The sequence below is a fragment of the Salvia hispanica genome, chromosome 4, assembly GCF_023119035.1.
Source record: "Salvia hispanica cultivar TCC Black 2014 chromosome 4, UniMelb_Shisp_WGS_1.0, whole genome shotgun sequence".
NCBI classification, from domain to species: domain Eukaryota; kingdom Viridiplantae; phylum Streptophyta; class Magnoliopsida; order Lamiales; family Lamiaceae; genus Salvia; species Salvia hispanica.
The window spans coordinates 12,712,058-12,774,117 of record NC_062968.1 but is presented as its reverse complement, the minus strand read 5'-3'; the positions used below and the strand labels follow the sequence as shown (position 1 = coordinate 12,774,117).

The 62,060-nt window shown below is 39.4% G+C and overlaps 4 protein-coding genes and 1 long non-coding RNA gene across 5 annotated transcripts; 1 reads left to right on the top strand and 4 right to left on the bottom strand.

Moving 5' to 3' along the window:
* Nucleotides 1-2,200: 2,200 nt before the first annotated feature.
* On the bottom strand, nt 2,201-3,855 carry LOC125217943. The gene is made up of 3 exons (XR_007175843.1): nt 3,392-3,855; nt 2,613-3,293; nt 2,201-2,391 (listed from the first exon to the last, which is right to left on the bottom strand). It is a non-coding gene; the product is annotated as an uncharacterized LOC125217943 (long non-coding RNA).
* Nucleotides 3,856-21,249: 17,394 nt separating this feature from the next.
* On the bottom strand, nt 21,250-24,320 carry LOC125220168 (receptor-like protein EIX2). Its single transcript, XM_048122313.1, has 2 exons — nt 23,678-24,320; nt 21,250-23,397 (listed from the first exon to the last, which is right to left on the bottom strand). The coding sequence occupies exon 2, from the start codon at nt 23,384-23,386 to the stop codon at nt 21,323-21,325; it is 2,064 nt and encodes a 687-aa protein (XP_047978270.1). The 5' UTR covers nt 23,387-23,397; nt 23,678-24,320; the 3' UTR covers nt 21,250-21,322.
* LOC125220387 (receptor-like protein EIX2) lies at nt 23,697-24,227 on the bottom strand. The gene has a single exon (XM_048122556.1). It carries the CDS (start codon nt 24,225-24,227, stop codon nt 23,697-23,699), a length of 531 nt encoding a protein of 176 aa, XP_047978513.1.
* Nucleotides 24,321-36,869: 12,549 nt separating the features above from the next.
* LOC125220386 lies at nt 36,870-38,282 on the top strand. Its single transcript, XM_048122555.1, has one exon. It carries the CDS (start codon nt 36,870-36,872, stop codon nt 38,280-38,282), a length of 1,413 nt encoding a protein of 470 aa, XP_047978512.1.
* Nucleotides 38,283-47,871: 9,589 nt separating this feature from the next.
* Nucleotides 47,872-49,382, bottom strand: LOC125224016 (protein ROH1-like). Its single transcript, XM_048127355.1, has one exon. The coding sequence runs from the start codon at nt 49,138-49,140 to the stop codon at nt 48,004-48,006; it is 1,137 nt and encodes a 378-aa protein (XP_047983312.1). The 5' UTR covers nt 49,141-49,382; the 3' UTR covers nt 47,872-48,003.
* Nucleotides 49,383-62,060: the final 12,678 nt, after the last annotated feature.

Genomic DNA, 62,060 nt, shown 5'->3' with positions numbered 1-62,060 from the left:
ATAGTCAATGGAGCTAGCCAGATAGCGCAATATACGCTTCACGGCTTTCCAATGTGAATCCAAAGGGTTAGCCATGTATTGACTTACCTTATTAACCGAGAAACTGATTTCCGGATGAGTTAATGTAGCATACTGGAGAGCACCTACAGTACTCCTGTATAATTTTCCATCAACCATGGGATTACCATCATCCTTGGAGAGTTTAAGATTAGCTAGCATAGGAGTTGGAGTTCCCTTTGCATCCTGCATTTTAACACGGTCAAGGACATCTTTGATATAGGCTCCTTGACTAAGGTGAAGACCCTCAGTCGTGCGAGTAACCTCGACACCAACAAAGTGAGTGACTTGGCCCAAGTCTTTGAGAGAGAACTTAGAACTTAAGCTTGCAATAACCTGATCAACAACAGAGGATGACGAACCAGTAATCAACATATCGTCGACATAAAGTAGGAGATAAACAGTCTCTGATTTGCGGATTCGAAAGAAGAGCGATGTATCAGCCTTTGACTGAGAGAAACCGAGAGATAAAAGTGCTGACTGTACAGTGAGAAACCAAGAGCGAGAGGCTTGTTTCAAGCCATATAGAGCCTTGTTTAGCTTACAAACGAGATGAGGACCCCCTTGTTCGAAACCAAGAGGCTGCTTCATGTATATTTCTTCGTTGAGATCGCCGTGAAGAAAAGCATTATTGACATCCAAATGCTTAATGCTCCAAGAAGCAGATACAGCAAGCGCAAGGATAATCCTGATTGTTGTGGGCTTCACAACTGGACTGAATGTTTCAGTAAAGTCGAAACCGGGTTCCTGTGAGAATCCTTGAGCTACTAAGCGAGCTTTGTGGCGAGCAATGCTACCATCAGCATGTTAAATTCTTCGACCATGGCTTGTTTCCAAACTGGAACTAGAAGTGCAGCAGCAGCTGATCTGGGAAGAAATGAACCAGGGAGGAGAACAAGGAAAATTTTTGGCTTAAAAATACCATCCTTAGCTCTTGTGACCATTGAGTGAGAGTTGATGTTTTGAGGAGGGGAAATTGTTGTAGCAGCAGAAGATTGAGATGTAGCAGATGTGGGAGTGGGAGATTGAGAAGAATCAGAGATGGGAGAGTCATGGGAAGAATTAGAGACGGGAGAAGCTACGGGTAATGACTCAGTAATAGGAGAGAGGACAGGAACATTGATAGGATCAGAGACAGGAGTATCATGAGTATAGTCACTGTGCAAGGGTGGGAGGGAAGAAGTTGAGGGACTGATGTGAGGCGAATTATTAGGAGTAGTAACTGGGGGAGAGAGAATGGGAAAATGGGGTGGATAGCCATTTGAATTAGGAATAAGAGAGGTAGGAGGTTCTGCCAGAAGATGAGGAAAAGTAGATTCATCAAATATGACATCTCTTGAGGCTAGAACTTTCCCATTTGCAAGAAGAACTTTGTAGCCTTTATGTGAGCTGCTGTAACCCAAGAATGTGGCTGGAGAAGATCTGAATTCGAGCTTGTTGTGATTATATGGTCTTATGAAGGGATAACAAAGACAACCAAACACTTTCATGATATGATAATTTGGCTTAGATTTGAAAAGAAGTTCATAAGGAGATGAGCATTGTAGAGTTTTGGTGGGAATTCTGTTTATTATGAAAATGGCTAAAGTGAATGCATCATCCCAATATGAAGTAGGAAGACCAGATTGGGCAAGGAGGGCAAGCCCATTTCCACAACATGCCTATGTTTCCTTTCAACAAGCCCATTTTGTTGGGGAGTATAAGGACACGATAGCCGATGTTGGATACCAACCTCTTGAAAGTATTTAGTAAGGCTTCTATACTCCCCACCCCAGTCACTTTGGACAGTTTTAATTTTGTGATCAAGCTGATTTTCAACCATGGTTTTAAACTGCTTGAAGACACCTTCTACTTCACTTTTAGTTTTCAGAAGATAAATCCATGAGAATCTGGTGAATTGATCAATGAAGGTGATGTAGTATGAAAAACCATTTCTTGATTTAACTGGGGATGGTCCCCAAAGATCAGTATCTATTAGCTGAAGTGGAGCTGTGTATATAGTGGAAGATGAGGGATAGGGAAGCCGATGACTCTTGGCAATGCAACAAGGATGACACAATATGCTAGTCTTTATTGAATGATAAGGAATATTACAGCTTTTGAGGGCCTTTTCTACCATATCAAAGGCACTATGGCCAAGACGTTTGTGCCAAATGTCTAAAGAGGAAATAACAGAAGCTGAATAAACAGCTGGAGATCCAGCGGAATGAGATGGAGAACAGTCAGCAGGAACACTGATGATGCGCTTATTTGGTAGTGAAGGAGGCTTGTGCAGAGATAGAAGTGATAAAGGCCTTCCTTAAGAGTGCCTCTGAGAAGAACTTGATGGGAGACCTGATCTTTCACAAGACAAAAGTTAGAGTGGAATTCAAAGTAAACATTATTGTCAGAGGCAAACTGGGAGACACTTAAGAGATTTTTTGAAATCTGAGGAACATGTAGGAGATTACTCAGGAGAAGAGATTTAGAATTAGGAAGAGATGAGGAGAGAAATTTAGAGCTGCCAATGTGAGCAATATCAATCCCAAATCCATTACCAAGATGGAGAGATGTACCTCCTTGATACTCAGTAGCTATGTTCAAATTGGACAGATCATTGGAGACATGGTTGGTAGCTCCGGAATCTGGGTACCAAGAGGAGACAGATGAGTTGTCATAGCTAAACTCAGAGGGAGGAACAGGGGCAGGCTGCCGAGGAGGCTGAAAGCCTTGAGGAGGCCTTGACTGAATGAGATTAGCCGAAGGTGGCAGCAGCATAGTAGGAGCTGGAGCAGTTCCGAACTGAGGTCTGCCAAGAATTGAACCAGAAGAACCAGAAGGAGTAAAGCCTTGGTCAAAGCGGTACCAGCAACGGTCGGCAGAGTGGCCGGGCTTTTGGCAGACCTGGCAAGTCAGTCTGTTGTTGGAGAAGCGACCACGACCACGACCACCTCGACCACCGCGATAACTGGTCGGAGGCCGACCATCATTACGAGGCGAAGCAGATGAACCAGAGCTACCATCTCTGCGAGGAGAGGGAGAGTAAGCAACGTAGGCAGAGGGCTGAGAGCCGTCGACATTCAGAGAAGGAGAACGAGCAGCCTCCAAGCGAGATTCAAAGCTTAAGAGAATAGCTGTAACATCAGGAACAGATCAGTCACCGGATTTGGATGTGACAGTGACCACGACGGGATCATATTCAGGACCGAGGCCACCAAGGATATGAAGGATATGATCATCCTGAGAAACACGTTGGCCTGCAGCACAAAGAAAATCACAATATGATTTTACTCTGTTGAGATACTCACTCATGGAAAGATTATTCTTCCGGAAGGTCTGGAGAAGGAGCTTGTACTGCATCACTTTGGCCTTGGATTGGCTGGCATAATTGGCCTCAATAGCCTGCCAAATGTCCCTGCTGGACGTGAGTCCGACAACAAGAATCATTGCGCTCTCGGAAAGTGAGCTTTGAATCCAGGCAGAGAGCAACTGGTCCTGACGATGCCATGTCGAGAAGGCCGGATTAGGGAGAGAGGAAGATGCATCGACTGGATAAGGAGCGACATTGTCGCCTGTGAGAAATCCTTCAAGGCCGTAGCCGGAGACGGTGGCCAAAATTTGCTGGCGCCAGGTAAGGAAGTTATTATCGGAAAGTTTGATGGGGATGGGGTGAGAATGGGTAAAGGTGAGAGGAGCGGAGGTGGGGAATCAGAAAAAGGAGAAGAGGCCATTGGATAAGAAGAAGATACTAAAAAAAATAGAGGATCAGAGCTGTGCTCTGATACCATGATAGGAAACACAAAAGAAATATGGGAGAAAGTTCACTGTTATATTACTCAAAAAGATGGTCTCCAAGGACTACATAATTAGCTATATATACATAGCATAGGAAGGATCTAGATATTATCAATCACTAAAAGACAAAGATGCTAACTAACTAAGGGATATATATACAGAATATTATTAACAAGATTGCAGCAAAATATTGTTGGTTTTCAGAGATGAGTTGGCATCGTCAATTCTATCCATTTTGATGTGATGATCTGGAACAGATACTGCAAGCTTCTGCAAGCTTTCCACGTTGCCATCCATCGAATCATCATTGGAAGTGGCACATGTGTGAGATGGATTATGTGAGCTAACACTTACTTAAAACATGAAAATTTAATCACATACTTAAAACATTTGGATACTGACACAACTAACAAAAAAAGAGAGAATAAATTAGTTCCAAAAAAGATTAATTACAACCCCTTTGCTCCAATCAACTTAGTGAGACCAAATGTGACACCCATAGCTAGCCACCCTCCGATCAAAACCCTCGCGGCCGACCGGGCCATGGGCGCCCTCCCCAAGGCCGCCCCAAGTCAGCCAAAGACCGCCAGGGCTACCGTCACCGATGCCACGACCGCGGCCACCCTCACCTTATAGTCCCTTATAAAGCATGCGGCCAGCAGCGGCACCATTGCTCCCACGGAGAACGCGAGAGCCGAGGCCACGGCCGCCTGCGTTGGGTTGGGCAAACCCTCCTCCCCTTTGTCGAATCCCGCCCGCTTCATGTGGGACAGCTCGATGTCGCGCTGCGAGTGGACGGAGCAGGCGCCGGCGACCAGGCCCGCGAAGCCGGTGAGGATCATCGCCTTGATGTCCTGCTTCACGGCGCCGACGCCAATCATCAGCGATGCTGTGGAGACGAGGCTGTCGTTGGCGCCGAGGACGGCGGCGCGGAGCCATTGGGAGCGCTTGGAGTAGTCGAATTCTTGGACTTGTTCGATCCCGGTGTTGGAAGCCATGGAAGAAGAAATTATAGGAAGGAGGAGGATTGTGTTTTAATGGAGAAAGCAAAGTAAGAGTGGTGTGGCCACACGCCTACAGGAAATGGGTTATTTATACAACGGAAGAATTCTCCAACTATAACTAATCCAATGTATAAATCACAATAAAACTAATTTATTTAGGATTAAATTAGTCATAGCAGAACAAAATACATTTTGTGTTCCAAGGTTATATGCGCTTCCATATATAGGGCGCTTTTTTAATCTTTCCAAAAAGTGAGCCACGCATGTCCCTTGTGCGTCTTTCCAATTAATGAAACACATAAGCTCCATGCGTTTTTCAATTGAATAGAATTTGGAGTTCTGACCAGTCGAAGAAGAAGGAGATGAAATTAATTAATTTGAAACACGTGCTCACTTTCTGGGAAGATAAAAAAAAATAGCCCATGTATGGAAGTGCATTGTTACCTTGTCTCGTTGTAGGAGTGAAGGTAGGATGATTAATCATGAGACGTAATTTATTCTTGACATTAAGGAGGCAGACAAAGATACTCCCTCCGTCCCCGATTAAGAGTCACATTTTTCCATTTTAGTCCGTCCCCCATTAAGAGTTACACTTCCTACTTACTATATTTATTACACACAAAAAGTCAAAGAGGTCTCACATTCCACTACCTAACTCCATTTATTTTATACATTCAAACACTTCCTTAAAACCTGTACCCGGTCAAAATGTGACTCTTAATCGGGGACGAAGAGAGTACATTGTTATTTGTTATGGGTCAAGGTTTTGAGAAAAACAACCAAACAAAAGATCAGATTAATCATGAACTTTAATCACAATTAATAATGGCAAACCACCTATACCTCAAATTGAAGTGCCAAATCAAAAATTAAAAAAGGATTTATTTCAAGAATTATGTTAATGTGTAATTGTTTTTTATTTTGGCTGTTGTAATGCAAGACGTTTACTGAATTAAGAGTATCCCCATCCGTGCTCTTGGCTAAGAGCACGAAAGTGGGCCCGGACCCACTTTTACTGCTTGTCCTTAGCTAAGAGCACAACACCCACATCCGTGCTCTTAGCTAAGGACAAGCTCAAGGGTCCCACCATTCTATTATTCAATTTAAATAAAAACATTTCCACAATATTAAAATGCATTAAAAATACCCGAAATACTATTACAAATTACAAAATAATTAAAAATTACATAATTAAAATCCTAAAAATTAAAAATTACATAATTAAAATCCTAAAAATTAAAAATTACACTACTCGTTGCCGAATTTCGCCCAAATGTGATTGATTAGATCTTTTTGTAGCTCAATGTGGGCTCTTGTATCGCGCATTGTGTGTCTTCTTTCCATCCTCTCGTTCACCGTCGTATGCACGCCTCGGCATGGCGGGGACCTCGCAGTTGAGCTTCCGGCTTCATCCTCGTCGTAAAAGTTAGCCGCCATCGGTCCTTCTAATCATGTTGTGCAAGATAATACACGTGTACATGATGTCGGCGATATTCTTAACGTACCAAAGCCGAGAAGGGGACTTCACAATGTTGAATCGGCCTTGAAGGACACCAAAAGCTCTTTCGACGTCTTTCCGAGCAGACTCTTGACGCTGCGCAAAAAGAATCCTTCTTTGCTCTTGTGGATTGCTGAACGAGTTCACAAAAGTCGACCACCTTGGGTAGATACCATCGGCGAGATAGTAACCCATGTGGTATGCATTTCCGTTGACGGTGAAGTCGATCGCTGGTGCTACACCATTCAAAATATCATCGAAGAGTGGTGAAGAATATAACACGTTCAAGTCGTTGTTGGATCCGACAACACCGAAATATGCATGCCTAATCCATAGGCAGTAGTCGGCGACCGCTTCAAGGATAAGCATTGGGCTGCCACCTTTGTGGCCGCTTAAATGTTGCCCCCTCCAAGTAGTCGGACAATTCTTCCACTTCCAATGCATGCAGTCAATGCTGCCTAGCATACCGGGAAAACCGTGGACTGTTTCGTGAAGACGAAACAACCGTTGACAATAGTCGGTGGTGGGTGCTCGAAGGAATTCTTCGCCGAAAGCAGAACGAACGCCGTCGCAAAAATTCTTGAGGCATAGGATTCCAGTTGACTCACCGACATGCAAATACTCGTCGAAGAGGTCAGCCGTTTGCCCAGTAGCAAGTTGTCGGATGGCACAAATACACTTTTGCAACGTCGTGAGACTTTGCCGACCGGTTGCGTCTGCACCTTCTTGAAAATATTCAACGCGGGTGGACAATGTGTTGACAATACGCATAAACAATCGTTTTGATATGCGAAAACGACGCCGAAAGTAATCTTCTGGATACCGCGGCTGGTCGAAAAAATAGTCGGCAAAGAGCCTTTCATGGGCTCCCTCTCGATCACGAGGGAGGAGGGGCGTTGGCGGCGACATAGGCTTCATAGGCGGCACGATATTGTTCATAATATTCTTGTTCTTCGCGCTCCGCTTCCGCAATGAGATTGGGTGAGAGAGGAAGATGTAGATGATTTTTTAGTATGAAAAAGTATGAATTAGAGATAATTTGATGTGAAAAGTGGATGATGAATGTGTGTATTTATAGATGATTTTGGGATAAAAATAAAAAATAAAAAATTCACAAAAATCTAAAAAAAAACGTCTATAAACGGCTCTATCTTTTTGGGAATCCAATTTTTTTTTTTTTTTGGTATTATTTTAAATTATTTATTAATTTTTAAAAAATAAAAAATAAAAATCGAATTTGCCAACGGCTATGCCGTTGGCCAATATGGCTGCTCAGCGGCACGGACGTGCTCTTAGCTAAGAGCAGCGCCGTGTCGCTGGCACGGACGGACAGCTCACAGCGGCGGACGGACGAGCTCGTGCTCAGCGGCACGGACGGACGGACAGCAAAACTCCACCGTTGCGGATGCTCTAAGTGAGATTATTAACAATGCGATGTGTATTAGTGGAATTTAATCGTGCTTTAATCTACGACGGAAATTTTCCTTTGGATTTCCCTTTTTACGACAGAAACGAGTCCTAATATTTTAATCAATTTATAGTACCTCTTAATCATTTAATTTATAGTTACTGAATTTTAAGATATAGATTTTCCCCGGACAGGGATGGATCCAGAAATTTTATATGCCTGGGCAAACATATAGATAAAGGCATTTAAACATATAGATAAAGGCATTTAAACAGTAAATTGTTAAGTCTGATATTTTGTGGTAATGTTACCTGACTAGTGTTATGAATTTCACATAAGAGTTTACGATTTCCATATCATTTCTTTAATATAAATTTCACTTGCCACACCAATTTATTTAAGGAAGAAAAAAAAAAGAACTGTATTTAGTTCAGTACAGTAACATTACATTAATCATGAACGAAGTTTAGATTCATCTATAACCTTCTCCCAGCGATTAATTTGTATTTTACAAGTGTCGTCAATTTTCTTCACCAAAGGGGTTTTGTAATTGTTTCAATATAGTACATTACTTGAGAACAAAGTTTACATTAATCTGTTACACACTGTCATGTGTCATCATATTTCCACCCCTATGCAGAAATGTAAAAACCAAAACGAAAGTAGCCACACTTCTGCAATAATGTAATAGAGTAGTGCTTAACATAGTTCCGGAAACACATAGGTGCAAAAAGTATAACCAGTTCTAATCTAGTTTAAAAAAAAAAAAAAAAACAGCAAAACAATCTATGTCTCCCACAAATCAATTCTGACAGGCACATCACTCATTCCAAACCATAAATTTGAACATACTTTTCGAAAGTGAACTTTGACAGCTTCTCTTTCCTGTGCTTAGTGGCTGCAATTTGATTCACCTTTCCTCTAATATTTTGCTCAAATGTGAGTAAGGTCGTGTTGAACTTAATCCTTGACATTTCCACGCTTTTAGCGCTCCTTGCCATGAACCCACATTCCCATTCTTTGTCTTTTTCTATGAAAAAGGTTTTCATATGGCCCATCAAGTACACACCACTGTCAACCTTGCTGAAATGGCCTCTCCATGGCATAGAGAGTAGATGGGTTGAACATTTACGAATTAGCCCCGCTAGCTTGGGTCTTCTGAACTTCACGAGTGCATCAGCTAGGTACTTCCTCTGCAGAATTGAAGTTACATTAAAATGCATTTCTCAACCTGATAATGTAGCTAATTGAGGATTAAATGTAAACACCAACAAATGCAACAGTTATGCATATAATGTTGCTCCACCATGATATAATGTACACATACAACAAATATACGGACGTGGTTTTATAATTGGGCATTCTGGTGATGAAAAAATCAACATGAGTATGCAGCGTATTATTTACTCATTTTTATAATTGGGTGATGGAAAAAACCTACATGGCTATGTTACATTTTATTATCTTTTGATTTTTATTATTGTTATAGTAATATGTTAAAAAGTGTGAATTGTTATCCTTTGTACTCCAGTATATATGTAAATGCATTAGGAATGGAACTTTTTCATGAAAGACTTTTATCTTCAACACATTTTTATACTACGTTGAAATATAAGTTTGTTAACTAAATTTTTAATCATACAATTTTTCTGTTTATGTAATTTAAAATGCATATAAGTATTTTTTTAACAGATGTGGATAAATCCGTTGAAAGTCGTATTCTTATAAGTGATGTTGTTCACGGTGAACAAAATTCATAATATTGTGAATGAGTCAATGAGAGTAATTTCGTTTCGTCAACTTTAAATTGAGACGACGGTAAATTTTTTTCACTCTTTGTTTTGAATATCATTAACTTTGTAAATGTATATTCAAATGTCATTTTTTAATGAAAGACTTGCCTTAATCGTTTTTTATGCATTGGCATATAAGTTTAATTAAATATTTAATCATTTTTTTATGTAATTGGGTATGCAAGTGTGCAAATACTATAATTTCTTTTTACCATACAAGTGTCACAAATTTTTGTGATATAAAAATTACTACATGTATATTTGGATAACTATGACCATCACTGGATTGGCTCGAAATGTTATTTTATTTTTTCTTTTTTCTTTTGTATTTTATTTTTATTTTATAATTGTTAATACCATTTGATCTAAGGTTGCCATTCAAATTCCAATGACGACAATTTCCTTTTGGCCATGTCGTATGCAATAACGATTAACAAAAGTCAAGGTCAATGTGTCTCTCATGTTGGATTATTTTTGAAAAAGTTAGTCTTCAGTTCACATAAATTGTATATTGATGTATTAAGAGTCACAAGTCGCACATTTTCTTTTATTTGTATATCTTATATCTTATTCTTACTAATCCATACTCTTTGATCCATAGTCGCACTGCACATCTCCTCTTTGTCATTTGTTTTATTTTATTTTACTCAACTCACAGCAGAAATTAAAATTGTATAAAAACGTTGGCCGAATATGAAATGTTTCATTTAAAGTGGATTGAGAGAAGTACATTTCTCTTTTGTTATTTTTTATAATAATTTTAATTATTTATAGTGTTATGAATACTTATTGTAATTAACACGTATCCTTAATTATGAACATCATTAATATTCTCTTTATCCTCTTTTTTTAATCCTCTTTTTTAAATCTACTTACCTTAGAATTTATCTTCATTATTTGAAAATTTTATGTCCCGTTCATAGCACGGGTGATAACACTAGTGTGCTAAAAAAGAAAGTGTGACATCTATTATGGGACGGAGGGAGTAGTATTTAGTTATCTTTTGATTCACCATATCTTTCTCATATATTGTTTTCTTGTTCCATAAGCTAGTTTTCAGTATTATAAATAGTGATAGGTTGTTATCTTTTTATTCATTCAATCAATCAATATATTATGGCCAAGTCCAAGTGTGATTCTTTTAATCCCTAATTCCCTACGCTACCTGCTGCTCGAGGGAATCTCTCCACGCACAGCCGGAACGTATATCTGATCTGTAGCCGTTGCCCGACGGGTTGGAACTCGCACACAGCCGCCCAAATCCTTATCCCCGTCATGGTCTATGCACTTACATGCGCTGCAGGATAGGAGATTACTAGGAAGGTGGCAGACAGAGAGAAAGATGATATAATTAAGAGGATCACATTGATCCGTTTGTGTGCTTTCGATCCTGGCATAGGTGTCAGTTTTAGCAAACGAAACTGTGAATTTCTTGCTATGCATATGGAAGCAATGGATCTACGGGTTGAGGATGAGGAACTGCCACATGAAGGATTTATGAAGTGCTTACTAGCCACAAAGACATTTAACATCAGGCTAAACATGAAATTTGATGGGGATGATGACGGGACACGTTTGTCTATTTGGCGTGCATTCGATCCAGGAGGATATAGCTCGCCAACGCTTCTGATCGTGATGCTATTCATGGTGTCGTGGGTTCCCACCTTGAGGACAAGGTAGATTTCAACCGTGGAGGAGTTGATACGATCCCTATATCTTACTCCCTCCGTCCCACATAAGATGTCACACTTTCCTTTTTAGTTTGTCACACAAAGGATGTCACATTTACATTTTTGGAAAAAGTTTATTCTCACATGAATATAAAAATAATATTTTATTTCTCCATTTAACACACAAAATAAAACCTCCTAAAATCCCGTGCCGTCCCACAAGTGTGACATCTTTTGTGGGACGGAGGGAGTAGTATTTAGTTATCTTTTGACTCACCATATCTTTCTCATATATTGTTTTCTTGTTCCAGAAGCTAGTTTTCAGTATTATAAATAGGGATAGGTTGTTATCTTTTTATTCATTTCAATCAATCAATATATTATTTTGGCCAAGTCCATGTGTGATTATTTGAATCCGTAATTCCCTACGCTACCTGCTGCCCAACGGAATCTCTCCGCGCACAGCCGGAATATATATCTGATCTATAGCCGTTGCCCGACGGGTTGGAACCCGTGCACAACCGCCCAGATCCTTATCCCCGCCAACCCTCACGGGCACCAGATTCTCTTTATTTGGTTATTTTCCGTTTTATCGGTTCGTTAGGAATTTAGGTCCTTAACATATAACACTGAATATACCACATTGAGATGCGTACTTCTTGCTATGCAAATCAAGTACAAAGATTTCAAAAATTATACTCCCTCCATTTCATAGTAATAGAGTAATTTTGCCATTTTGGTACGTTCCATAGTAATAGAGTCATTTTCCTTTTTAGTAAAAGTCAACACATTTTTCTACACCTACTTTACTCTCTCTTACTTTATTCTCTCTACATCTCTCTACCTTTTTTCATTTTCCACTTTACTCTCTCTTTACTTAACTCACATAACACAATTTTTCTTAATCTCTGTGCCGAAAAGAATTGCCTCCATTACTATGGAATGGAGGGAGTACGAGTTACATTGAACATACGGTGTTGGTCGTATAGGATACTTTGACTTGTCAATATGTGTTAACTCTCATCAACCATCTCTCTCTAATAGCTCCAAATGTTCACGTTGAGCTATATCTAGCGTCGTTAACACAAAAATATGCAACAATTATTACTACTCCATCCGTCCCACTTAAGATGACACGTTTTCCTTTTTAGTTTGTCCCAACTAAGATGACACATATCTTTTTTGTAAACTTTCTCTCACCAATTAATATGTTCAACCACTTTTTATCACTCCTATTAATATTCATCTTTCTCTCTCTCTATTTTAGTACTTACACTCACTTTCATCTCTCCAATTAAACACATTAATCAATAACTCCTGCAATCTCGTGCCGGCCAAAGAATGTGTCATTTTAGCCAGGACGGAGGGAGTAGTAATTTGGACTCCCAGTGTCAAAATCTTGGGTCAAGCATGCAAGCTATGCATATTTGACAATTCAATATCTCATTTAAATAATAGTACTCCCACCATCCCATTAAAGATGTCTCACTTTCCTTTTTGGTTTGTCTCATCCAAGATGACTTATTTATCTCTACTTTATTCTCTCTCTAGATTTCCACTTAACACACAAAATAAAACTGCATGAAACTCCGTGCCGCCCAAGAAAGGGGTTGTCATCTTCCTTGTGACGGAGGAAGTACTATTTAACTTGGATAAATTCAAAACTAAAGTTTTGAAGACAAGGCTATGATCACTATGTGCATGATCATGTCTTGTACTCCCTCCGTCCGTCATTCGAAGTCTCATTTCTTGGCAGCACGGGTTTTAAGAAATGTTAAGAAAAGTGAATGAAAAAAAGTTAGTGGAATAGAAGTACTACTTGTATATATTAGTTTTAAATGAAATGTGAGTAGAATGAGTTAGTGGAAGGTGAGACTCTATTACTATTTATAGTAAAAGTGAACCGGGACATCTATTTACGGACGGACTAAAATGAAAAAACGGGACTCCTATTTACGGAGGGAGCAACTCATAATGGTCCAGAGACACTGTAATAAACAACAAATACATTAGATTAAGAATTTTGCTTTGAATAACTGAACTTACAAACTATATAGATAAAAATTGTTACACATGTTTTTTAAAAATAAATGCGAAATATGCATCCCTCCATGACTTGTTCAACCACAACGTAGCACAAACAACTGAAAACCCCACCACATAACCACAAGATACAAACACATATAACCAATCTACTTTCAATCCATCTCCATCTTTTCCCGCCTTAGCCACTTCCATGACTTCTCCATCATCACCACTGCAACCACTTGTCAACGGAGGACCACAAAGATCATTGCCAACGAAGCTAGACACGTCAAAGCTCTGAATTTGGGTGCCCTTTGGTATCCCTCCTGTAAGGTTATTGTACGACAAGTTCAAATGGTTCAAAGCATACGCCAAATATAAGCTACTCGGAAGTTGACCTGATAAGAAGTTCCTTGATAGATCGAGCGACTCCAACTCCTTCATATCTCCAACATTTCGAGGAATCAAACCGGTCAAGCTGTTTTTCGACAAGTTTAATGACCTTAATTCAGCTAAACTTGTCACTCCATTTGGGATTTCTCCACACAAATTGTTGCGAGAGAGGTCGATATTCGTGACCAATGAGAGAATTGTATCGTACTGCAAAATACTCCCTTTTGTCGCAACTAATGCACTATCTATGAAAGATGCCCCATTGTAGCTAGAAGAAGAGTAGTCATATTGATCCAAGCTTCTCTTGGTAGCCATTCCGGTCAAATTTTGAACACAATTAGGTATTGCACCGGAAAACTTGTTCAGTGAGAGATCCAAGATTTGGAGAGAGATTAGATGGCATATCTCTGAAGGAATCTCACCGTTGAAATTGTTTGATCTCAAGATTAGAATCCTCAGCTTGACTAAGGTTGTTCCAATCCACGGCTGCAAGCTACCATCAAGATGATTCTCCGAAAGCTCAATCTTCAGCAGCTGTTTGCAGTTACGCAACGAAGAAGGTATATGGCCGGAAAAACTGTTGCGATAGAGATTCAAAGACTGAAGATTTGCAAGAAAACCTATTGAATTCGGGATGACTCCGGATAATTTGTTATCGCCTAGATTCAAGTACTTGAGCGACGCCCATTCCTTCCAGCAATCTGGCAACTCTCCATTCAGTTGGTTTCCCGCCAAATGAAGGATCTCGACTTTTTTCGTTTGCAAGCTATTGCACACGAACCGGGTCATGAAACCCGAGAACGAGTTGTTAGACAAGTCCATCTCAACCAAAGCATCTCCAACTCCGGGCAGCGAGCCACTGAACTTGTTCGAGCTCACGTATAAATACCGAGCTCGACTTAGATTCAGAATCTCACCGCGGAGATTGTTTCTAGTCAGATTCAAGAACGGAATCTCCCAAAACCAGCCGGGGACAGTACCCGAGATTCCGGTATCCGATAAATCAAGCTCCGACACATTCCTCTGAGATTCAATCCACCTTGGAATTCCCGCGCCCGCGAATCTCCACGACGCCACTTTGAGAACCGTGAGGTGGAAGGGCGGGACCCAACCCAGCGACACTTTCAAAAGCAAGCAGTTTGAAGAGGCTGACAGAATCCTCAAGTTTTTCAGATTCGAAAAGTGCTTCTCAGTCAGGGTCCCTTGCAGAAAACAGTCATCGATGTAAAGCTCTTCCAAGCTCGAGATCTGACCGAAGCTCTCGGGCAGGCTGCCCGAGAAATTGTTGCCGTAGAGGCTGAATTCCTGCAGAGACGACAGCTTCCCCAGGCTGCCCGGGATCGGACCGGAAAACGAGTTCCCGCCAAAATGGAGGAACTGGATTTTCTTAAAATCTCCGAAGCTGTCTGGGATGCGGCCGTAGAGCTGATTGCTTCGCAAGCAGAGGAGCTTGATAGAATTCAAGAAGCAATCCGACATGTTTCCGAACGAATCGGATATGTCTCCTTCCAGCTGATTGTACGTCAAGAACAGAAATTCTAGCCCGCACATGTTGGAAATCTCTCTGGGAATTTTCCCGGTGAGCTGGTTTCCGAAAAAACTGAGGGTTTTGAGAGATGTTAGGTTCGCAACATTGCTAGAGATGGGGCCAAGCATGGAGCTATAGCTGAAATATGCAAACTCCAAATCTTTTAAGGAGTAGAGCCAATCCGGGATTGTGGAGTTTAGACGGTTCTCCGAGAGATCCATATATCGGAGTTTGGTGGCTTTGTTAACTGTTGGAATCGGGTCGTTGATGTTGGTGAAGCTCAGGTCAAGATGCTCAAGTTTGGTGAGCTGGAAAATCCATGGCGGGATGGACTGAGAGTGGAAATTGTTGTGTGAGAGATCGAGCAAAGTGAGAAACGATATATTCACAGTAGTGTTGTTCAAAGTGAGAGAAGGTATATTCACAAGGCTGCAATTTTGGAAATGCAGCTCTTGCAAAGAAGGGAGAGTGTTGATCATCTCCCACCAGTTGGAGCTGGCTCTGCTGAGGTTGACGAAGCTCATGTCGAGGCGTTGCAGCTTCCTGAGCCCGGACAACCATTCTAGGTTGTCTGAGGCCAGCTTGTTCCCGTCCCCAGACATGCTCAGCGTCTCCAAATTGGAAAGGTTTCCGATGGTAGGCGGTACGCTCCCATGAAATCCGGAGTTGGATAAGTTGAGATGGTGGAGGTTTTCGAGCGATCCGAGGAAGGAAGGGATTGTTTTTCTAAAGTTGTTTTGGCTGAGATCGAGGAATCTCAGGTGTTTGAGATTGAGCAGAGATGGATTGATTTGGCCTTGAAGTGAAGGGTTGTTTTGGAGATGGAGTTGTTCGACATGGCCGGTTGAGTTGCTGCAGATTACACCTTTCCATTTGCAGCAATCAACATTGGTATCCCATGAGGAAAGAAGATTGTTTGGATCTTTGAAAGATCGTTTCAACTTTAGAAGTGATTGTTTTTCGATTTCTTGGCAGAAAATGTCATTGTTTGGGATAGAGGAGCTTAGTTTTAATGAGAATATGGAGAAAATGAAGAAGAAAATATAGGGTGTGTGAATTGTATTGAAGTTGCGCATCATTTGCAGAGACTTGGGAGTTTGTAGAGATTTGAGTTTTGGATCAACTGTAGGTAGATACTATAAATAGAGTTGGGGAACCTTCATTGAAAGTTACCATCTAGAAAATATAGAACTCTCTTTTTCTCACCACAAATGGATCTAATTTCTTTTTGGACTGGCAAAGTTGGTCCATATTTATAAGAAATTGAAAATAATGAGAGAATTTTGAAAAAATAAATTTGGAAAATTTTGAAGAAATAGATGATTTTGTCAACTGTAGCTAGATATAGAGTGGGGAACCTTCTTTGAAGTTACCATCTAGCAAATATAGCACTCTCTTTTTCTCGCCTCAAATGAATCGAATTCCATTCTAGACCGGCAAAGTTGGTCCATATTTATAATAAATTGAAAATAAATGGAGAATTGTGAAAAAATAAATTTGGAAAATTTTGAAGTAAACGATGATTTTGAGTGAAAATGAAAAAGAGAAAGGGGAGGATTTTTATAATAGGGATGAGGTAAAAAAAAATTCAAAAAATAAAAAATGATTATAATTCTTTTGGAAAATAGTAAAACCATATATATATATATATTTTTAAATAGTACTCCATCCGACTACCATTTATAGAATCATTTTGACTCGACACGGATTTTAAAAAATTTCTTGAATTTGTGAAAGTGTATAACTCGAATGTTGGACCCAGGTTTAATACTCCATCTGTAGAATATTCTATAAATGGTATTAGGCCCCACATTCTACTAACTTTTTCCCACTCACATTTTATTATAAAACTAATATAAAAAAGTAGGACCCACTTTCCACTATTTTTTTTCACCAACTTTCCTTAACATTTCTTAAAACCCGTGCCGAACTCAACCGGGACTCCTAAAGTGGGACACCCAAAAATGGTAAACCGGGACTCCTAAAGTGGGATGGAGGGAGTTCTAGTTTTATAATGTATTGTGAGTGTAAAAAGTTAGTACTTCCTCTGTTCCACAATAATAGTCATATTTTGTCATTTCGGTCTATCTCACAATAAGAGTCACATTTTCACTTTACCATAAGGCCATGTTTGAATGGCGGGAAAGTAAAGTTGGCAGGGAAAATGAGTCCACAGAATATGATTCCTAGTAACTTTACTTTCCTGTGTTTGGACAATATCAAAATTTTAAATTTATATGAATTTAAACACCAAACTAAAAATATACTTATTATTTTTTATTTATAAAGAAGAATAATATTGTAAAAATTTTAATAAATTTTTAACTATAAATAACAATAATTATATTATTATATTTAATATTACGATGGATAGTTTAAAAATGGATTATCCATCATAATATATAGTAATATAATTATAATTATGGTTACATGGAGTATTATACTCATTTATTATAATAACAAATATAATAATTATTATACTATAATTATAATATTTACGGATAATTGAATAAATTTTATAAATTAAAATTGCACTATGACTTTATTGATTAATTATTAATTTATAAAATATAATAATTATTATTTATTATATAATTATATTTAAATTATTAATTATTAATAAGTTATTAATTACTATTATGAATTATTATAAAATATAGTTATAATTATGACCATTTTAATTATACTTATTTATTATATTGAAATTAAGTATGATTTATAATTTTAAATTATCATTAAAACATTGTAATTAATAATAATAATAATAATAATAATAATAATAGTAATAATAATAATAAAACTATACTAGATTGCTTAAATATGTAAGAATCCTACAACTGAGAAAAAGAATACCTAAGAAAAGTTAGGATTCGGAATCCTGGATAGTTGTACTAACTTTCCTTGTTCTCGGATTCTGATTACTTTCCCAATTTGATTAAAAACCGAAACAAACACAAGAATTTAAAATTTAAGGAATCAGATTACTTTTCCAGACAGAATCCTGACAACCAAACATGACCTAAATGGTAAGTAGGTCTCACATTCGACTAAGTCACTTCACTCACATTCTATTATAAAATCAATATAATAAGTAGACCTTATATTCCACTAACTTTTCCAACCCACTATTCTCTACTCACTCCGTCCGCTATTAGGAGTACTGGTTAAAGTGGAAAAATAGTAAAGTATGAGAGAGAATAATATTGAGAAGATCTTCTCAACATTATTTTCTAACCTACTTTACTATTTCTCCAACGTTAACTTGTAATATTATTTATCATCATTTTTATAAAACGAGTGCGGAAAAGTGACCGTGACTCCTAATGGCGGACGAAGAGAGTACATTTCTAAAACCCGTGTCCACACCAGATGTGACTCATAATTGTGGGATGGAAGGAGTAATAGAATGTGAGGTCCACATATAAAAATAGAAAAAGGGATCTTTAAATCATGGACAACCCAAAATTGTATTTAATTATTATCGATAAAAAGATTATTTAAATTTTATCATTCACTTATTTTAAATATTGTTCTTATTTACTTTAATATACATAAAGTTTAATAGTATGTTTTTATTATTAGTGTATATTATTACTAATTATAATTTATTATTTATTAAATTTTATATATTTTATTATATGTATTTGCAATGGTGAAAGTGGTTCAACCGGTCGGACCGGTTGAACCATGAACCAGTAGCCTCGTTGGTTCACTCACCGGTCCAATTTTTAAAACATTGGTTGCACCATTAAAAAACACACGAAGAGACCCACATGAGCAACACGCGTGAATGGCGTTAGACGTACACAATGCGTGTCCATCTAGGCCTGTGCCACGCCTTCAATAGGATGAGCCGGCAGTGCACGGACGACGAACCGTGCATCAAATATACCTCCCTCGATGCTCTAAGATCTTAAAAATAAAATATACTTCATCCGTTTTTTAAAAATAGCAATTATTTCCATTTTGGCTCATTTCTTAAAAATAGAAATTTTGGAATCTTTTCATTTTAGGACATGGATCCAACAATCTACTAAGTCTACTTTCACTATTTTATCTCTTCCCCTCTCTTACTCTTCTTATTTTTCTTTTCCACTCTTTTACTTAACCAATTTTTTTCACTTTATTTATCAATTGTGCATAAAATTTAATATTTTTATTTTTTTAATACTGAGACAGTATTCATCTAAGAGTTGAATTCTTAATTAGCAATATAGCCGAATAATAAATGAGATAATGATGCTTAGCACACAAGTTTTGATCTGTAAAAAATTGAAGTAAAGCTCACACCACATCTTTTCTTTCGAAAGGTATCTAGACATGATCAGTATCATTTTTAAAAAACTAGTACTTCCTCAGTTTCACGAATAAATGAGGCATTTCATTTTCTGCACTCATTTTAAAGAAATAATATTAAATAATTAAAATAGAAAGAGAGTAAAATAAGAGAGAAAATAATATAGAGAAGAGTATTATTTATAATATTCTCTCTCTTACTTTACTTTTTCTCCTTTTTAACTATTTATAATTATTTTTTAAAATAAGTGCGAAAAATGAAATGCCTCTATTACTGTAAAACGGACGGAGTAGGAAAGAATCAGGATTCTTTTCTATTTTTATAGAACAAATATCAATTTATAGTTGAAAAAGAATATAGGAGTACTATTCTAGAAACACCCACTGTTCATAGTCGGATGTAGTCGAAAAAATACTCACCAGTATATCAATTGACTCCCCTTGTTGACAAAGTCCGAGTCTACGTTTTACTATCGCATCGCATCGCATCGCTATAAATTTATTTAACGCATTGTATGATTTAAAAACACTAATACGATTTGTTTGTATTCAAATATTCGCGAGATGACGTTTTTTTTATTTTTTTCGATTTAGTAAATTATAAATTTATGCGTATGGTACACTAATAAAGTTATAAGGGATCAATATAATTAATCCTTTTATACGAGAGTATAATTTATTAAAAATGTCAATTTAATATCATTAGTATGTCAACACAAATTTATCTTGACATTTATAAAATGTTAACATAAATTTACGTTGACATATTCAGCTCACTGTATTGATATTTTTAATATAATGTGTTAGGTGGCACATTAAGATTGTTAGTATTTGATCACATCCCTAGGAGTATATATACAACGACACACTCAGGTGGAGTCGCGCCGTACCACGAGGCTGCGGGAGAACATACTTGTCGACCTTCGACCCCCACCAGCTCTACCTTCGACTCTGCTATGCAGACTTCCACCTCAATGATTCGGCCTTTGCCGGAAACAAATAGTAACAAAGATGAAGTGAAATAATAAAATAGAAAGATGGCGGAGGGGGGAGAGAACTCTAACGTTATCGGCAAAAAATATTTGCCACAGATTTGTCCTTCACTAGTATTAGTAACCATACCGACAAAATATGTGGTTGCAAATGCTGATTAGTGACAGCATTTTCCGTCACTAATTCTGTGTCACGTACTCATGACATTATCCTTCACTAAAATGCCATTTGGAGATTTTTTGTTGTACTCATATTTTTTCCAGGATATTGAAATAAACTTCAAAATCAAATAATCAATAAATATTAAATCAACAAAATAAAAATCATAAATAGTTAAGAATAAAGTTAGCCGTTAAAACAAACAATAAAAAGTAATCATGGAACCTCAAAAGATACACTCCATCCGTCCTATTATATGTGAGGAGTTATTTTCGGGCAAGGTATTTAAGAAAATGATATTTATTGAGTTAAGTGTAAATAAAGGTGTTGCTTTTTTATGGGTTTGCTTTTTGTCATAAAAAGAAATCAATCACTTATAGTGGGATAACACAGAATGAAAAGTTGATTACTTATTGTGGGAAACAAAGAGTACTACATATTATTGACGGTGTATTCACGATGGAGTAGCTCCTCTCTTCCTGGAGGCATGAGGGCTAGGCGGGTGGACTTGCGGCGATCACGTTACGAGATGGCGTAGACGGCTCAACTGCGCAAGGGATTGTCAAGGGAGTCTAAGCACACTGCATATTTTACATGTGGTGATAAACAAAGACATGTATGATTTTTGAATAAATTGATTAAAGAAGCACATGAGAGTCTAAACACGTTGCATATTTTACATTATTGAAACATACACACCACAGTAAGAAAAACATAAAATAGGTCACACAGAGGATGTGATCCTTCTCCATTTGACAACGACACACACACACAACTTGTTCCACATCCTTTCTTCCAAACCAAAATAGGCATCTCTCCACCTCTTGCTCAACAATAACACACTGCAAACCATTGAAAATCCCACTGAATATCCCAAACAAAAAAACACATCCAACCACTCAACTCCATCAGCTGAATAGGCCTTCTCCACTTTCCCTTCACTACTGCAGTTTGCTGTCAATGGCGGCCCACAAAGATGGTTTCCAACAAAGCTTGTTGCATTAAAGCCCTGGAGTTGTGTGCCTTCTGGAATTCTTCCTGTCAAGTTATTGTAAGACAAGTCCAGAGATCCCAAACCAGATACGAATGCAAGGCTGTTTGGAATTTGACCACATAAAGAGTTTCTTGATAGATCAAGTGATTCCAACTGCTTCATGTCTCCAATATGATCAGGCACCAAACCCACCAACTCATTTCTTGACAAATTAAGGGATTTCAATTCCAATAAATATGTCACCTCAGTTGGGATATCTCCATGCAAACTGTTGTTTGAAATGTCAATAGTAGTTACCAAGGGAAGAATGGTGTCATATTGCAGTTTACTTCTCTTTATTACTATCAATGCACTCTCTATAAACCCTCCTATATAGACTGAGAAAGAATAGATGGACTTTTCACCACCATACAGTTGGTACAGATCAGGCAGGCTTTTCTTCTTAGCCATGGCAGTGAAATTGTGAACACACCTTGGTATCATGCCCGAGAGTTTGTTGTTTGAGAGATCCAATATTTGGAGACAGATCAGCTGGCAAAGCTCGGGCGATATCTCACCACTCAGATTGTTTGAGCGCAATATGAGAATCCTCAGCTCGACTAGGCTTGTTCCTATCCACGTCGGTATCTCCCCACCAAGTCTGTTATCTGCTAACCCCATTTTCTGCATCTTCTTGCAGTTGTGCATTGAAGAAGGTATGCGCCCAGAAAATTTGTTGTTGTGAAGATTCAAAGATAGAAGATTTGCAAGAAGGCCAATGGAAGTCGGGATGCTTCCAAACATTTGATTGTTGCCTATGTTGATATACTTCAAAGAAGGCCATTTCATCCAACAATCTGGCAACTCCCCACTTAAATGATTGTCTCCCAAGTGAAGGATCTCCAACGAGTATGTATCGTACGTGTCATCACATAGAAAGTGAGCTATGTCTCCAGAGAACGAGTTATTCGATAAATCCAGCTCCCTCAATCTGTTTCCAACTCGAGGCAAAGATCCCTCAAACTGGTTACTACTCGCGTACACATACTGATTTTCTGTAGAGCTACGAATATCCGGAATGTTTCCATGGAGGTGATTGTGAGATAGATTCAAAAACTGAATCTCCCAAAACCAGCTAGGAACATTATCTGAGAAGATTCCAGTGTCAGACAAATCAAGATAAGCTGAAAGATTCTTCTGCCTCAGAATCCATGAAGGAATCTGGGAGCCTTCACTTAAGCTCCAAGACCCTAATCTAAGTTGCTTAAGTTGCAAAGGAGGACTCCAATCCTCACCTAATCTCAAACTCAACTCATTTTGAGAAGCAGTTAAAATCTTCAATTTTGTGAGATTTGCAAACAGACTTTCCCTCACAACCCCTTTCAACTTGTTGCCACCAATGTGAAGCCTTTCAAGATTGCAAAGCTGGCCCAAACTATCGGGAAGATCTCCGGTTAAATTGTTTCGGGATAGTCCCAAAACTTGCAACGATGATGACAACTTCCCCAAGTTTCTGGGAATCATACCCGAAAACGAATTCTTATTAAGAAAAAGTCGTTCGAGACTTTTGAATTCTCCTAGTTGGTCTAATAACGGACCGGAAAGCTGATTAAACTGCAAATTTAGCTCTTCCAAACCTTCCAAAAAGCATTTTGACATATTTCCAAATGAATCAGACATGGTTCCCTCAAATCTGTTGAAAGACAAGGACAGTGTTTTAACTTTGCACAAGTTTGTAAACTGTCTTGGTATTGTACCATTTAGGAAATTGAAATCCAAGTAGACGAATTCCAACTCCTTACAAGAATAGTACATCCAACTTGGAACTGTTGAATTTAGAAAATTAGAAGAGAGATCAATATACTTGAGTTTGGTAGCATTGCAACTACTTGGAATGGGCCCCACAAAGGAGTTGTTTCTAAGATCAAGATAACTAAGATTTCTGAGCCCCAAAATCCATGTAGGAAACTCCAAGGAATGGAAGTTGTTAGAAGAGAGATCAATTAGAGTTAAAGATGTAACATTGAGATTATTCAAAGGAGATATGTAATCAAGGCTGCAATTTTGAAAATGAAGCTTTTGCAAAGAAGTGAGTGTGTTGATCACCTGCAACCACTCCTTTGCTCTACTGAGGTTCACATAGTTCATGTTGAGAGCCTCCAATCTCGAAAAGCTGCGAGAGCCATCGAACGGTGTCAACGTGTAGCAGGTTCGGAGAGGTCACACGCGCTACATACTCCATCTGTGGATAGCCCGTGAGATGTATGCTGTGGTAGTGGTTCAAATGATCTCCCCACACCATATTTGGAAACCCGGCCACGTCCAAACTGCGCAGACGTGTGAGGTTTCCGATGGTATGGGGGATGTTTCCGTGGAAACCGGCAAAGGAGAGGTTCAAGTGCTCGAGATTGGTGAGTGAGGCGATGAAGGAAGGGATTGTTTGATGGAAGGTGTTGAGGCTCAGGTCGAGATGAGTCAAGTGTTGAAGATTGGTGAGAGATGGATTTATTTGGCCTCTTAAAAGGAAACCGGAGATGTGGAGGCGATGAACATGGCCAGTTGAGTTGTTGCAGGTCACGCCCTCCCATTTACAGCAATTGACGTCGACATTCCATGAAGAGAGATGATGGTAGGGATCGATTACAGAGTTCTTCATGCTTAGAAGGGAGTGCTGTTCAATGAGTGGGCAGAATAAGGCGTTGCATAATCTTAGAAAAATCACAAATACTAACAAAACAGACATATTTGGATTTGGGACACTCAAAGTTTATTTGACGGGACTTCAAAGAATTGTGAGCAACTTGTTTCGATTTAAAACAAATAATGCTACTGTCTTGACGTGTTCTATACTTCTATTATATGAATATTCTTTTTTTATTCTTTATTTTGTCTTCTTTCCTTTTGTTTATTTTTTCTTTTATTTTTATTTTTTTTAATTCATTAAATATATATTTTTTTTAAATTTCAATTAATATGGAATGAAATGAATAGGGCGCCACCTTATACTCCGCCACCAGTGGCAAAGCTAGGAATTCAACGAGGGGAAGTCACTGTTAATAGTTATAGGGTTTATTTGATGTTGGTGACATCGGAAATTCAAAATATTTACTACTCCCTTCGTTTTATAGTAATGGAAGCGTTTCTTTTCGGCAAGGAGATTAAGAAAAATTGTGTTAGGTGAGTTAAGTAAATGGAGAATAAAGTGTAAAATGAAAAAGGTAGAGAGATAAATAAAGAAAAAAGTAAGTGAGAGTAAAGTAAGTGTGGAAAAATGTGTTAACTTTTATTAAAAAGGGAAATGACTCTATGTAACGCCCCGCTTTTTCGAACCCTAATTTTTGTGACGTGAAAATTTTTGCATTAAATGCTTTTAATGCTATGATGTATGTGGAATTAAATGATGAGTGATTTATTGCAATATTCTGTGTGACCTAATTGCGATATTGAGTTGAGTTTGAGTTGAATAGTCAAACTTGTTGAATATGTGACGTGGCTATTGAATAGTCAATATTGTGGAAATTATGACGTGGCCGTGGAATGGTCAAAGTCGGTGGAAAATGTGAAGTGGAGGTGAAATTCGAATATGTGAATATTTTGATGCGGGGTGAAATAATATTGTGGTGAATTATTTTCCTAAGGGATGAGTGAGAATTTAATAGGAACATTATTTAATTAAGTGGAATTTTCGACCCCTCCTATTTAATGGAGAAGAAATCTTATTTTTCTTGGATTTAATTATTGCTTGGGATAATTATCTGAATTAAATCCAAAGTCCAATATTCCTTATTTAATTGACGAAATTTTCGGCCCCTATGTTTGTCTCAAGGGTGATTTTCGAAAATCCCCTACTTTATGGGAGAAGGGATTTTATTATTATATTATTTGATCCCTTGTTTATTCTCTTCCATAAATAAATTCAAATATTCTAGCATATCTTGCCACATATAAGAAGATCTTGTCATATCCTATTTAAATTAAGATTTTAATTAATTCCTTGGAGTATGAATTGAAAATCACGCCTATTCCTATTTAATTGGGGAGAATTATTATTTTTATTCTTGCTCCGTGATATTTTATTCTGCTCCGTAAAATATCCAAATAAAATTATATGCTAATTAAATAGCATGAAATTCGAATTCCCTCTTATTTCTCACTAGAAATAACGCCAATCACCCACCAAATTTCCTCCAAATCTTAATTTATTTAATTATTGGATTATATCTTACACTCTATAAATATAAGAGGGAGAGTCAAAACCCTAGCATCACAAAAATTGCCCCCTCTCTCTCGCCGATCTCTCTCCCACTCTCTCTCTCAAATTTTTCTTCTACTTTCTCCATTATTTCTTCATCTTGTGTGGAGAATTGAAGCTGAAATTCGAGAATTTGTTGAAGAATCAAGATCCTACTTGTTCCTACCGTTTGTTCTATTGAAAAGGTATTTTTATTTTGATCTTTTCTTCTTCTACCGATCAATCGGTGTTCTTGAGTCCACATGCATTTAGATTGAGTGAAGGGGAAAACAATCGATGAATTTGGGATGCATATGTGTGTGTGTGTGCGTGTGTGACCGTGTATGTGTGTGCGACCGTGTGTGTGCACGCCTCGGTATGCATGCACATGTGTTGTGTGTGTGTGCGTGTGTTGTGTGTGGGAAACACTCATGCATGACACGATTTGATGATAAATCTAGAGTTGTTGTGCGAATAAAAACGATATGATAATCGTACTTTGATTTTGGACGATGAAATTGAAAATAATCGAAGGGAAGAAGGGAAACGTGAGAACATGCATGATTTTGATCCATGATTGAGACTTACTTGGATATACATAAACTAAAGGTAATAGCTCGCGTTCTCGGTGTGATAACAAGAAGAAGTACGTACTTGAAATCGAAGGAAATCGAGGTGGGCTTTATTCTTAAACTCTCTATTATGTTGCAAATTTATGAAAGTGGAGCAATAAGGGTGGATTGAACTGTTATGCCATGCCTATGATTATTTTTGGATATTGTGTGTGCCTGATGCCTAGTTTGCGAGTGCGCTCCATTAGGCTATAGGGCTATATAAACGAATTCGGGTCTGAGTAGGGCCGCAAACCCTATCAGGCTAGTGTACACTGGAGATCGGGAGCCGTCCTTACTAGTCGGCCGGTCTCGTGGGCGAAAGTGTGGCCACACTTCGTCGCACCATGATATCGTTGATTGATGAGAAAATGGGAGGTATTGTTTGACTGGCCAGTCCATGAAATATTTTGTGATACTCGATGCTATCTTTTAAATTAAATGTTAAACCTCGAGTTCACTATGGTAAGGGTGGCATAACTATTTAAACGTTTTGGAACTTTGAGTGTAGTCGTGTCTTCATACATGGCTTCGCTTTCTCTTGGAATGCTTCCGCTGAATTTTTGGAAACTTATTATCTTTGGTTGTTTTGAACTTATTTCTTTGATTTGGAATATTGGGAAATATTACGTTTTGTTGGTGTTACAGTAAACCCTTGACTTTTGAGCTTAGCCTATGTTATCTATTAAATCTTGATTTTCGTGATTTAGCCGTTGACTTATTGCGTTGATAGTTCATTAAACACTTGGTCAAATCTCTATAAATGAAACCCTAGCCTATGTTATTGTTGCATTTAAGTTCGCCTAGGTAGCAGTCGCCGTATTTATTATACCCTAGAAATCCGGGCTGTTACACTCTGGAACGTACCAAAATGGCAAAATGGCTCTATTACTATGAAACAGAGGGAGTAATATTTAATATTTTCAATTTTTGTGTAAATATAAAATAGATGAAAACATCTTTTAATTATGAAGTGAAAATAATTTAAAATTAACATAATTAATGGTGTAAAACACTACCAAAAAAACGTCAAGTACGAATGGAATAGTGACGGCGACAGCTAGCTCAAGAATTAGTTACAAATAAAATGACTGAAAAGATCAGTCACTATTTAGTGACAGATTATTCCGTCACTAATACTAACTTACCATTTATGTATTCGTCACTAAAGTTTTATAGTGACAAGTTTTTAAATAACGCACCTGCCAATACCCATTCTGCCACTAATCATGTTAAGTGTCTAAATATTGCTAATTAGTGACGGAATATCCGTCACTAATTAACAAGTTTTTTGCAGTGAAAGAGAACAAAAGTATAATAGATTATTAGAATATACACATTGTATTGCATAAGTAGAAGAAAAGTGAAGAAAAAGTAGGAAGAGAAGCATAAATAGAGTAAAGGGAAGAAATATGTCGCCAGAGGGTTTCTAATTTGCGCCATTATGGGTCACGAGACGCTGTCTCCAACCATCTGGGCCATAAATGTGACATATGTATTTCTTTTTGCATATACTCCTTCTGCCCTATAAAAATATAGGAAATGGATATGGCACGGGAACTAAGACAAAATTGGTAAAATAAGAGAGAGAATGAGAATGATATGTTAAAGTAAGAGAGATGAGGAGAATGGTAGTTAAAGTGGTGTTACTAGATAGCGGGACCTATAGTATTAAATTGACATAATTTTCTAAAAATGGAATGCACATATTTTTAAGTGACGGATGAAAATGAAAGTGCACATATTTTTATAGGACAAAGGGAGTATGATATATAGGGAATCAAAAAATTGATGGGGGGACCAGGCCCCCTGCCCACAATATGGCTTCGCCACTATCCACCGCGTCAGCATTGTATCCTCCTACCCATTCACCTGCAGTGGGGCGCCCTACAATGATACAGACCAAACAGAAGAACTTAACCCAAAAGACTAGCATGTTAGGTGAGAGATCCCATTTACTCTATATACCCTAAACCAGTTGTTTTCACAACCGATGTGGGAATTGAGTCCATAACATTCGACCAACGGCCAACGTCCTAGTTGGTCACGCCTGGTTTGTTGTCAGGCCACCACTCTGAGTTCTCATTAGTCACGGCGGATTCTTTGCCCGGCCACTACTCCCTGGGTCACCACTCCCAGTCGGTCCCAAACGTACTCGTTGGTCACAACGAGTTCATTGCCTGGCCACCACTTCGAGCCGCTTGGGCTCTCAATGAAAGCACCAATTGATACAGACCAAACAGGAGAACTCAGCCCATAAGACTAGCCTGCTAGGTGAGAGAGCCTATTTAGTCTGTATACCCCAAACCTGTTGTTCTCACAACCGATATGGGATTTGAGTTCGTAAAATACAACCCGCCCTATATTTTTAACTATTATTTTGTATTTATTTTCTAATATTTATGTAAGCTGTAAATTAGCAAAATAAATAAAAAACACCAAAAATTAAAGGAAAACCCTACCTTTGCTTAGTTAAATTTTTTTTTTTTACAACGATAGGAAGAGTCGAAATGAAAACAAGTGCACTATAGATAAGGCGAGAGACATAGTCTAGTCCACCTCCAACTGGCGTTGGAGATCATCGATCATCTTCTTGAGGTATAAGGCTTGTCTCGGGTCCTGACACTCCCTAAGGGAATTGTGCGTGTCTAACAACATCCTCTGCATGGCGACCCTGACCAAGTTCCCATAGGCATGCGCTACTGCTGAAGGCGAGACCGGGTTTTGTGAGGTCGCCGCCTTCCCCTTCCCCATGCTCTTAGCAGATTTGTTGCCAATGGATCTAGCCTAGTCTCCCTTGGTGAGGAAGAAGAGTTGAGAGCTTGAAAGCTTGAAAGTGGAATGGTGACTCCTCTGCAGCTACTAAATTACTCCATAACTAAGCTAAAACTTGAGTGAGTGAAGTTGATGAGTGATGAGCGATCTGGAATTCTTGCAATCTCTCTGTATTTGTAGAGCGTATGTTGGTCTCAAATCCCTAGGTTAAGCCCATTTTTCCTTTGACATTTCTGCCTCTTCTAGAAGGGTCTTTGCTCTTTCTCTCTCTCCTGTGACTCATCATTGCAGAGGCATGATACCACTGGATCAGTTCAGCAACTTCAGTGGATCAACTCGACACTTCTTCATGTTGTTTTCACTCGTTTCTTGAGTTGATCCGGCTGACCCTGCACTCTCTATTTCTTCGTTTTTCGACTTCTGCACACTCAAATTTACCACTCTTTTTGCACATTATTAGCCATGTTAGTACAATAAACCCAATAAAACCATGCATGTATCGAGCCCGATCACTGAGGTTCACATAGTTCATGTTGAGAGCCTCCAATCTCGAAAGCCGCCAGAGCCACTGGATATTGTCGACATGGATTACGTTCGGAGAGGTCGCAGGCGCGACATACTCCATCTCCAGATAGCCCGTGAGATGTATGTTGTGGTAGTGGTTCAGGTGATCTCCCCATACCATGTTTGGAAACCCGGCCACGTCCAAACTGCGCAGATGTGTGAGGTTTCCGATGGTATAGGGGATGTTTCCGTCATTCCGTGGAAACCGGCGAAGGAGAGGTTCAAGTGCTCGAGATTGGTGAGTGAGGCGATGAAGGAAGGGATTGTTTGATGGAAGGTGTTGAGACTCAAGTCGAGATGAGTCAAGTGTTGGAGATTGGCAAGAGATGGATTTATTTGGCCTCTTAAGCCGAAACCGGAGATGCGGAGGCGATGAGCATGGCCGGTTGAGTTGTTGCAGGTCACGCCCTTCCATTTGCAGCAATTGACGTCGACATTCCATGAAGAGAGATGATGGTAGGGATCGATTACAGAGTTCTTCAAGCTTAGAAGGGAGTGTTGTTCAATGAGTGGGCAGAATATGGCGTTGCTTAATCTTAGAGAGATCAGAAATAACAAAACAGCCACACTTTGATTTGAGGCAATCATCGTTTGTTGGGAGTTGAGAATACCAAGAATTGTGACTCAGTTTCTAAGTAATAAGTAGTACTCCTACTTCAGCGCTGTAAATCATTTCTTTTTAAGAAAAAAAATATATATATACATAATTACTAAATTTGTTTTATTTTATTATCTTTTTATTTATTTTATTTTATTTTATAATAAATGTGAGTGTAATGATTAGTTGAATATGAGGCCCACTTACTAAATGAAAACAAAATATTTCATCAATCTCATTTAATGTTCATTTTTCTTTTTTAGTTTGTCTCATTCAAGATGCTCATTTTTTATATTTGGAATCCCTCTCTTTTCTCTCCTTATGAAAATATTTAACTATTTTTTCTCTCTACTTACTTCACATAACAGCTCCTTCTAAAATCTCGTGCCACTAAAAAATATGGACATCCTGAGTGGGGTGGAGGGAGTAAATACTTATACTAACGTCCAAAACAATCTCTTCGTCTCTGAAAATTTGTCACTTATTTTCATTTTGGTTCGTCTATAAAAATTTGTCACCCTTCATTTTTACTATTTTTGGTAGTGGATCTCATATTTCATATTTATTTTCACTCACATTTTATTATAAAACTAATATATAAAAATAGAACTCATATTCTACTAACTTTTTTAACCCATTGTTTATTAAATTTTTTAAAACTTGTGTCAGATCAAACAACGATAAATTATTAGAAACCAGATAAAACTAAAATGGGTCAGATTTTGATGGAGAATGAGTATATCCTCCGAGTAATCATGACTCTTAATACGCGTTTATGTCAAATTTTGAAATTTTCAAGTCAATATTCTAGGATATATAGAGTCCCACTTAATTTGATGTCATAAATATGAAAACGATAGTACATGGTTGATATGAAATTGTGAGAACCCCGCTTTTTTTAAACAATATAACTAAAACAGTACTCTTTAATAATTTTATTTCTCTATTTTAGTTGCTCCCTATCGAAATTAATACTCTCATTTGTCTCTTGACTATTTTTCAGCACGTGTTTAAAAAAATGATAATAAATAATTAAGGTGGAGAAAAAGTAAAATAAGTAAAAGAATAATGTAGATACGACTTTTTTCTATATTATTCTCTCTCTTAGTTTACTTTCTCTTCACTTTAACTATTTATTATCATCTTCAATGATCAAAAAGAATTCAATCACTTGAGCTGGGACGGAGGGAATATACTTTTATATTTAAATGTTTCTTATAAAATAAATTTCATTTTCTAACAATAATATTATAGCTATGTTTTTCTATTTTATTGTTTAACAATTTTATATTTAAATTCATATCATTCGTATTAAAATAATTAAAACTATTAACAGTGAATGAAAGATGTAGTACTCCTTCCTTCCGTTCCATAATAAGAGTCACATTTTATCATTTTAGTCCATTTCACAATAAGAATCACATTTTACTTATACCATAAATGGTAAGTCGGTCTCACATTCCACTAACTTACTCCACTCACATAAGATTATAAAACCAATATATAAAAATGGACCACATATTCCACTAACTTTTTTAACCCACTATTCTTATATTTCTTAAAACCCGTGCTCACACCAAATATGACTTTTATTATAGGGTGGGGGGAGTATTTGATTTCTCTCTCTAAATATATGAACTCTCAAGGGTTATCCTAAAAAAAATGAAGTATGAGAAAATGTTGGAGCACTGCAGAAAAATTGTAGATTCAATAAATTATACTCCCTTCGTCTGCGAATAAAGAGTTCCGGTTTTCCATTTTAGTCCCTCTGTGAATAGGAGTCCCTTCTTAGAAAATAGAAACGTCTTGCTTAGGCCGGGACGGAGGGAGTATTGTTTAAGAAAAAATTACTCCCCCCGTCCCTTAAAATTTGGCACCATTTGCCCAGGCATGAGTTTTAAGAAATATAACAGAAAGTGGGTTGAAAAATTCATTGGCATGTGGGTCCTATTTTTATATACTAGTTTTAAAATAAAATGTAAGTTAGAATGACTTAGTGGAATGTGGAGTCTACTACCAAAAATAGTAAGAGTGAAAGATGACATATTTTTAGGGACGGACGAAAAAGGAAATAAGTGACAAATTTTCAGGGACGGGGGGAGTATTTATCAAGACTCGTCTTTCAGTAGATAGTATAAAGACATGCCTTGTTGTTAGATCCGCTCAGTGCTATACCACACTGATATACTTGGATTTTACATGGTTTTAGAGGGTGGTTATGTATGAATTTGATCATATTTTGTCTATTATTGGACATGTTTATATATACTTCTCTATTATATTGGTATGTTGACCATTTTGTTAAGAATGTGTAGAAAAAGGTACAAAATATGTGGATGTGCAGCAGCCTTGCTTTTAGACAATATTTACTGGAGATTTTGAAGTCCAATCAGCCCATAATGCATATCAATCTCTTCGTCTTCGAAAGAGCTTCGCGTGGGTATCTTGCACACCTCAATCGGAGTTCGGTAGAAGAAGTTATGGCCGTTACAAGAACACTGCGCTATCCAGAAATGTATACCCGGCCGGGTGAATTATTACACTATAAATTCACCCGGCCGGGTACTGTAATTCTGCGGGAAATGGCCAGAAAGGGGTCGAAAATGACCACCCGGCCGGGTGAATTTTGCTCTTTATAATTCCACCCGGCCGGGTATGCTATTTTGGCGTATTCTTTTGGCAAAAACGCGATTTTTTATGGAAGATTAAAGGAAAAACGCCTAGGGTTCACAGGGATTCAACATCTACCGCCTCCAACACTCACACACACCCCCAAGAACACCTTTGAGAGATAGAATTGAAGATTGAAGACTTCCAATCGGAAGATTGAAGTTGCAATTCCATAGATTCATTCTCACAGGAGTATCTTAATCTTTTCTCCATGTATTTCATTGAATCTTGTGTTTTAAACATGGTTTTTGTGAAGAACATGGGTAGCTAAACACCTTTTTGTAGAATTCTTGGTGAAGATGCACTAATTTCATAGTTTTTATCCAATTAATTTTGTTTTTGCCTTGCTCTTGTAGTTATTTGATTATTCTTGGGTTTATTCCTTTCAATTGCTTGATCACCATTTGATTGTGTAGGATTAATTAGATTAATCGGGAGATGAAATAATTAATCTGGAAATAAGAATAATTTACACCTTAATGCAATAAAACTCGGGAGAGTTGAGGTTTTGAGTGAGGTCTTTGACCTAATCGAGCTTTTGGGAGTTAGGGGTTTTAGGATTAGAAGGGGACTTCAATCCTAGCACCTAATCTACAGGTTTCTCACCACGGGAGGGGATTTAATCTATAATTGTGGTCGACTTAGTAATTCTAGAGACACCAAAAGGTAAGACAATTTGATTGGATAAGAGCTTGGAGTTGTACATCGGATCATTGAGTTCTACAATTTTCTCCATATATCTTTTCACTCTGTGTTTACTTGTTTTTATTTATCTGTTCGTTCATTATATGCTTTCCGTAGTGTTAGAACAAAACCAAACCTTTCCCGATTCTCTAGATAGTAGTCAATATTTGTTCGTGGTAGTTAAATTGATACAAATTAGTCTCTGTGGGATACGATACTCTTGCTTGCTAATTGCTACACTAGCCCCGTACACTTGCGGGTATCACTTGTGTTAAAACAAGTCGAGTCAAGTTTTTGGCACCGTTGCCGGGGAAAATTTTGTGCGTTAGAGCTTAATATCGTGATAATAATTGAGATTACTAGTCTAGATTTTATTTGCTTTATTTTTATTTTTATTTTTGAGTTCTCTAATCTTGGTGTTTCTTTTCTCAGTTTGTATGCGCACTCGTTCTCAAGGTCTACCTTTAGAACCCATTGATCTCGAGATCGAAGCATCCAATAGGAGGAGGAATGCTCAGAGGAGGTTGAACCAGAGGATCCGCGTATCTTCACCGGGTCATAGGCGTCCACCCTCCCCCGTTCAGAGAACTCCAGTACCTACTCTTTCTCCACCTTCGTCACCTATACAGTACGAGCTTAATTCTCCAATCTTAATGGAGAACGGGGAGGAGAACAACAATGAGAACCACAACAATGAAAACAACAACGAGGATCCTGTTATTCATCAACTCCGTGAGCAGATGGCCAACATGCAGAGGCAGTTAGATGAGCGGAACGCGAGACCACCAGTTCAGCCCGTGCAGAATCTGTATACAAATAGACAAGTTGCTAATCCACCAATCAATAATGTCGGGATTGCGGCCAACAGCTTTGAGTTAAAGCCGGGATTGATAAACAGGGCAGAAGCACATGCATTTGGTGGAACAGGTTCGGAAGATGCCAACAAACACTTGACCAAGTTCATACAAATCAGCAACACGGTGAAGGCTAATGGGGTCTCCGACAATCAGATTCGCCTCAGATTGTTCCCTTTTTCTTTGAAGGATGATGCTAGGGAGTGGTACGATAGCATGGATCCCAACTCGGTCGAAACTTGGGATGCAATGGTTGAGCTCTTCTTGGACAAATACTACCCACCGAGCGAGGCACTCAAGCGCCAAGCTGAAGTCATCTCTTATGCAATGCATCCTCATGAGAATATTCACGAGGCATGGAAGAGATTCAAATACCTGATGAAGAGATGTCCCAACCACGGGTTAAGCCCGGGGCAACAGATCGTAACTTTCCACAGGGGAGCCACTCCGGAGGCAATACGCTAGTTGAATATGAGTGCAGGGGGATCACTCCTTAAGTTGGGAGAAGACGATGCATTAGAGGTGATTGAGAGGGTGGCCTCCAACGATGATGGGTGGAAGAATGAGAGAAGCAAATCCTACAGGGTGGCATCTGCATCTGATTATGATAGGATGGACATGATGACCAAGCAGCTGGACTTCTTAACTAGCAAGCTTGGTTTTATGGGAACAGAGCCATCCGGGCTCAAAAGTCGACAAGGGGTTGAAGATGTGAACTACATTCACCAAGGTGGCAATAATGGAAACTTCAACAACTACCACCCCAACCAAGGGGGTGGTAATTACAAGGTGCATCCCAACTTGTCTTACGGGAATGCCAACAACGCTCTGCAGCCATGAAAAGGAGAGAACTACACGTGTTAGTGTTAACCCGCTGTGTGCACAGAAAGAATATAACAGGTTTCCTTGGTCCAGCAAATCCACTAGATCATGCGGTCTAGGAACTCGTTGGTCGTCGGAAAATCCTGGTCGTCGAACACACAGAGCACTCTTTCAAAAAAAACCCTCAACCACTTTACTAAACCTAGTATAGGGAAGTAGGGATCGATCCCACAGAGATGGATGCGTAATAATCATGTTCAAGGATTTGGACTTGTTTTTAGGGTTGGCTGTTGCCACGCATTTTTCGGGTTGAGGAGAATAAACTTAACTTGGGAATTCAAACTGATACGCTAACAGCTAGACCTAGGCGAAACAGCAAAGCATGCACAAAAATTAAATCGAACAATCACTGGATGTAAGAAACTACTCTAATTACCTAGATCTGGGTAACAAACTGACTGTGGGGACCATAACTGAAAAAGCAGAGTACGGACGAAAAGCTGGAAAAACAACTAACTCGGGTACTAACTAACAGCGACATCATCTTCTTCAACCAAATTGCGTAAAAACTTAGAAGAAAAACAGCAAGAGCGAAATCGGAACAGAGCAAACTGAATTTAAATCATTTTGATGAAGAACAATAAGAAAAACTAACAGATCTAAGGATGCTAGACGAGGTAAAACAGAAAGCAAGCGGAAAACTCAAAATCCATGCACAACTCGCCCTCCCCTGTTCAGATCCAACCTCGGACACTAAATCCACTCCGGATCCAAGCGTCCGACACAAACTCCAGCCAAAAGAAACATTTCATAACTTCAGATTTTAACAACAACCACCAATCAATCAACAAACCACAGATCTATCACCAAATTCCTAGATCAAGCACCATAGCAGCAAAAACAGAGATCGACATATAACTTGTTAAAATAAACTCTCAACAGCGGGATCTACGTAAATCAACTTGAAAAATCACAGATAAAAGCAAACTAACAGAAGTGAATAGATAATCAGTAACATCAACAACCGAATCGACTCCCAAAAGTGAAGTTCGACCGTAAAAGTGCAAAACAAACTGAAATTTAAAGAGATTGTATCTTCGCCCTCACGCGGACGGTGTTACGACTGAAATTCTGAAGAACAAACCCCCTCGGAACCGAAACTACCCCATATCTCTCATTCCCAAGTGTGTGTTGTGTGTGAGCTAAGAGTGAGCGAAAAAAAATGATAATTTGTGTGTTGCATGCTCTTCTATTTATAGGCGTTGGAGTGGGGCCCAGCGAGGTATAGATAGACTTTGTTGCCCTCAGCTACTGACTCCCTCCTTCAAGCCTTCTTTTTTTTTTTCACTTAGACTCTGCTCATTTCTACTTCATTCCGTCGCTAAACTGCTTCCTTCAGCATCTCCTTGATCTAGCGATTTTTGTCACACACCTGGCTTAGAAACCGTGTTAGACCCAGCAAAATGTAGCGCTTTTCACCATATAGCCGATGCATGAAATTAGCCTTATCAAGCCACCACCAGGATTCCAGGTGTCTAATGGCCAAGTCAAGGAGCCGAAGAAGGAAGAGCTTGGAGAGGTGTTGATGGCTTTCATGAAGCAAGCGGGAGATTGCATGACACAATCTAATCAGAGGCTGGACAAGGTAGAAGCAAATGTGGAAAGTTTGAACATACACATGAAGAGCATCGATACTCAACTCAGTCAGATTTACCAAGTTGTGGGAACTCTATCCAACCCGGGGCAATTTCCTGGCAATACAAGCACCGATCCCGTCAAACACAAAGAGTGCAAAGCCATCCGTGCGACCATTCAACCCAATGAAGTGGAAAAAGAGGTTGGTGAAGAGACTGCAGAGGATAATGTTGTTGAGGAAGAGACGAAACAACCTGAACCACCTCGATTGGAGCCATATATTCCTAAGATACCGTTCCCTAGCCGAATCAAGAAGAAGGTTGTGGATGAGAAATTTGAAAAATTGTTGGACATCTTCAGGAAGGTGAATGTGAATATCCCACTAGTAGAGGCTCTGCAACAAATGCCTATGTATGCAAAGTTCCTAAAAGACGTGATCCCCAAGAAGAAAAAGTGGGTGGACTACGAAATAGTGAGCATGTCGGAGAATTGCAGTGCCATAATTCAGAAGAAATTGCCGGCAAAGCTTAAGGACCCTGGAAGCTTCAACATATCATGTGTCATTGGTGATGACAAACACACGAAGGCTCTGTTTGATTTGGGGGCGAGCATCAACTTGATGCCCCTATCCTTCTTTAGGAAGATGAAAATCGGCACTCTCAAGCCGACAAGAATCACGCTCCAAATGGCCGATAGATTCGTCACCTATCCTGAAGGGATCATAGAAGATGTGTTAGTGCGGGTAAATGACTTTATATTTCCCGTTGATTTTGTCGTGCTTGACATGGAAGAAGATAGGAATGTGCCGCTTATCCTTGGTCGACCATTCTTAGCTACGTGGAAAGCATTGATTGATGTTTCAAGGGGAGAGCTTACCCTTCGCATGGGCACCAAACACCATATATTGTCCATCTACAAGGCCATGGGGAGTCCTAAGGTGGAAGAGCTTTCTATGAAGAAAGAGTGCAAAGTTGTGAACGTTGTACAGGTTCAAAAGGGTCAAAGGGTAAAGCCCAAGATCGAGAATATTTCCTTACCACAGTGTCTCTTTGGCCCATGTGGTGGATCAACTCATTGCAAAGGAAGACAGAGAGAGCCCAAGAAGACGAAGGAAGAAGAATCAGGAATATCGATCACAACGAAGTTAGAGCTCAAATCAAATGATAACTTGGTGAAGAAGACTTGGTGGAAGAATAGGTTGGCAAGAATGTATCAGCTTGAACACGAAGAAGAAGCCAACATCCCCATTAATGGGAAAGTGAAATGATGAGCTTATTGAAGACGTCGAGCCAACGACGATAACCAAAGGCACTATATGGGAGGTAACCCCTAGTAGGTAACTTTTAGATTATTTTTGCTTTAGTTTGCCTATCATATAAGTCTCCCTTCTCCACCAACTTTTCAAACTTATTCTTTGCATAGCCTTGAATAAGTTTGGGGGGGTGATATGGAGGATAGTGAGCCTTATGAGGTATTTTACTGCTTTATTTTTGTTTTTATTTTTATTTTTATTTTTATTTTTTTCGTTGTTTAGAACTGACCGTGTTACCTTAAAGTGGACGACGCCCACAACCGATAGTCAACGGCGGTTTAGTCGATTTTTTACCGAATTAAGCATTGAAATTAGAATTTTTTAATTATTTCAAAAATAATACTCCCTCCGTCCCTAATAAATCGTCACCACTTGACACGGCACAGATTTTAAGAAATGTAATAGAAAGTAAGTTGAAAAAGTTGGTGTCGTGGGTCCTACTTTTATATATTAGTTTTATAATAAAATGTGAGTGTGAATGGGTTAGTGGAATGTAGGGACCACTACCAAGAATGGTAAAAGTGAAAGGTGTCAAATTTTTAAGATGGACGAAAATGGAAATGGGTGATAAATTTTCAAAAATGGAGGGAGTAATAATTAATAACTACTCCCTCCGTCCCACAAAAGATGTCACACTTTCCTTTTTAATTTGTCCCAAAAAAGATGTCACATTTCCCTTTTTGGAAAAATTTCTCTATCACATGAATATAAAAATTATATTTTCTCTCTCCATTTAACACACAAAACAAAACCTCCTAAAATCTCGTGTTGTCCCACAAGTGTGACATCTTTTGTGGGACAGAGGGAGTACTACTCCCGCCGTCCCATTGAAGATAGGTCACTTTTCTTTTTGGTCTATCCCAACCAAGATGACTCATTACTAAAAATAGAAACACCTTTCTCCCTACTCTATTCTCTTTCTCTCACTTTACTTCTCCACTCCATATACAAAATAAAGTTGCATAAATTCTCGTGCCGCCCAAGGAAGGGGTCATCTTCCTTGGGACGGAGGGGGTACTTTCCTCAATTTTCAATTTCTCAGCAACAAAAAAAAAACAAAAATGTATTCATCTCTTCTCCTTCTTTGTTTCCTACTCATCCTCCCCCACCGGTGCCTTCCCTGCGCTGTTCCATTTCCGAGGACCTACCGCTTCGCCTCCAACCAACCCAAAAACTTATTGAAGTCAACTTCCTCTCCCCAACAACTCCCTGACCCCGCTTACAGTTTACCCTTCTTCAACCCGATTTAGAGCTCAAAGATTGAGCAAGATCGGAGCAGCAATCGCGGAAAATTGGATTCAGATTGGTCCGTTTTTCAGAGGATGATTATACGAAGCATCAATTAGTAAAATAAAGCCTGTTTTAATTATTTTTTAAATATTTATAAAAATATAATTTAAATGCTTAATTTGGTCAAAGTTGGCTAAATAATTGTTGACCGTTAGTTTTACACGGTGCCGTCCAAAATGGACTAATTCCGGTCCATTTTCAAATGTGTGGGGCAGAATAAGTCAAACTCTCGTTCCTTCAACATGGCGTTCAAACGGTTTGACCGGTAACTGATACGCTTGGAGTTTGCACTGTTTTAAGGCCATTATTTTGTATGTTTTGAGTGTCAAAGTTGCGTTACATGTCCATGAATTGCATATTTTATCTATTTTGGAAATTTGACGTGTTTTGTGATAAATGTGCAAATTAGAGCCTAAAAAGATAGCTAAAAGTCGAAGTTGGAAATCTGGAGCTTTCACGATGTCCAGCGGTCCGCTACAACACAACCAGCGATCGCTGGCCGCAAACGACTGCTGAGCAGATAGTAGTCCGCTCCGGAAAAGTTGTGCTGCAAAGAAGAACACGCCCAACAACCGCTGGGGTGTGCGCATCGACCGCTCCAGAAGTTACAGTAGCTACGGGATAATTTCCAGCGACCGCTGATCAAGAGGTAGAAGCTACGGAACATCCCACAGTGACCGCTGGTCAAGGTGCAACAGCCCGCTGAGAAAACGCGGCTCACAGATTTGACCTACTTTCTCCCAAAGATTTACCATACTGTGTTGAATATTTGCCATATTTATGGTACACGAATTTGAGGCTATAAATATCCCCTCAAACCTCACCAACAAGGATCGTCTTTTTGCTGAATAATTCCAGAGCATAATATTTAAGAGTTCGTCTTTGATCATCAAAGTTCAAGGGTTTTGAAGATGGAATCAAGAGAAGATCAAGACTACAAGGATTCTAACTTTGGGTTTTATTTGCTTTAGTTTTTATTTGACATGCCACAAATTTTAATTTTGACAGAATACTTTACTCTAGAAATTGTCAACTCACAAAAATGATAGTAAGACTAAAGAACTAAATTGGCCTATTCTTGTTGCAGTTTCTGACTATTAATTAAACATTAAAATTAAGTTGGTTACTAGCATTTGATTTTGAACTATGTTTGCATTTCGTAACATCAATTCTATTATTTACTTAAATTATGCATCAAAATCTCAGATCATAGAATATTTGTCTAGACATGTTCAGGTCCATCACTGCCATGATCAGAGATGCAACATGAATGACCTCGGTAGTGATGGGTTTGATAGCTCAGATGGCGCAACATGCGAGCCTAAGCCCTCGGGCGGCTTTTAGCAAGACGACACGCTTAAACACATAGCCGGCAAAGCAGTGGTGGCATCCACTCATCCCGGACTATACAAGTTGTTCTATCGTGCTAACAACACTGCCATCATTTCGCCTCTCCTGGTGATCCTTCTCATCACCATCAGTGCGCCGAAGACATCATTTATCTACACGGTGGCCATATTGCTTGCAACAATTGTGGCATTAGGAGCTGTTTCACTAGGTTATGGAACTAGAATGATCATCACAAATTCTGTCCAAATACAACCTGTTCGTCAAGTTATTTCTACTGTAGGTGCTGGTTCGCGGGCGTCTTACTGTTAGCAATTGCCATGGATATTTAAGGAATCCGTACACCAAGTGGAAGGAACAGAATGTGCAGCGTGAAGATTGTTCATTCACTATCGAGTCTTTCGCATTTTATCGGCTTCAACTTTAATTCTAAGAAGACCATGTTTAAGAAAGACTTAGGAAGACAGGCGCTGCCACGTCATGCTCGGCTTCAACTTTTTTTGAGGATTTAAGGAGGTCATATTACTTGCACTTTTCATTTTAGGCCGTAAATTTGGGATTGATTTTTTAGTGTAATTAAATTAGAATTTGAAGTGTAACGAGACATCACTTAATAAACGAGCTCTTAACTTAATCTAATATATTAATTAAATACATTAATTCTAACTTCAACTAGAAATAGTGTAAGTAGTTTGTGACGAGCCGAAATAGAACATTGCAAGTAACATTGGACGGAGGAAGTATCAAATTGTTTGAAACTATCAAGTTTTGATAGACCGTGAGAAAATATGTATATCTCACAAACCACTAGGAGTTTTTGAGTGAATCTTTTTGCATTGAATTCTAGACTCACTGAGGCATTTATAAATGTTAAGTTCAGTCTCTAAAGCCTTCTGGATGAATTCGGAACGTTAAGTTTAAGTCGGTGCATTGCAGTGGGCTGTTTCGGGGATAAGATAATTTTCGTAAAAATGGTGAGCAAGCAGAGGAAGATGAAACGATTAGCTAACCCTTAGAAGCAATTCAATGGGATCAGATACGTTGTCTGCCCCGTTGGAGAGGCCTAGTGCGATAGCATCCCAGACGAGCAATGTCAGCAATGGCACCAGGCTGCCTAGAACGACTGAAGCACGGTAGCGTGCAAGATCCCCTTCGAGATAAGCACATAGAACTGTAAATAAACAAGGACAGAGTTTATTCAGAAATCATCATCATCTTTATTTTGTTATTTTATTAGATATAATATTCGTCGGAGTAGAATTTGATTACATAATGATTTGATTTGTTTAGATTTGGATTGAAATATAAACTCTTTGATATATTCATCTATATATGGATGGACAATCAGGAGGGAGAGTTATCAAAAGGGATCAATTAGTTTGTTCCAGCAAGTGAGGGTTAGGAAATCGTTCCTTTCTTGGTTCGTTTCTTTATCAATTTAAGTTTCTATATTTATTTCTAGAATTTGTACTTCAATACGGCATCCATATTATTGACTGCATTGCTTCCACCTTCCACTTCGTATTACCCGGTGCTGGAGATTCCAGACGCAATGAGAAACCCTAGCACTAGCACCTCAAATAGGATTCTTCGTTTCCATTTACACTTTTGTTCGTTTGCTCTATTTTGGCCGAGAGGCAAGTAAAACCCTATCAGAGCCCATAAGCTCTTGAATAATACTCTTGTGCACCATTTAAATAATCATTTTGTCATTTTGAATTGTCCATAACTTAGAAAATCATTATTTATTTTTTTTCATTTTTGGTATATGGATCTCACATTCCATTAACTTTTTACATTCACAATCTATTATAAAACTTATACTATAAAAAAAACAGTCATACATTCCACTTACTTTCTTTCTTTACATTTTTCATAAAGTCAAACAATTTCTTAAAAGTCGGCCGGAGTCAAAATGATTCTTTCAATGTCAATGGTGGATGATGAGAGTATATTTGTTTATTTATTTCTGTCTAGTTTAATAAATCAAACCAAAACCTCTGTGTCTCTAAATAGTATATGACGCTTAGTATATGGTAGTCAGTTGCAATCTTATTCCTAGTGTTCGATATCCCGGTACTGACCTTTAGCTGTACTAGATCTACCCTGTATGCTTGCAGGTATTTTTAGTGCTAATAAATAGTGCATCAAAGACCATGTTTAAGAAAGACTTAGGAAGACCAGCGCTGCTACGTCATTTTAGAGATTAAAAGGCTCAATTAGTTTCTTTGTTGCACGTTCCCTAAAAGTATTATCATCTTATTTAAGTAGTTATAAGCGTTTGTGACATTTACCAGACAATTAGTACTAATAGATTATTTATCTCTCTTTATCTTTTTGTCTGATAAAATGTCACAAACGCTTCCAACTACGTACTTAAGTAAGAAGATAATACTTCTGCGTTTGGGAATGTGCAACATAGAAACTAATTGAGACTTTTAATCTAAAGCAGGACATGGTAGAATTGGTCTTCCTTAGTCTTTCTTAAACATGGTCTTCTTAGAATTAATGTTGAAGCCGACAGAAAACGTGAAAGACTCGATCAGTGAATGAACGATCTTCACGCTGCACATTTTGTATCTTCCACTTGGTGTACGAATTCTTTAAAATATCCATGGCAATTGCTAACAGTAAGACGCCCGCGAACCCAGCACCTACAGTAGCAATAACTTGACGAACAGGTTGTATTTGGACTGGATTTGTGATGATCACTGCAGTTCCATAACCTAGTGAAACAGCTCCTAACGCCACAATCAAGCAATATGGCCACCGTGTAGATAAATGATGTCTTCGGCGCACTGATGGTGATGAGAAGGATCACGAGACGAAATGATGGCAGTGTTGTTAGCACGTTAGAACATCTTGTATAGTCCGGGATGAGTGGATGCCACCATTGCTTTGCCGGCTTTGTGTTTAAGCGTGTCGTCTTGCTAAAAGCCGCCCGGGGGCTGAGGCTCGCCTATTGCGCCATCTGAGCTATCAAATCCATCACTACCGAGGTCATTCCTGTTGCATCTCTGATCATGGTAGTGATGGGCCTGAATGCACCGTGTCTAGACAAATATTCTATGATATGATATTTTGATGCAATCATTCAAATAAATAATAGGGTTAATGTTACGAAATACTACAAACATACGATGATAGTGCAAAATCAAATGCTAGTAATGGCTAATAGTCGGAAACTATAACAAGTCTAGTATATGCCGATTTAGTTCTTTTAGTCTTTACCATAAATTTCTGGAGTCAAGTCATCTGCCAAAATTAAAATGAGTAAAGGCCAAAATTGGTCCTAAACATACGACCATTTACGATTTTTGGTCCTGAACATTATGTTTTTAATTTTTGCATCTCAAACATTTCAACTCGGATCACAATCGGTCCAAAACTAACGGTTCCGTTAAATTGTAACGGTCAACGTCTTTAAACGCGATTTTGACCAAATTAAGCATTTTAATTATATTTTTTTATTATTCTAAAAATAAAAAATAATATTATTAAAATAAAATAAAATACTAAAGCATATGAATCCTAAATAATGGAGTATTTCAACTAACGGAAGCAACTGTCGCCGCCTCGCCCTCTCCGACCACCATCTCGCGGCAGGTTTCTCCGACGGCGCCGTCCGCCTCTTCCACATCCCCAACCACCTCCACCTTTCCACATCCCCAGCCGACATCCACATGATTGCCTTCAACGACGTCTCTTCCGCCTCCATTTGATTCACATCAGACTCCAAGATCTTAGCCTTCTCATCACCTATAATACAAGTGTTCATAATTCACAACTTTCATTCCAACTTTTCTTCCATCTTTTCTCTCTTCTTTTACTCTGACATCTTCTACTCCACCAGATGGAAAACCCTATGGTCTACACAAGAGAGGATTGAAGGCGGTCTTTATCTTACCGAGTAGAATATTCATCCACTGCGGTATTTGTATTTTAAAAAAAATTATGAAGCCATGGATGGCTAATTTTTTGGATTACTTCTAACTTGTAGAGGAATTGTTTTGAACATGATGAACTTCCTGTTTCTTGCTGTTTATTTCTTATCTTTGGTGTCTGTATGATGTAGCACACAACTTTTGAATACGGTAGTGGTCTTAAAGGGTGTCTCCACCGTCGCCCTTCTCGTTCGCCCGTCGGCGACGGGCGACCGGACGTCCGCCGTAGTGAGCGGGACATCCGCCCACGCCCGTCCCGAGTGCCCCTGCTATGGGCTCGCCCCTCGCGTCGACGTCCGACCGGACGTCCGCCACTGTGGCGAAGGTCGGACGTCCGACATTTTTAATTTTTTTTTTAAAAAAAAAAAAAAAACTCTATAAATAGGGCTCCCCCAACTTCATTTCATTCACACCACTTGTGTTGACAAGTTTCTCTCTCTAAATCTACAAATTTCATTTCTACTACAATGGAGTACAATAGAAACTCCCCCACCACGAGCGGAGGAAACACACCCTCGATTCCCATCGGATCGGAGGGAAATTTTGCGGGGATGAATCCCCAAATGGCGGGGATGGGCGGTATGCCGGCGATGACTCCCCAAATGTTCTACACTATGTACACTTGGATGAGTCAGATGGGTCAGATGATGCCAGGGGCAGCGGGTATGCCGGCAAATATGTCGGGGATGGGTGGGACGATGCCAGGGGCAGCGGGGATGGGCGGTATGCCGCCAAATATGGCGGGGGTGGGAGGGATGATGCCCGGGGCAGTGGGGATGGGCGGTACGCCGCCAAATATGTCGGTGGGTGGGTCGATGGAGAGGCGGAGCCCGAGGACGCCTAGGGAATCTGTGTATCGGCCATATATAGATTTGTTGGCCGATGATTCCCCTAGTACTGTTCCGGAGACTCAGTACGCCGGCATCGAGACTTTCTCTTTTGAGGATCTGGGGCTATCGCCGATCCGTGAGACTCCCGATGAGGCGGAGCCTGCTGCAAGGGGCAGGAGCAAAGGCAAGGGCAAGGCCAGAGGCGGGGGTAGGGGCAAGGGCAAGGGCAAAGTCCCGAGCTCTTCATCGCACACGGGGGCAGAGGAGGAGGAGGGTGAGGATGAGACTGAGAGGAGGACGATCTGGTCCGTGTGGGAAAATGCCGCGCTTGCGAAGGCATGGATCGGTGTTGTAGAGGATCCCTATGTCGGGGCGAACCAGTATGTTGACCGAATGTGGCATCGCATTAGTGCCGCCTACCGCAACGTCAAACCGCCTGGGGCGAAGCCTCGCATACCCGAGCAATGCCGGAAACAGTGGCTTCGGTTGAGGCCTAAGCTCAGTCGTTTTGCCGCCCTCTACCAAAACAACATGCGCATGGTAACCAGCGGCATGTCTGAGGATGATGTGAAGAGACAAACCTTGGCCCAGTACCCCAACCGAGACTTGAACATCAGAGAGTTTGACCAGTGGGAGGCCTTTCTCGTGGTCAAGGATTCGCAAAAGTTTGCGCTTGGTGTCGAATCAGGCTGGAAGCGGACGAAGATCAACTCTTCCGGTGAGTACAGCAGCAGTGCTGGTTCGCACGAGCTCCCCGAAGCCGAGGAAGAGGCCCCGCTACCACGAACAGACTCTCGCCGTCGTCGGCGCCCGATGGGGCAACAGGCTGCGCAGCGGATGGCGAGGGGAAGCGGCAGCGGCAGCGGGTCCTACGAGGTCGAATCGGAGGCCCCAGGAGGCCCAGAGGACGACGTCCTCGCCCGCGCGCAGCAAACGAAGACCCTGATGCAGAGCACTATGAAGTGGTATAACGCGCAGGATCCAGTCTTGAAAAGGCTGTGCAAGGAGGTGGTCGACCAATGTCGGCGCGATTTAAGGATGCCACCCATTGATGATTATGGCGTCGAGATCGGGGGCGGGGACGTCGGAGGCGGCAGCGGCACGGGCGACGGGGACGAGGACGAGGAGGAGGAGTGAGAGCCGAGGGTATTATGTAATTTTATTTTTAAACTATGTTTTTTTTTTTTAAATTATGTAATTTTTTTTAATTATGTAATTTTTTTTTAATGTAATTTTCGTATTTCCCGTTCGTATTCGTGTCGAATTTTAATTCCGTGAATTTTAATTTTAATTGTGAATTAATTTAATTGTGGGAAGGGCTAGTGGGAAGGGCTAGTGCAGTGGGAAGGGCTAGTGATGTGGCAGTGGAATGGGAAGGGCTAGTGCTGACGTGGCATGCAGTTTTTGTGGGAAGGGCTAGTGGAGGGGCGAGTGGGAGGGGCGCCACCGGAGACACCCTTAAATTAACTAAATTGTAGGAATGGGTCTAGTGAAATAGGTTGAAACAATTTTGAATCAAGTTACAAGTAACTCTTGTCCCTTTTGTGTTATGTTTTTCTTACATTGGAGGTGATAAATTTTGTAACACATAGAATACCCCCAACAACTTTTTTGAGAGAGACGTAATATTAGGGGCCAAAGGCGACGTCCGTAGTGCTCGTGACAAATAAGTCGGACTTGTGTCTGAAAAGGCGACTGAGAAAGAACAGAATTGAAGGTCACTCTAGCTGGGTTTCATGAGGCTACCGAGAGGTACATCATAGTCCAGAATCGAAGAGGGCATCAGGAAGAGTGCAGGCACCCGGAATGTACGTCTCTGAATCCGAACACCAAAAAAACAGTCAAAATCAAAGTCAAATTCTGCAGAGAATGTCAACGATATCCCAAACAAACACGATGAATTATCAACCATTGAAGGTTAGTATAGTTTTCTTTAATTATTATCAACGACTTCAAAACATACTAGTTTTGAAGATTTCGTTAATCAAAATATTTTTGGCAAGAAAACGTGTTGGGTTGAAAAGGCTTTTTATCTAATTGCATCGTTAAAAGAAACCGATACATTTTTTACAAAACCAAGAACAAGCCTTAATTAAAAGTGTAAATCAAACATAAATCATCCAAGAAAGACAATTTAGTCAAAAATATTCACTATATAGATGATGGACACGAGCAAAGTCCAATCTTTTTTTCCTTTTTGCTAATTTCTTTACATAAAAACAATGGTTATGTAACAAATGGAGTAGCACAAGACAACTTCACATTTCAATTACCACGGCCAACCGAATCAAGACCTTGAGTTCTGCTCCGAACAATTCGATGAAACACTTCTCTAACTTGGCATTCCAATGGATCAAGCTCCATCTTCAAACCCTCACAAACATTCCTCACTTGCTCAACCCTCTGCCTCACCTCTCTCTCCCTCTCATCACACAACGGGAACTCAGCGGAATCCACCAATTCATTCAAATGCCGGGAGCATTTCTCAATCTCCTCAATCTCCCTCAGCAAACCGCACACATTCCTCCTATCCCTCCTCTTCGACTCCTCCACGATCCTATCGTGCAGCGACAGGATCGACCCGGCCCACAGGAACTGCTTCGGCACATTGAAGTGGGCCTGCAGGCCCCGATCCTGGCAGGGGATCGCGGCCACCAGCGCCCACATTACGAACAGGAGCACGTAATTCATCGTGAACACGGCTAGGGTAAGCCCGTTTGCCTCGTTCGGCCGTGGTGGGAGGAGATTGTTCCCGATTGCCTGCAGCTGTTTCGCGGCTGACCATGATCGGGAGACGCTCCAGGAGAGGGACCTGAAATGGCCTATGCTCTTCTGTTGGCGGCCAAAGGAGCGGTTTCTCTGCGCGAATGTGGTGTTGGATTGCTTGTCGTCGAGCATTCCGATGGCTAAATCGATTAGGGCTTTTTTGGCGCGGCGGAATTGGCCTTCGCCGATGCTCCTCTGCTTGTCCAATGCGCAGAGCACGATTTCTAGCTGCTTCTTCCACTGCCTGATCTGCTCGATTCCGTCGCGGATGGCGTTGCAGACGTCGAGGGCTTTGACGCTCCGCTCGAAGTAGTCGGCGACGTGGCGGTCGATCGGCGGCCGGCTGAGGCTGGCCGCGTTATTGAACACGATCGCCTTGAACTCCTCCTGGCAGCACAGGAACGCGTCGAGGAGGCTGCGCAGCCACGGGATTGAGAGGAGGCTGCCGGAGTCCGCCGCCGCTAGGTCGTGGAACCGGTCGGCCACGTGACGCTGGAAGACCTCCGCCTCCGTCTCGGAAACGCCGTGCTCCGTTGAGTGGACCTGGTCGCGGCGGCGGCTTAGGATCGAGAAGATGGAGCCGGAATTGGAGCTCTGAGACGATGGCGACGCGTCGTGAAATTCGGTAATCGGCATTTGCGATCTCTCTCAGCTCGCATGAAATCGGCAAATTGGGGATAATCAAACCCTAAAACCCAGAAATTGAATCCTCGATTTTGGAAATGAGAAACCTAATTCCGATCACGAATTCCACACAGAATGGAAAATCTTCTTCGCAGATTACCCAATTCCAATTTGGAGAGGAAGAGGGAGTGGAGTGAAGGCGATGGAGGATGAGAGAGAAAGTGAGGATGTTTGAAACCCTAGAGAGAAATGACATGGTTTTATTGGGGGAATTTGTACCGCGTAATAATTTTTGTTGGGAAAGGTAGTCTTCTTCACAGTGTAACAGTGACTTTAAATTCAAGTAATTACACTAATCTGTTTAGTGTGAACTGTTAATAATGTAATTAATGTTTAAGAAAAAAGTGGAATATTAGGGCCGAAAATGGGAAAAGGCAACTATTTTCGAAGGAGGCCAAAATGGATGGCATATGACTCTGGAAAACGCGAATTGGACACGTCTTTCGTGAATATTATTTGCATTTTAAGTCCCTACAAAATAAAAACTTTGGATTTATGATATCCTTAATTTATCGGAATATAATTACTATGCTGGTAAAATCTATTTATTTGCATTTTCCTCAATACTATGAATTTATGCTAATTGCTCCGACGATTTACGGAAAAACTTCGCCAAAATGCAAATGGTTTTAGCGATAAATAATTCAAAGATAACATTAATGATATTTTAAGATATAAAAACCAGCTTATAATATACTCCCCCTGTCATAATTTTGATTTCTTTTTAACGTTGTTGTTCGGAGAAATAAATAGTTAAAATAGAGATAAAGTAAAATAAAAGAGAGCTTCATATACATTATTCTATCTCTTACTTTAGAGCGTTTCCGGTGGCGCCCCTCCCACTATGACTTCTACTAGGACTTCTCACAAAAACTTTTTGTCACGTCATCACTAGGACTTCCCATTTCACTAGAACTTCCCGCAATAAAATTAAATTCACAATTAAAATTTAAATTTACGGAATTAAAATTCGACACAAATACGAACGGGGAAATGCAAATATTTCATTAAAAAAAAGAACATACATCATAAAAGAAAAAAAAATTATATAGTAGATAAATAAAAAAGCAACCACATCAATGTCCACCCCTCCGCGTCCAAACCTCTTCGATGATATCCTCCTGAAGTCGAATATGGGCATCTCTTTGCCGCATGTCGGCAAATGCGCGCAACCACTCAACCTCTCCATGAGGTACCCCCATGTTCACATTCGCGCTGGCCACGCCGTGGCTTGGACCGGCACCCGTATCATCTTCGTTGGTCCACTGAGTCAGTTCGTCCCCTTCACTTTCGACAATCATGTTGTGCAAAATGATACATGCGTACATGATGTCGCCGATGTTGGGAATATACCACTGCCGTGCCGGACCCTTCACCATCCCCCATCGACTCTGGAGCACACCAAATGCGCGCTCAACATCCTTGCGCGCTCCCTCCTGACGGCTCGCAAAGTATGACTTCTTTGGTCCGATCGCATGCCTGATCGTCTTCACAAAGACGAGCCAGTTTGGGTATATCCCATCCGCCAAATAGTATCTCATATTGTGCTAGTTGCCGTTGGCGACGAAACTGGTGGCGGGACCAACGCCATTGCACTGATCGTTGAATAGGTGCGACGACTGGAGGACGTTGAGGTCGTTGTTCGACCCGGCGACTCCAAAATAAGCATGTCATATCCACAGCCGGTAGTCAGCTACAGCTTCAAGGATCATCGTGGGATGCTTGGCTTTGAAGTCGGAAGTGTGTATCCCCTTCCAGGCGACGGGGCAGTTCCTCCACTCCCAATGCATACAACCTATGCTACCCAACAGCCCAGGGAACCCGTGCACCGACCGGTGCATATTTATCAGCCGTTGGCAGTCTTTGGGGCTCGGACGCCGAAGATACTGATCCCCGAATATCGATCTAACGCCCACGCAAAATTTCAGCAGACACTCGACGGTTGAAGACTCGCCAATGTGGAGGTACTCGTCGAACATGTCGGCCGGGCCTCCGTACGCCAGTTGCCTGATTGCGGCAGTGCACTTCTGTAAGGGTGTGTGTCCGGGTTTGCCAGCCGCATCCTCCCTGATCCTGAAAAACTCGTATCTTCTCTCTAAAGCACCCACGATATGCATAAACAGCGGACGATGCATCCTAAAACGTCGTCGGAATAAGACATCCCCAAAACGCGGCTGCGGAGCAAAGTAGTCCTCATACAACCGAATATGTGCAGCAATGTGGTCCCGGGGTACATGACGTCGGCGATGGATCGGCCAAGGTACCGCCGCCGCTGCCTGCTGCCGCCGTTGCTGCCTCTGCTGGAGCAATCGATCAATCGCCTCTTCCACAGCGAGATCCAATTCACTATCACTATCACTATCACTATCACTATCACTAACGCCTCTGCCACTACCACCCGCACGACTACTCGCCATTCTAGATATACTTGAAAATAGAGTTTAGAGACAAAAACTTGTCCACACAAGTGGTGTGAATGAAATGAAGTTCAACGAGCCCTATTTATAGAGTTTTTTTTTTTTTTTTTTTAAATTTAAAACTCCGGAACGTCCGACCGTCGCCACAGTGGCGGACGTCCAGCCCGCCCGTGGGGGGACGTCTGAGCCCATCCGACAGGCATATGGGACGGGCGTGTCCGCCCTTCGTCGCCACTACGGCGGACATCCGGTCGGACGTCGGCGACGTCCTACCGCAACGTCCGCCATTGGAGACGCTCTTACTTCTATTCTATTTTAATTATTTATCATCATTTTTATTGATTTTGACGTTTCCTTTTCAATTTAATAATACTCCCTCCATCCCAGAGAAGGAACTTTTTCCAAAAGAGGAAATGTGACATCTTTTGTGGGACAAACTAAAAAGGAAAGTGTGACATCTTTTGTAGGACGAAGGGAGTACAAAGTAGTTTCGAATTTATATGGAATCTCATCCACAAACCAAGATTTAGCTATACATTTTATTTGGCATTAATTTTGATCATTCTCTATTACTGTTTTGTGATTAAATAATCTAATGGATTATGGAGTACTACACTAAAGTTGTGGCATGTATATTGTCATATTAATTTTGGTATAATTGTCACATTGATTTTGAAAAAGATTCAACAAATTATATAAGTAACATGTTTAAACAGTTTTACATTTTATTAATGACTATAAAGTCCTATGGTAATACTTCATCTTTTAATACTACAATTTAGAAAACTGTAGATATAATCAATTGTTTAAAAAACATGTTATTGAATGTATAAATATATGTTATAAATTTTTTTATAAAATATGTTATTGAATTTTGAAAACCGTAGATGCATTATCTTCCCACAAAAATTAGTCATTCATTCATTCTTTGTTAATCCAAAATTTTAATTCAATATTTTAATTGGAATGGTATAAAAACAATTGTTTAAATAAGCCTATTGAGTGTTTATGAAGCTGATATGTATAGAGTATTCTACATGATTTATTTTATACTCCATGACTTTTTAGTCCATGTTATCTATCTCTCAAAAATTATTATTGAAATATAATAGGAAAAAAAAAATCAGTCAGCTTCTTTTGTTACTGTGGCCAGTGTATCATAACTTTAGGCTCAGTTGTTTTAGTGCATCTGAATGTACATTAAATTTGTGCTAATTAAATCATAATTAATAACTAATAATAGTAATAAATAATTATAATAGAAAATGAACGGAGTCTAATTAAAATAACTGCATTGTACATCCGAATACTTGTTTTTTTAACTATATTTTACTTTAAACTTTGAATATATATTCACTAGGGAAGTGATTAATTGCTAACTCATCATTTGATTACTAACTACAACTAATTTAAGGTCATATGATTTTAGAAAACGTGTGGTCTACAATTTGGCACGTGTAGTTTTCATTTTTATTAATAAAATCAAAAGATAAAAAAAAAAAAAAAACTCCAAATTAGGGTTTTGGATGAAAATATCAATATAGTGTTTCGAAAATATAAACACAATGCTTTGAGAATGTCAACACAATGCTTTAAAAATGTTAACTCATTGCTTATATTGACATTCTACATGTATTATATAGACATATTTTATATAGTATGTTGACATTTCTGCTTGTACGAAAAAACTAAAAAAATTTGAATTTTTTTTCAAATTTTGACGTTGGAACATATGTACGTAGGATATCGTTTGAATCCTTATGAAATTATCTTTAATTTGATATATGTTATATGAATTCAAAGTTTTGGGATTTCTTTTAAAAGTTAGTTATAACTAAACATGTACCCTCTTTGTCCCATTAGAAATGAAATGTTTTCCCTTTTAGGTTGTCCCAATAAAAATGAAACGTTTTCTAAAATGGAAACAACACTCTCTCAACTTTTTCTTCTCTCTTACTTTACTCTCTCTTCATTAACTCACAAAACACCACTGCATAAAATCTTGTGCTGAAAATCAAATGTTGCATATTTATTGGGACGGAGGGAGTAGTAAATTGACATTAATACACCATTGGTATTTTTTGTAATTAATTCTATGGCCTTATTGACGTTTTTCGTTGATCGTATTGACATTTAGGGATTAATGATCTAAGCCCTTAATTTGTATATCAAATGGCTATTATTTATTTGTAGTTAGCAATTAAGTTATGAGGTAGCAATATAACACTCCCCATATTCTCTATCGGTAGCAACAGTTTATAACTTTATATGCATTGCAACTAGGCCTGAAAATTTAATCCGCGGGTTTCGGGTATTCCCGACCCAGTCCCAATACCTGACGGGTTTTTGGGTACCCGAAATCCGAAATTAGGATTTTTTGGGTTTATGGTACCCGAAAGCCGTATTAGGGTACCCGACTAATACCCGATTAAACCCGATTAATAATGTATTTGTGATAAATATTTTTATTTAGTATAGGGCCTATGGCCCGTAGGGTAATTCTAGGGTAACTTTATTTAATCACATGTAGATTTAATACTTCTTTACATTCGTGTTCGGTTAATGTTGCATTATTTATGTTCTTACTTGTTATCTTTTGAAAATATATAGTAGTTAATTAGTTATTCTTTCTCCATTTTATTTACTTGTTCATTTAAAGTCTTAAAAAAATATTTTAATCTCTTTTATGTTTCAAATTTTACCAATTTTTTTTTTTTAAATTAAGCAGTGTCTATTTGTCAAATGTCTATGTCTATTTTATATAATATAGAATTATAGTCAATAAATAGTATAAGTATTGTGTTATTTTTAATAATTTCTATTCTCATCCCAATTTAATTTATATAAAAGAATACATTTTAAATATAATAATTCCGGATTTATGGGTACCCGATTAGTTGGGTTCGGGTACCCGCATCGGATATTAGGGTACCCAAATTCACATATGGATCGGATATTGGCTATGATATTTTTGAGATTTCGGGTTCGGGTACCCGAATTTTCAGGTTTGCCCGAATTTACACCCCTAATTGCAACAGATTGATTAATGCTGGAGTCCAAACACTTTGATTTAACTTTAATGTTGCTATTAACCCCCAAAATATTATTCTATAAAATTGGTGCGGACATGTCTGTGTCAGTGTGAGTACTTGTTGTTGCATTATTTTCTACTACTATAAAAGTATTGATTTTAAAAATCAACTTGTATATATTATAGTGTTAATTTTTTAAAGAGTATATATAAGAAGAGAAGTGGTCAAGAATGACCAAATCCAAGCCACTGACCCAGTCCAACCCCAACTCAGCTCGTCACTCAGTAAACTAATGTGGGCATTTATGATGAGCCTATGATAATTAATTGACGGCCCAAATATCGGGGCCCATTACCTTGTGGCAGCCCAACTCCTAAAACCCAATACGGGCAATACCTTAATGCTCTCGAAACCCCCGGTACCCGCTCTGGCCTTGAACGGCAACCCGCGTCTTTCTATCTTCTGTGCCTTGAGACGATATTTCTTCCCTGTCTCTTTTTTTATCAACTACTTCGATTTATCTTTCTGTTCGCTCTGACTTAAAACCCGTGTTGATCTCTAATTAAATAGATTGGGTGATTTGTTCACATTGAATATAACGTCTTTGAGAAATTAGAGTTTTATATAAAAGAAAAATGATATGTAGTCTAGAGATTTACTCTAAATCATATTCCTTCAAAATACGAAAAATCATAAAAAAATAATAATAGGAAAATCACTAGTTATTAGTAAAAAAAATTAAATTAGCAAATTATAAGTTTTATGTCTCACATGTGTTACATGTGATAGAATCCTAAATAGAATTAGATTTTTAATACTCCATCCGTCTCAAGATAAGTGACCTACTTCTTTTGGGCACGGAATTTAAGGAATGGTATTTAAATAAGTTAAAGTGGAGAGAGTAAAGTATGAGAGATGAAAAAGTAGAGGAGAGAAGATAGAATAAAGTAGGTGGAGAATAAAGTAAGAGAGATGACTCTTTGCTAAAAATGGAAATAAGTCACTTATAGTGGGACACCCCAAAAAGGAATACGAGTCACTTATCTTGGGACGGAGAGAGTATAATACATTAACTTGGCATAAGACACATTTTTTCCCTAATTAATTAGCAATCAATTGAATATATTGATTTAAGTGGGACGCTTTCTAATTAGTCATTAATTATATATATTTATATATTTAGGGTAGTGATATAATGAAAACCATATATCTAATACAAATTTAAAACTTTAATTCTAGCCACTAAATATAATAGATCAACGCTTAAGATATTTCCAGATTAAAATGTCAATAACTTGTATGATTCTATCAACAGAGGGTATATTAGACATTTTTATAAAATGATTAATCATTTAATAATAGAAAGATTGTGTAATCCTGGATCCCTCGTCTTTTCTCCTTACACTATTCACATTTAATTAAACCGTTTCAATTCCACCCTCATTCCAACTTTTGACGTTTTGGATTCTCTCAACCCTTAGCGGCGATAATCTACGACGACACCGTAGCAATTCCAAGCAGCAGCGGCGACACGAAGGAGCAAGTTGCAATGAGTTCTGGGCAGAGAAAAACTGGCGGAATGCGGCTGAATCCTCGAAGAGTGAGTTTTCCAGCAAAAACCTTAGTTTTCACTAGTACTGTAATTTTTTATCGACTAGTTGGTTGTTTTTCTGGCCAAAAAATCTATCGAATTCCGATTATGTGCTGATTCTTCGAAAAAAACGCATGAATTTCCTGTTGAAGCTTGAAGATCTTGGACTAGAAGCTAATGATGGTTAGCGAAAGCGTGTTCTAAAAAATAATGAAGAAAACCCTCGGTCCAGGAAATCCGCTAGACACTGGGTCTAGGAACTCAGAGAACCTTGAGCTACCTGTCGTTGGGCACACAATCACTACCTTAACTCCCTCTTCAAAACCCTCAACCCGCTTTAATTAAGAAAACTAGTACGTGGAAGTAGGGATCCAATCCACATATATGAATGCGCAAGTAAACATGTTCAAAGACTCGAGAACTATTTTTTTATTGGCTGCTGCCACGCAATTTTGGGGTTGACGCTTTAATTCCTAGACTTGATAATTGAAATTTGCTACTCTAACAGCTAGATCTAGGCAGAAAACATAAAAACATGCATATTAAACGAAATAGAGCGAGACAATTACTAGATCGAACGAACAATTTTCTGAATTAACCTAGACCTGGGAAAGCAACTACATGTGGGGACCATTTTCTGAAAAGGTAGAGTACGATTGAAAAGCTGCAAAATAACTAACTGAAGGACTAACTAACAACGACATCATCTTCTCCAACATTTATCATGAAACAACCAGTTAAAACAGAGCAAGAACGAAGATCAAAGCAAAGCAGGCGGAATTAAACCGATAGAAACGAAGAACAGTTAAAACCAAAGCAGATCTACGGCTACTAGACGAGGTAAAACGAGAATACAAAACTTAAACAATCGAATGAAACTAAAACAAGCAGATCCAACCAAGAGACGCTTAATCCACTCCGGATCCAAGCCATCCACAACAACCAAACATCATTTCCACCTCCGATCCTCACTAGTTTACGTAGATTCAACCGATCGACAACAGATTTCTTACAAACCAACTCCAAACTCATATCAACCAACAATAATCAGCAAATCAAACCCAAAGCAACACGATAAGATAAACGAAACATAAACAGACATATCCATTGCAAAATACGAAATATCAAACGATATAAACAACACCAAAGCCGAGCCTCGAACAGCGAGGGCTCGGCGTGTACCAAAGGTAGACAGAAAAACAAAGACAATTGTTTCTTCACCTCCGTAGAGACGGTGTTGCACCCAAACTTCTGATGAAACGAGAACCCCCCTACGATTTCCCCTAAGTGTGTGAGTGTGTAGAAAAAGTAGAAAACTAAGCTAGGAGCTGGAAAAGGTTATGATCATGTTGATTGCGTGTTCCCTTTTTATAATGGATAGAGCTTCTAGACTGTTCTTGCAATGCCCATTTTGCCCTTCGATTCAATGCTCTTTTGTCTAGCGCTCTTCCTTGTTCAGCTTATTTATTTCCCTTGCCGGCTTCCTCCACCAGGTGATCTCTGTCTTCTTCCTGGGGTTAGCAATTTTCTCTACACACCTGGCTCAAAAAGGTTTGTTATGTTAGGTTTGGTATACTGAAAAGCATGTTTCGAGCAAGTTTCGCGCGAATAGAATCTTGCTTGTATACGTAAAACTCTACAATCCACTTTTAACTCGATTCAGTATTATTCGAGCAGTCTCGCACGAATAGAATCACTATTATTATTAAATTGTGTTTGCTTGTGCATTTATAAGATGTTTTATAAACATTTAAATGTATAAGAAGCAAACAAAGTCTAAGTCTTTTGCTTAGTAGACCTGTTGTGGGCGTCGTCCACTTTAAGATAACACGGTCAGATCTATGCAATGCTTTGCAAAAGAAAAAGAAGAATTTCACAACCTAGATAGGCTTTGGCTACCTATCGTGAAAGGTTGCAATGTCACCCGCATATTTCTAAGCCTTACTGAAATAAGATGACATTGGTGTGGTATAGCACTGAACGGATCTAACAGCAAGACGTGTCTTTATGCTATCTACTAAAGGACTAGGTCTTGATAAAATACTATTTCTTAATCTACATATGTTAGCATTGAGCATACGGTATTGATTATGCACTACTTTGACTTATCAAATGGTGCGGGTTTTTCGCAACCCAATAATCCCGATATATTGGGTAGTGGTGATTAATATCTAGCGGTGCTAGGATTGCTATTATGTTTAAACGTGCGCGAGGTGAGTCTCGTTTGATAATGTCTTCAAGAGGAGCTCGAACAAGGTTTTATTATTCGGAAAACTGGCCAGTTGGAGTTTTATTACTCTATGAATAATAAATAAATGTTTCTTGCTAAGTCCACTCTTGGAATTAATAAGATATTAATTAATTATGTCCATAGCAGACATTAATTAATTAATGGACATTTATATCTTAAGCGCGGGAAATAAATAATAAAATAACGGAAACCCGGATTACTTGTAATTTCGGATTTGGATGGGGAGAGTTCAATATTACTTCTGTAGTGACTGCTCGTAATATTCCAATATAAGCTTGTATTAAATTGTGGGTTCAATTTAATTAGTAAAAAGCTAATTGGGGGAGCCCATATCCAAAACCTTCCATAGATCCCTGTCTGGGCCCAAAAGGAACTTAATATAAATAGGAGAATAAAGGAGACAGAAATCATTCATTATTATTATTCATAATTGTCGTCCCCCTCTACCTAGAGGAGTTCGAATTTCTCTCCTAATTGGAGAATGATTTCTTTTGTCTTCTTTATTCGAGTCCTTGTATTTTGATAAGATCAGCCCACCCTGATATCGAGATACAGTTCGGGAACCAGAGAGAAGATCCGTGGTTTAGTATCGAAGATCATCACGTGGAGAAGGCGCGAGCAATCGACGATTCTTTGGAGAATCAAATCGGTAACTCTAAACCGTAGTATTCATGTTTAGGATTTATATTTTCTAAGCATGAATTATTTGCTTTCTAGAATGCAATTATCTGTTTAACATGTGAATTGATTATTCGCATAATCGGTCAAATAGATCCGTGTGTGATTTATTTGTTTTGTACAAGTCTTCCGCTGTGCAAGGGGCACCAAACCCCAGCATGTTAGACCCGGGAAATCACAGAATTTATCCCTTAACCAATGCATGAAATTAGCTTTATCAAACTGCTCTCACTTAAAACCTACTTGTCCTCAAGTATAAAGACAATAAAAGAGAAATAAGGCGAATTTCAATGTATGGTTATTCCCTGACCAAAGACAACTCCTAGACCTAGACACTAACATGAAAGAAAAAGAAAAGACACTAACACTTAAGGAAAATAAAACACATAGACATGAATTAGTTCAAATTTTTGGGCAGCTGCCCCCACAAGTTTAAGGTCAATCCAATAGTCTACTTTCTCCAAATCCTCCCCTTCCCTGCTTCCACCTAGTCGGTTTGTCAGCTCGTCCAAATAACCATTAGCTTGCTAATTGTTAGATTCGCTCGATCACTCATTCATCACCAGGGATGTTAGATCGATCGCTCATAGTTAGTTCCTGCTACTGATGCTTCGGGTTATGAGAATTTCTCCTTCTATCCTCCTTCCCTAATGATTTTCTTTTTCTTTTTTTTTTTCTGGACTTCGTCCAGCTTATACCTCCTCTTTTCCTAGACTTCGTCCAGCTTATACCTCCTCTTTCCTGGACTTCGTCCAGCTTATTCCTCCAGATTTCTCTCTCTCTTTTTTTTTTTTTTTTATTTTCTTCCTTTGGACTTTGTCCAGCTTATACCTCCGGGTTTGAAAATTTCTTCTCTTTTCTTTTCTCTTAATATCTCCTTTCTAAATTCTTCTCCCTAAGCATCAGGTAGCAGCCCCTTCTATTATGTTAGCACTCAATGTTACGACTTCTAACTCACATTAATAGTGGGGCTTCACAATTAAGTCAGCTAAGGCACCTTCTATCGTTCTTGCCTCCTCCAAACCGATTTTAGCTTATTAAGGAAAGAGGCCTCAAAGTTGTAGTGCATCCTATTTTCAATTACTCTCCCTAAAGGAATCTTGCCTTATTATCCTTGTTAATTCATGCTTAAACACATAACCTAAAAAAACTAGAACTCCTAGACCTAAGAACTCCTTCACATGCTGAGCACATACTGCACTAACTCTCCCACCCCCTCCCACTTCACTCCAGCTTGTTCCCAAGCTATCCTAGTGAAGGGGGGAAATGAGGGAGTTGGTACACACAATAAAAATAAAACACATGAAACTTCTCACGCTTAGACCGAACAATGGGCTAAGTGGGAGAGAAAAAACAAAGACATAAACAGGAACAAGCATACTGAATATATACACAAACTTCTCACACTTAGACCAAAAATTGGGCTTAGTGGGAGATGAACACCTAATTACAAGAAAAGCATGCTGACGAAACGTATAAACTTCTCACACTTAGACCAAAGATTGGGCTAAGTGGGAGAACACACAGGAATACAGTTAAACATGCTCAACACAAACAACATGGATATACAAAAATAAAAAATAAAATGAAATGACTGAAAAATAAAGTTTACTTGGTCAAAGGGGGGATTCAATTCTGGGTCTGGCTTCCTTGGGAGTCAGACTTGGATGGTATGCTTGGGCGGTTCACTTTCACTTTCTTCTTCGCCGGTGATGCCGGCACTTCCTCTGCAGTAATAACGGGGGGTCTAGACGGAGGTTTCTTCACAGGGACATACGTCAAGGCTGGAGACACATGCGGGGCTACCGAAGGCTTGGAGGGGGGTGGAAGCTGCTGCTGGGAGGAACTTCCAGGACCGGGCTGCCGCTTCTCCTTGATTTGGGGAAAAATCTCTCCAAACCATACTGCCATTCTCTGCATAAGCTTGACCGCCTCGGTCATCCTCTCATTCTGGGCAGATGAGCGTCCAGCCAGGGTATTCAAACTCCCCTTGATCTCTTGTAGCACCTTCTTAACTTCCCCAATCTCTCCTCTCACCTCAGCCACCTCCTTCCGTAGTTCGGTCGCATCCACATTCACCACGTCTTCCACCAGCTCTGGTTCACGCTTCACCTTGTCCACGTTGGCCCCAATGTTGTAGAAGCACAACTCCGTCCTTTCCATGTGTAAGAGCCCTTTATTGAAAAAGTACTCCATGCTGAATAACTCTGGGGGCTCACTCATTGTAACACTCGGCTCTGCCTTCCCAATCTTCATGTCAAAGTTGCGCTCTATGTAGGCGCCGAGAAGGTGGCAAGTGTACATGTGCCGGGAAGGGTTGGCAGTCATCTGATGGCAGGCCTGGGCTAACCAATATCCAAGGTGAACCTTGATGCGTTTAGACATGCACCAAGTAAAGTAGAGCTCGGTGGTGGTGATGCTGGAGCTGGCCGTGCCCATCAGATTGTACCCGATGAATTCTTGGGCAAAACGTAGAAGATGGTCGGTGAGGTGGATCCCTTTTGATATGCTGGTTTTGAAAATTCCGCTCCTGGCGTGTGTCAAGTATTCCCAAGCAGTTTGTGGTGAGAATCCGGGTGTGTCCTTTGGTGGGCCGTATACTCTGTCGTCCTAAATGCCCTCATCATCCTCGGCATTAGTAAATAGCCCCATCCTCAAAGACCACTCCCTCACACTCATGGTATGCTCGATGGTGAAAAGGCAGAAGGAGATGGAGTTCGCATCTGGATCGGTAGTAGCTTTGAACCTGAAAGTAGAGAAAAATTCCCCGGCCGCTTCTACTGGCACCTCCTGTTCACTATGGTTCAGGAGCCACTCAAAGCCTATCCCTTTGATGTGGCCAAGGAATTCTTCATCAGACTCTATTTCCCTCAGCGAGTCGTTATCGTATCTCTTCCCTGATT

What these genes read in the sequence shown, in the direction of transcription:
- LOC125220168 (XM_048122313.1), bottom strand. Translation starts at nt 23,386, where the DNA reads ATGTACTATTCTTGTAAGGAGTTGGAATTCGTCTACTTGGATTTCAAT.
- LOC125220387 (XM_048122556.1), bottom strand. Translation starts at nt 24,227, where the DNA reads ATGAAGAACTCTGTAATCGATCCCTACCATCATCTCTCTTCATGGAAT.
- LOC125220386 (XM_048122555.1), top strand. Translation starts at nt 36,870, where the DNA reads ATGCATGAAATTAGCCTTATCAAGCCACCACCAGGATTCCAGGTGTCT.
- LOC125224016 (XM_048127355.1), bottom strand. Translation starts at nt 49,140, where the DNA reads ATGCCGATTACCGAATTTCACGACGCGTCGCCATCGTCTCAGAGCTCC.